Source organism: Eptatretus burgeri, chromosome 9 (genome assembly GCF_056783735.1).
Source record: "Eptatretus burgeri isolate ZD-2024b chromosome 9, Ebu_testis_v1, whole genome shotgun sequence".
NCBI classification, from domain to species: Eukaryota; Metazoa; Chordata; class Myxini; order Myxiniformes; family Myxinidae; genus Eptatretus; species Eptatretus burgeri.
This window is the reverse complement of record NC_140969.1, coordinates 101,610,310-101,682,357: the sequence shown is the minus strand read 5'-3', so window position 1 is coordinate 101,682,357 and position 72,048 is coordinate 101,610,310. Positions and strand designations below refer to the sequence as shown.

At 44.4% G+C, this 72,048-nt stretch overlaps 1 protein-coding gene and 1 long non-coding RNA gene across 2 annotated transcripts; one reads left to right on the top strand and one right to left on the bottom strand.

Moving 5' to 3' along the window:
• Positions 1–12,086: 12,086 nt before the first annotated feature.
• On the top strand, positions 12,087–31,739 carry LOC147020754 (uncharacterized). The gene is made up of 4 exons (XR_015062108.1): positions 12,087–12,222; positions 26,196–26,310; positions 30,253–31,001; positions 31,395–31,739. It is a non-coding gene; the product is annotated as an uncharacterized LOC147020754 (long non-coding RNA).
• Positions 19,626–27,303, bottom strand: LOC147020755 (uncharacterized). Its single transcript, XM_085896727.1, has 3 exons — positions 26,239–27,303; positions 23,019–23,085; positions 19,626–19,823 (listed from the first exon to the last, which is right to left on the bottom strand). The coding sequence occupies exons 1-3, from the start codon at positions 26,758–26,760 to the stop codon at positions 19,678–19,680; spliced, it is 735 nt and encodes a 244-aa protein (XP_085752853.1). The 5' UTR covers positions 26,761–27,303; the 3' UTR covers positions 19,626–19,677.
• Positions 31,740–72,048: the final 40,309 nt, after the last annotated feature.

Below are 72,048 nucleotides of genomic sequence, written 5' to 3'. Positions count from 1 at the left end.
CTATAAAGGATAAAGACTGTGTGGTGCTGGCAGTTTGTTTTCACCGTAAATGTTATTACGAGTATGTGAATGACACATACCAGAGACAGAGTGAAAGTAAACTCCAAACTCAGAAAGTGAACTATGACTCAACATTTGACAATTTCTGTGATAAAGTAATCCAGGTAAGACTCATTGATGGAAAGCAATCTATACATATGAAGAAGTTGTGTGAGATGTTCAATGACCTACTCAGAGTATGCGAAGGTCGGGATAAGGCCAACTACCAGGCAACAAGACTGAAGAAAAGACTGCAGGAACGGTACCCAGACATGATTTTCTATCGTCCACCAAAAATGTCTGAGAGTGAAGTTGTGTACATGAAGGACATTGATATTGGTTCCATTGCTCAGGCTGCTGTTGTAGACAGTAGCTCTACAACAGAAACAGAGTCAACTACAGAGGATAAAGCCAGCCAGGGTACACAGCAGGGTGACTCAGACCTCAATTTACATGTTGTATACTCGGGAGCACTCATGGTGAGGGATGACCTGAACAAACACCAAAGTGTGGACATTACATGGCCCTACTTGGAAATGGTGGAGCTAGCACTAGAGCTTATACGGGCAACTCGTACTTCGAACTGGCAGAAACACCTTGCGATCACGAGAGCGTCAATGCCCTGGTACTTTGCGTACGATCACCTAAACTATGCAAGGTACTTACCCGTTTTTTTTTTTTTTGTATACCTTGGTCGAGGCTCGTATGAGAGCTAACACACAACTCACAGCAAGGAGGCATGAGACAAGAGGGGCGGGAGTGGAAGGGACAAAACAGTGGGGAACAGACACATTAGGTGAACTGTGGAAGGGAGAGGGATGGGGATGGGACGGGGAACATGGCGAAGAGAAGATGGACATTTCAGGGACTTTCAGGAAGGAAAGTAGGAGAAATGAAGGAAGTGGGCTTGGGTGGATTATCGGGGGTAGAAAAGATCGAGGATTTGGATGGGGGAAGATAAGAGGTGGTGGTGAACAGCTGTTTTGAAAGCCTGGAGGGAAGAATGGGAAAGAATAGAGTGAGGAAGTTTATTCCAAAGGCGGGAAAAAAGAGGAATGAAAGAGTGAAGATGAGCAGTGATTCGTGATTTTGGTAGTTTTACCAGAAGGGGGTTGTTGGCGGACCTTGAGCGCCCTGTGGAAATGTGGTGGGGACAAATCGCAGAGAGAGCAGGGGGGGCAGGCTGGAGAGGAGTCGGTAGAAGACAGAAAGACCACCGACCAACCTGCGGTGATTGAGTGAGAGGCCCAAAGACTCAGCTTCATTGCGGGAGATGCCGATGATCTTAAATGCCCTGGTTTCGACAGCGTGAAGCCGAGAAAGGTGGGAGGCAGGAGCACCAGCCCAGAGGGGAGAGCAGTACTCCATCAGGCTACGGACAAAAGCTTTGTAAGTGGTCAGGAGCTCAAGAGGGCCGAGGAAGGACTTAGCACGACGGAGGATTCCCAGTCGGCGACTGGCTTTTGAGGCGAGGTTGGAAATGTGACTTTCCCAGGAAAGGTCATGGCAGATAGTGAGACCTAGAAGCTTGAAAGAAAAGACTTCTTCCAGAGGATTGTTGAGAAAGTGGATGGGGGGTTTTGTAAACGGTCCTTTCGAAGAGACCTAGTGAGAGTGTGAGATTTGTCTGGATTGAAAGACATGTTCCACGTGTTGGACCAGTTTGTGATTTTATCCAGATCTGCAGTGAGCGAAGAAGCTGCTGCTTGCCGGTCTGAGGGATGACAGATGGTACGGCAGAGGGTGGAGTCGTCGGCAAAGAGAAATAGAGGATTTTCCAGAGAGTCCGAGAGATTATTGATGAAAACCAGAAAAAGAACAGGGCCCAGAACGCTACCTTGAGGAACTCCAGCCTGCACAGGAAGAGGGGATGAAAGAACTCCATTTAGGGCCACACGTTGACTGCGACAGGAGAGGAAGTCTGCGAGCCATGAGTGGAGATGGCCTTGAATACCATGGGAAGAGAGTTTGGTGAGTAGGGCAGGGTGCCAGACTGTGTCAAAAGCACGTGATATGTCCAGGGATACGGCTCGGATTTCCTGTCTGGCATTGAGGACCTCCATCCATTGATGGGAGAGCAGAAGCAGCATATCCAGGGTAGAGTGACCTGGTCTGAAACCAAATTGATGATTGGAAATCAAGCCATTGGAGAAGAGGAAGGATTTCATATCTGAGGCGATGATGGATTCCATCACCTTGCTGATGATTGGGAGAAGGCTGATTGGTCTGTAGTTATAGGGATCTGTTTTTGCACCTTTTTATGCAGGGCAGTGATGTTAGCAGATTTCCAAGCAGATGGCAGATGACCTTGGGCAAATGAGAGGGTGAATAGAACAGAGAGAGGATGAGCAAGAGCAGAAGAGCAGGCTTTGAGGACACGTGGGCTGATGCCGTCTGGACCGGTTGCAGAATCTGACTCGAGGTTTGAAAGCAAGCTCTCCACCTTGTCAGGAGAAAAGGATACAGAGTCCAGGGACAGTTGGGTGCGACTGGGTAAAGTGGGTAGAGATAGTGATGGGTTTAGGACACAAGATTTAGCTGCAAACACCGAGTTTAGACATTCAGCTTTATCACGTGTGGAATCAGCAGTGCGGCCATTTGAGGTAAGGGAGGGGATGGAGGGGGAACATACACCAGAAACAGATTTGATTAAACGCCACCAGGATTTTGAGGAGGGAGAGAGGTTTGAGAGTTCAGACTTGAGATGAGAAAGATGTTGTTTTCTGGCTCTCCTGAGGGTAGATACACACTTGTTCCGAGCTTTGTGGAAAGAACTGAGATTGCCCTCAGTTGGGTTTGCTTTCCATGAGGCAAAGGCAAGTTGTTTCAGGACAACTGCCTCGCCACAAGCTTCAGTAAACCAAGGGCGGGAGGAAGGGTAAGACAACTGAACACGAGAGGGGATAAATCTGTGCATGAGGGAGAGCAAGTTTCTTTGAAAGAATTCCCAGGATGAGTTGATGTTTGAGAAAGTAGTGATAGGAGACCAGTCTGTAAGTTTGATGGCTGCTCGGAGACCCTGCCAGTCGGCTTGAGTGAAATGCCAGACTCGACGGCGGTGAGGTGGTTCTCTGATAACAGCCAGAGAGATGTCCACTTTAACAAGGACGTGGTCAGAAGAACCAATTGGAGCGAAGGAAGAGCAGCAGATATTGTCAGGGAAATTTGTCAAAATCAGATCCAGAAGAGATGGAGTACCATTGGTTGAGATCCGGGTCGGGAAGTTGACCGATTGAGTCAGTCCCAATGAGTCGCAGAAAGCTTTTGCTGAGGTGCCATGGCAGGTGAGAGAGGTACCCACACCTAGCCAACTGGCGTGATGACAATTGAAGTCACCACATAAGAGGAAGAGAGAGTTTGGATGAGAAGATAGAAGATGGTCCATGTTTTCGGATAGTGAGATGTAGATGGAGTCATCACTGTTCGGTGGACGGTACAGTACACATATAAACATGAGGTGGGAGTGGAGGGGAAGCCGAAGCCAGAGGTATTCCTGGGGGTGTGGGGGAGTGAGAGCAGTGCATGGAGAGTGAGGAATAGAGTCTTTGATGAAGAGAGCAACACCTCCACCAGGACGAGGCTCAGGTCTGTCATACCGTAAGAGGGAGTAGCCAAGGAGAGATACTTGGGAGTCAGACACGTCTTGGGAGAGGAAAGTTTCTGTTAGGCAGATAATGTCTGGTTTGTCAGTGGCAACCTGTATGGAAAGATCTGAAAGGTTTGAGCGAAGGCCCCGGATATTTGAGGTCCACACTTTTAATGAAGAGGTAGGGGAGGAGGCTTTGGGTGCAGGAGGTGGAGGGGGAGGGGGAGGGTAGGACAAGGGACGAGGGGGCAGGTAAGGACGGCTGCTGAAGGAGTGTGGGGTATTGCAGAACAGCGAGGGGAGGGGGCCGAATGAGGAGAAAAGGCTCTGTGGTGCTGGGGGAGAGGGGGGACAAGAGAGGGCGAAGAAAGTAGTTGAGGATTTGAGGAGGTGGCGTGAAATGATGGAGGTGAGAGGGCAGTGGAAGGAGACAGGTTGGTGGATGAGAGGGGGGGGAACTTTGAGAAGGAAGAGGGAGGGGGATGAAAGGTGGGAGAAAGATGGGGAGGGGATTTTTGAGAGAGGTGAGAGGGAGGCTTGGAGAGGGAAGAGTGGGATGGTTGCTTTGAGAGTGAGAGTGAGGGGTGAGGGGGTGAGTTGGCACTGAATTTGGAAAAAAAGAATGGTTGATGGAAAGCGAGCATCCATGGCAAACTGTGGTTTTTAAAAGTTTTAGGTCAGAGATGCGATTTAACACAATTCTTGATGGATGCAATGAAGGCGAATTCAGAGCATGGAGAGAAGAAGCGCTGTAATAGTTGGATTTTTTAGGCAAGGAATGAAGGAGAGCTCGAAATGAGAGCAGTCTGTTAAAATAGCAGAAGAGTAGTGCATTGTGAAACAGTAAAGAGTACCACATGTGTGAGAGAGGAAGATGAAGCATTATAAGATCGTTTTTGTTGTTAAAAATAATGTATGAGAGAGTTCAACAGATTAGGTCATGGAAGTGTAAAAAAAAAAAAAAAAAAAAAATCGAGGAAGAAGACGAGGAGGAAGAGGAAGAAGAAGAAGCAGAATCGGGAGAAGGGGAGAAGGTGAGCGTGTTGTTGTTGTTGTTGGGTGTATATATATATATATATATATATATATATATATATATATATATATATATATATATATATATATATTTTTTTTTTTGTTGTTAATATTAATATATGAGAGAGTTCAACAGATTAGGTCATGGAAGTGTAAAAAAAAAAAAAAATCGAGGAAGAAGACGAGGAGGAAGTTAAGAGGAAGAAGAAGGAGCAGCATCGGGAGAAGGTGAGCGTGTTGTTGTTGTTGTAGGCTTTTTTTTATTTTTATTTTTATATTTTTTTATTTATTTATTTTTTTTTGAGATAAGAAAGAGATTAGTTGGGAGAATGGGGGATGTTTGGAAAGTGGGGAGGATCAAAATTGAAGGTAATGGGGAGGATAGAAAATGAAGGTAATGGGGAGAAAAAACAAACAAAAAAAAAAAAAAACGATCAAACACCGAGTGGAACCGGTAGGCCTCAAGCCTACGCCTAGGCCTCAAGCACAGGTAAGAACGTCGACAAAAATACTCACAAAATAGCACGATTTTTGAAACAAAATCGAACTAGCAACACACAGTAACATGTGGGTGAGAAAATTAAACAGTTAAAACGGGACAAATAACAACCGGAAACTTAGCTTTGAGAACGTCAGCAGGGAGCCCCAAAGGAGACCTCTCGCTGCTCAAAAACCGAAGGCAAGTCCGTTTACTGGCTGGAAATGGACGGGCTGGAGCACTCCCACCCAGACACCTTTCAAGCGTGCATGGACGGCAAATGGACTGCCCAACGGCATACTCGTTATGGATTTAGTCGTGTTGCATGTGATCAGATCATAGAGCAGACTTTAAATAGGGACAGCAAGTCCAGTGGAGGCATCATTGGTTACACTCAGAAAAGCACAGCTGTGAAGAAGTGGATCCTGTCCCAACCAGTATGTGCGGAAATCGCAAGGAAATGTGAGTCCATGGCGGGTATCCACAACGAGCCCCGAATGAGAAAGGATTTGGATGTATCGAGCTCGAAGAAGAACGAAGCAGTGGTGGTACAAGTGATAGACACAGTACTTCAAATGATTAACCCTTTCTCCGGCGCTCACCTTGAACTCGTCAATATTAGTTCAGGTGTCATCGCACTGCCAGCCACTTCCATGGACTTGATGAACGCGCATGTCAAGGGAGAGAATGCTGTCGTGCAATTAATGCGTGATCGGCTTCTCTCGGGTGAGGTCCCATTCTTCAGTCCTATTTCGAAGGCCAACTAGGCAACTTTCTTGAAGTCGCGAGGCAAGTCGGCGACTCCCCACCAGCAGACGCTGAAGGTTGAAATTGCGAATGAACGTCGTCTTTTCACAAGAATGCTGTTGATTGGCGAGTAAAGCAATGTAACACTCCACGATCTGCTCGCATTCCCACTGGCGAACATATCTTTCCCGCTGGCATCCGGTGATGGTTCGATTGCTAAGATGGACAAAGCCAAACTCCGCAACCGTATACTGAAACTGTGGCCCGATTGCCATGTGGACGCACGGCCTATCCAAAGTGCAACGATTGTGGATGGAATGGCCGTTATTCAGGCGATAAAGGCTAGTTCACTGCCGAACACTTTCGGCAAACTGGAAGAGATGGTGCTGAACATCGTAGTGGCCAAAGCACGACATAACCAATCTTCGAGACTGGACGTGGTGTTTGATACTTACCCAAGTATCAGCATCAAGTGCCTGGAGCACGCCAGACGAGCGGGCAGGGCGGGCGATCTTCAGGTGCGAACCATCTACGGACGTGATCAAGCCCTTCCAAAACAGTGGGCCAATTATCTCCTGAGCGGAGTCAACAAGGAGGCGTTGATAGAGTTCATCATTGAATCGTGGACGAGAAACATCTCTCCATCAAAACTGGGCGACATGCTGTTGTACGTCAGTCATGCGGCAAATGTGAGAAAATCAAGGCGTCGAATGGTGTCATGACTGTGCCGTCAGAACCTGAACTTGAATGTGACCATGAGGAAGCTCACACGAAGCTCCTGCTACATGCCGCTCACATGGGACAGAATGAAGAGTCCGTGCGCATAGAGAGTTTCGACACCGATGTGTTTGTGTTGGCATTTGCTCACTCAAAGTCGATTCGGGCGCGAAATTTCCATCTGGTCACAGGAAGTCCCAAGGACATTATCGTCGTTGACATTAGGAAGCTGAGTAATGCCCTGGAAAGTTCTGTCTGCGATGCGTTGACAGGTTTGAACAATTTCACGGGAAGTGATACCACCAGTGCATTCCATGGTAAGGGCAAAACAAGGCCATTTGACTTGATGATGCAGGGTCCCCATCTCATCACCTGTTTCGGGAACATTGGTCGAGAATTCACGCTAGATCAGAATATCATTCACAACCTGGAACAATTCGTATGCGCCATGTACAATCAGCCGACCATGAAGAGTGTGGATGAGGCTCGCGACAAGCTATTCTGCAGCCAGTCGCTGGGAGAACAGAAGTTGCTGCCTACAAGCGACGCTCTGATGCTGCATTGCAAAAGAGTGAACTATCAGTCTGCAATCCACCACCGCGCGACTGAGAGGTTTATAGAAGCCACTTCTCCTACATTTCACGGATGGGTGGAACGCAACGGAGCACTGACTTTTCACTGGCTGAGCAAACCACCAGCGTCGAAGGAACTGTTAGAGGCAACGAAATGTAATTGCAAGAAGACGAAATGCGAGACCAACCAGTGTTCTTGCCGGTCAAAAGGACTGTCCTGCACAGAGTGCTGTGGGTGTCAAAACTGCGCCAACGATGAATAGACCCGTGCAGAAATAGAATTTATGGATGATGAAAGCAGAACTGATGATGATTCCGATGACGAACTGTGAATGCGAGTGTCACACTGCTTTTGCTCTGGTGATCTACTACACAGTAGTATTCAGGTTGGTTAGCATGTAATAGTGGACTTGAGTTTTGTAATAACAGCAGTCAAGAGCCTAGTTCAGCAACCGCTTCAGAGCAAGAAATACTGGAGTTCTAAGACAGTAATCTTCTTGTGGCGGTTCTACTTTTCATCAGGATGAGTCGCGCAGTCTCTTTGTCTTTGATTTAATCCGTAATAGCCAATGTAACTGTCTTTAATAGGTGCTGTAACTGCCTTTAATAGTCAATGTCACTACCTTTAATAGCCAGTGTGGCTGCGAGTGCCTTTTAAGCAAAAAAGTTGCCTTGGTCAACTTGAAGGCCTGTCTGGTCGGTCCAGACGTTTTCGGCCAGTAAAAATATGTAACTGCTTCGGTTTACGACTTTTAATTATAAACATCTTTAATAACAGTAAATAGGGCTCTGTATAAACATATTGTATCATTTTAAGACCTCACAAGAGTTTTCTTTGACGTACATATCAGTCTAACCTTGATTCTTCATTTCTGTGTCAAAATCGTGCTTTAATGTTCGGTGAACTTGGACACAGCATCTAAAATTCTTTAAGTATGCCAAATTTCATTCAGATTAGTGATCTGCACAACGAAAATCATTTTCTGAAGGTAATAGCGAGTACCTCCACATGGTCTATAAGGCGAACGTGCGGCCAGACGGACAGTAACGAGTGGGTATATATATATATACCAGTTCTTTTTTTAACTGAAATAAAAATATACCAGTATATATATAACTGAATATACTATAACTATAATATACCATGGTGCCCCCAGAATCCGAACGCCCCATTGTTTGAACAAATTGGAATCCGAACAATTTTTTCGAGAAAATTTTGCCCTAAAAACCGAATACATTTTAAAAAACCGAACACAACGAAGCGTTCATGTTTGTTCACGCGTCTCGCCCACCTGTTCGAACCGCATCTTCGCGCTTTGTTAATTCAGTTCGTCGGTGGAAGTACTCGTGAAAGCATCTCTCGTGTGTCGATCGATACTTTAGGCCTCAGTCACATTTGCTCCACGGCGAGGATACGGCGGCCGTACGCCCTCTGAATTGACAAACGTGCGGCGGCCGCAGAGAAACTGAGGTGGCCTCAGGGTGGCCCGACGCTTTTTGGCTATATTTTACAGGTCGTAAGGTCGCCGTGGAATTATAACGCGGAGTTATAACTTTTTTCATTTCTACGTTCGCCGTAGAAATTCGACATGCCGAAAAAAAAAGAGCTGGTTAAAATAAAAATAAAAATTAACCCATTCGTTACCGTCTGTCTGGCCGCACGTTTGGCTTGGAGTCCCCCTGCGGTCGCGTTGCGGGCACCTTGCGTCTGCCTTGAAAATTCTATGGCCGCCGCAGGAACGCCCTAAGGTCACCATGCGACATCAAATCAAAGACCGTACGGCAACCCCACGTTTTCGGTCTCCACAATTTATAAATACCCCGTGCGTCTACTTGAAAAATAAAAACATATGTGACTGCTACATTGTGTGACTGTGGAAATACTGCGGCCGCTTTTTAATTGCTAGTGCCCATACATTTTGTAGACCCTCCGGCCGCCGAGCCAAATGTGACTTAGGCCTTACCTCGTGTTTTCACCTTCATTTGTGATGTTTGTTTTTTTAATCATCTTGTGTTTTAATTAATAACAAAAAAGCAATCCGATCATGTGGTGTGACGGACTGTCGGGCAAGGATTGAATTTCACAGCAAAACCAGTTGTAATTTGGAATATCCATGATTACGTCAGCCCGATGCGTTTGGTGAAAGTGATTGTGGTTCTGCGGGCATCATGTTAAATGAGCTGCCCTGGGGGCAACGCTCTCGCAGAGTGCGCGAGCAATCGGAACCCAGGACGGAGCTCGAGCCTGTGTGGACCTTTGGATTGGTGATTGTACCTGTTTACATACAATACACCGTCACCGAAGGTCATTTACTCATCTTATTTTACCTTAAACATGGGTAATTTCAGTTTAAAGTGTCTTGAAAGTGGGTTTTCTTTGGGTCCACGAACGGGTTAATTCACTCCATTATTTCTTATTGGGAAAATATTTTTGGAAACCGAACTTTTTGCAATCCGAACAGCCTCCTGGAACGAATTAAATTGGGATTCTGGGGGCACCACTGTATAGGCAAACACCTATACTCCGATCTCTAGCGGTAGCGCACGGTGGACGCACGGTCGACGCAGACTGCCACGGAGGCTGTACGTAGGTGCACGGCAGGCGTAGGGGAACCGTGCATCGACCCTGCGTTGCCCGCAGGACGTCACACAGATCGCAAGGCCACCATACGGCGACCGTGGAAATAGTGCGGCTGCCGTATTTTTTTGGGGGTTGGGAAAATTCATTCTCATTGAGAAGAGCTTACGGCAGCCGCACGAATAACACAAGCCCACCGTACGCCCTACGTACGGTCGACGTGGAACACATCTACGTCATAGCTTGGCTTGTCGAATTGCTACGGCGAACGTAGAAATGAAAAAAGTTATAACTCCGCACTATAAATCCACGACGCTCCTACGGCCTGTAAAATATAGCCAAACGCCGTAGGGCCTCCCTGAGGCCACCTCAGTTTCTCTGCGGCCGACCAACGTTTCTGTCAATTCAGAGGGCGTGCGGCCGCCGTATCCTGGCCGTAGAGCAAATGTGACCTAGGCCTTACTCATAAGTCGAAACACGTCGAGGTAATGGTTAGCGTCAGTGTTCCAGACTCCCTGGTTTATTTTTTTTCTTCGGTATGACGGTGATGTTGACACTTCGATTTCTAGTGCTCATAGGTTAGAAATAAGTTTCGGGTACGCTAAACATTACCTCGACGTGTTTTGACTTATGATTAACTTACAAGTAACGTGTGTCGACGTGTGTCAACGATCGCATAACGTGCCTACAACTTATGGCCAGCATTATGCGGAACGTGTGAGTCATACGCAGGCATAACTCATAAAATTTGAGGACAACCGCAAAGTACAACGATGAAAGCCAGCGTACTACGACGTATGGCAGTGTTTTTCAGCGTGCTCTCAATGTTTCCAAAACTTACCCATAACGTATTCGACGTGTGCCAGCGTTTTAGACAAATTTTTCAAAAATCGGCATAAGCTGGCTAAAACGTCAAGGTGTGACAGGGCCTTTAATTAGGGCGGCCGAACGTTTTAACCGCTGGTGCGTGCCGACTATTTTTGCTCAAATCTGTGGTAATTACCTCCCAGTCTATGAGGGTTCAATGCTAGACCAATGCTTGACCAATGGAAAGGACAAACACGGACGGGTTGGAAGTCGACAAATGATTTATTAATAAGAAAATAAATAAATAAAAATAACTTTTGATTTCCTGAGGTAAATAAGTGAATAAATTCCAAAGTAGTCGAAATGATTAATTACTCAGGCAAAATCAATCGACATGACAGGAAAGAGATGGAGAGCATATGCTTATCCGAGGTTGACTTACTTACAGCTAAACACAGACAAGGTTACCCAGCAGATCATTCGGAGGAAAGAAGAGTCGTCTCGCTCACCAGAGAGAAGTTTTCCGTCAAGTGAAAACGCTCTGAAATGTGTGTGTGCTTGTCTTGTCCGTCACCAGCACTCAGCCTATTTCCATGGGTTGAGACCCTGGTGCTGCGACACGGGCAGCTCCTCGCACTTCACTAAACTGGTGACGTCCAGCGACCCACACTCGTCTCACTCGTTGTCGGCGCTGCTCACACCCACACACGCACCACAAGCTCGTTTGCTCAAGCACTGGAAAGGACGAACTGACTGACAAATTGTTGTGTTTTTGGTGCTGGTCAGACACCCACATTGCTCGCTCTCGCTCTCTCTCGCTCTCTCTCGCTCTCTCTCGCTCTCTCTCGCTCTCTCTCGCTCTCTCTCGCTCTCTCTCGCTCTCTCTCGCTCTCTCTCGCTCTCTCTCGCTCTCTCTCGCTCTCTCTCTCTCTCTCTCTCTCTCTCTCTCTCTCTCTCTCTCTCTCTCTCTCTCTCTCTCTCTCTCGCTCCAGAACGGACCTCCTCCTCTTTTTAGCTGCGTATCGCAAGGCGAGCTCGGCGATCTTCTTCTTCTTCTTCTTCTTCTGAAGACAAAACCTTAATCTCTCGGACTCGGCTCTTGTATATACAAGATCCGGATCTCCTTAAATACTGAGCACATGTACACATCCTCACATAGACGGTGCCTTTTGAGAGCGTCTATCATGAACTTTTAAATATATTCGGACATTTGCTTTAAAGTTTCGAAAAGTTCACGCCACTATTTAAAGATTATTCCATTTATCGTATTGTAATTTCGGAAATACATTATTTATTTCGTAAATACACGATATATCGTGAATACGTAAATACATTATGACGCGTTTCGCTATTATATTGGCTTCATCAAGGCACGTGACGAAATATCGGAAGTTGTTGTTGTTGTTTTTAAAAAAATGTTTTGTTTTTTTTTAGCCGACAAAACCTTTAGGACGCTGCTCGTGGACACATTTGTCCTTGTGATATATGTGGCCTGTCTCGGCGAGCACAGAGTCCCTCCCCCACACTCGCCCCGCCCCACTTGCGCACCGTTACCATGACAACCCGTGCTCTCATTATTCCTTGAGGTGTCAAACGCTGATATAAAAACGGCGTGCCTCGGCGTCCGTGAAAGAAATGTGTGAAAACGTTGCTGAATAAAAAGGTGGGTATCGGCGCTCGTGAAAGAAATATGTGCATAAATGTGTCTGTCGTAAAGAAAAAAGCTTTCCATAAGAGAGGGGATCTATTCTTTACCCTTCTTAACACATCACATTTAAAATCCTACAAGACATGGGGATGGGGCAAATCTGAACACGCATTTAAGGAAATAACTGTCGAAGGACCTGGATGTGTGGATGCATTCATCAGACCGGATTCTGAAATCCGTAACAATATATATATATATATATATATATATATATATATATATATATATATATATATATATATATATATTGTTGCAGACCAGTGGTCGGGAGCAAAGACCACGAGGGGTGAACTACTTTGGGTTCCCACAAGACTCTTGGGAATCGCAAGCCATCGCACACGAATAACTTTGTGACGCGGCGGGTTGCTAATCGACTGCGAACCCCAATAACTCGACCACGTGAAATAAAGTCCTCCGTCTAAATAACACCTTTTACCTATAGGTCACGTGATCTATTTACCAGGGAACACGCCCTCAGTATGCACTTGCTCAAACCGGATCACCTTACCGGGTCAGATGCAGCCGAGCGGAACTGCCAAGCACGTACCCAGCTCGGAAACAGATCATTGGGGAATAACGTCTGGGCTTCGCGAGGGTGCAGGCCATGCTGGATCAATGGAAGAAAACACAAAAACGAGCTAGGAACATTTCCATACAACACATTTGTTTACAATCAAGCGAGGAAAAGAACAGTGAATGGGAATTTATTTTTACGTACTGCAGGGGGATAGCAAGGAATTTGTGGTGTGCAGCAAAAGGCAACTGACAAAAGAAGATGCAGAGCAGGATTATCCGACGATCTTCGACAATCTTACTTAATCTAGGACAGGTGCCATCATGCACGCACGCACACACGCATGCATGGAAAGTTAGAGAGCCAAGAGAGAAAGAGAAAGCTGAGTTTGAGCGCCTCACTGACCTCACTGACCAAGTCAGCTGACCAATGCAGCCCAGGACACTGAGGGAGGGGTACCTGGAAAGATACTGGTGTCTACGTTGTGGGAGTAAGGAGGTGCTATGTAGGCAACATGAGGGGTGTGGTGTCATGCCAGAGGAAAATGGGGGTGTGAGTCAGTAATGTTCTTCTTTGTGCATCCATAGAAGACGGGATAGAGGGGTGGATAGAGAGAGAGGAGAATATATGCATGAGAAGAAAGGTCCTAAACCTAGCCATGTAAAGGTCTGTATGTGTCGCATGTACATCCATGGGACACTTTGCCTGAGCGTTCCCACCTTGTGATATGGCACGTTATCTCCTGCCTATTTATTTGCCAGGGGTTGTGGCAACATGTGCTCCACACTGGTCCGTTTGGCTTCGCGAGGGTGGCGGGACGTCGACAGCACGGCAGGAAGTCTCGAAAGACGGCAGTCGTACTCGGATCAGGTTCTCGAAGAAGAAGCTCTTTTGAAGAAGTACGCTCTGGATGGCAATCGCAAACAAATAATGTTCTGAAGAAGAGGCCCTCACAGCTCCATGCTACCCCCATTTATAAGCCCCAGGCGAAGGGTGGGACGAGGACCAGAAAGCGATGCGCTGTGGCCCAAATCCTGCTCCTCAATTGGGCCACAGCAGCCCTAGCCATGCTCTGCCAGGCTCTGGGACCAGAAACCGGCTCAGATGCCTACTGGCTTTGGCACGTCTCAGAGCTCCTGACTTAATATGGGGGCATGCTCCCTGAGCCGGCACCCCAGCCCTGAACGTGCACCGAGTGTAGTCTGTATGTTGGATGGCAACGGACTTTCTCCGCCACCCACGGGCTCCTTCATGAGCCAAAATGCACACCCAGGACCCGAACCAAGCTCCCGAATCACCCTTCCCGGATGAGGGTTGGATGAGGGATGACAACTGGATGAGGGTTGCAACCATTCCGGACGCTCACCTGGGACGTTTCCAGTGAGATGCGGTGGAGCTATTAACGTCTGTTGCATGGTCGAGTATCGCGCGGCGCCGAGGACAATCTGATTCCGCGCGGTGCTCCATGGAATAGAGTGGCAAATTGTAGTGATGCAGAAGTATGAGGGGTGCGGGAATATTTTTCCCGTGTGCAGAAGGCATTTGCGGTCAAAGTGGTGAGATTTGGTGAGCGAGATGCGGGGAAAGGTGAGGTGCCGGTTGGGAATTGGCACGCAAATTTGAATGAAATAATGGAAAACAAATTCCCCTGTGCGGGTTGTTTAGTGTGCAGCAGGGATGAGGATGATCTGAGCCATGGCAGGCATCGCGGTGTGTTTTTAAACAATTGCCTATTGAATGGCATATGTGCTTGCATGCTTGTTATGTACTTTGGCTAAAAGGAAAGGGTTAGAGTAGGGGTCAGAGTATGAATCAGAGATATTTATTAGACCTAACTACGAGACCCACACAGCGCACTTCGTCCCGTTAACCCACTAGACATGAGGGAAGGACTAACTACACGAATACTTATGAAATAACTGCCTGGGAATCACCGTATGTTGGGTGCCATTTCCTTTGAGGCATACGTTTTGCAGAACCGCAACAATATACGTGTATACAGTCATCCCCCGTTTATTGCGGGGGTTATGTTCCAACCCCCCCCCCCGCGAGAATTGAAAATCCGCGATGAATGGATATCTCCCAAAGAAATCGACTCGTCTGGTCTGGTCGGCTTGGCAATGTTCGGGTTCGAGGTGCCGGAGATAGACTCGTTGTCTCTGGCTTCAGCCGCACGTGTGGAGACCGTGATCGGAAAGGTGGAGCTTGAGTGGAGAAGGGGCGGATTCCAGAGTGCGTGGATGGAGTGGTCGGCCGGACCAGGTGGGCGGGTGGGGTTGACGTCTTGTGGGCGGAGATAAGGAGGCGGAGTCCATACAGGAGGAGGCGGGTCATGGTGGTGTCGACGAGGGCGATGCGAGAGCGGGAGAGAGGCGGAGAAAGAGAAAGAGGCGGAGGGACCGCTCCGACCTTTATAGGACCTGCCACGTTGGGGGAGGGGCCACCCCGATGCGAACGTCATCACCTGAATCGGGCGCTCCGATTGGCCCCGACCCCTCATTCCAGGGAGTGGGCTGTGTTATGTTTGTGGGTTAGCTGGGGGAATTTCTTCGGAAAGATAGGACGGTATAGAGTTGCTTGGCCCGTGGACATGTCGGAGATATCTCGATGTAAACTAAGTTGGGAAACTGTGAGCTTAATCCAGATCCAGCCGATCAGTGGGATACAAAACGTAAACTAATCAGCCTGATGGGGGTATGTACTCCGAGTGGCCGTTCTAGTTATGCCTGTGGCAACATTCGAGTATAATGAGACATGTACATGTACAGGTTTCACGTGTTCATATGTAAAGAGTATTATGTGATGATACACAAGGGGATTAGACACAGGTGGAGCCCTTCCGGGCCATCATACCTGCACCAAATCAACACAAGAAAATTCAAAATGTTTTTTTGTTATGGATTTTTTTTTGTAGTTTTTTCCCTTTCCAGGGTAGGGGGCATGGGCAAATACGGTCTTGGGTAAAAAAAACACATTATGTACTAAACAACACCCCTTGACGAGACCCCCACAAACAACACTCCATACACATGCACACAATGATCCATCCATGCTCAAACTACCTAAAAGTCCTGCCAGCATCCCTATACCCCTCTATCTCCATAACTTCCAGGTACCTATCAAAGTCCAATTAAAACCCATCCACTGTTTCTGCTGCCACTACCTTTCCAGGGAGACCATTCCATGCATTAAGTACTCTGAATGAAAGACCCTGACCTCACGACCGTCTTAACTCTCGTCTTTACTCTCACGCCATGGCCCTCCTTCAGCCGCTCCTCATAGCTCAGTCTAGCGAGGCCCAGAATCAATCTCGTCACCCTGCGTTGAACCCTCCATGTGGCAGCTATATCCTTCCTCAGTTGTGTTCATCAAAACTGCACACAATATTCTTGATGTGGCCCTCACTAAATTACTACACAATGTTAACACCCCTTTTGATTTATAATTGATTCCCTGTCTGAATAAAACCTTAAACCCTATTTTCTTCACCAACAACGACCTGGCACTGTGCTGCCTGCTTACCTCCCATATCTATCACCACCCCCAGATACTTCTCCTGAGTGACACGCTCCAAAATTCCCCCTTGCATCACGTAATCTTGATTTTTATTATTTTTTCCCATCCCAACACCTTACACTTGCTCAGGTTAAATTACATCCTCCAATCTTTTGCCCAATCTATGAGAGTGTCAATACATTCCTGACCATGATCACCACCACTCTGCTGTCCACCTTACCTACAAGACCTCAAAGCTTTGTGTCATCTCTCCGACTCTCTGGAAAATCATCTTTATCTCTTTGCTGATGACTCCACCCTCTGCTGTACCATCTGTCATCCCTCAGACCGGCAAGCAGTAGCTTCTTCGCTCACTGCAGATCTGGGTAATATCACAAACTGGTCCAACACGTGGAACATGTCTTTCAATCCGGACAAATCTCACACTCTCACTATGTCTCTCCAAAAGGACCGTTTAGAAAACCCCCACATCCACTTTCTGAACAATCCTCTGGAAGAAGTCCTTTCTGTCAAGCTTCTGGGTCTCACTATTTGCCATGACCTTTCCTGGGAAAGCCACATTTCCAACCTGGCCTCTGAAGCCAGTTGCCGACTGGGAATCCTCCGTCGTGCAAAGTCCTTCCTCGGCCCACCTGAGCTCCTGACCACAGACAAAGCTTTCGTCCACAGCCTGATGGAGTATTGCTCTCCCCTCTGGGCTGGTGCTCCTGCCTCCCACCTTTCTCGGCTTCACACTGTAGAAACCAAGGCATTTCGGATCATTGGCATCTCCCGTGATAGGGCTGAGTCCTTGGGCCTCTCACTCTCTCACCGCAGGCAGGTCGGTGGTCTTTCTCTCTTCTACTGTCTCCTCTCCAGCCTCTCCTCCCTGCTCTCTCTGTGATTTGTCCCCACCACATTTCTGCAGGGCGCTCAAGGTCCGCCAACAACCACCTTCTGGTAAAACTACCAAAATCATGAATCACTGCTCACCTTCACTCTTTCATTCCTCTTTTTCCCGCCTTTGGAATAAATTGCCTCACTCTATTCAATCCCATTCTTCCCTCCAGGCCTTCAAAACAGCCATTCACCACCATCTCTTATCATCCCCCATCCAAATCCTTGATCTTTTCTACCCCCGTTAATTCACACCAAGGCCATCCCTTTCAAATTCCTTGCCTTCCTTCCTGAAAGTCCCTGTAGTGTCCATCTTGTATTCCCCATGTTCCCCGTCCCATCCCTCTCCCTTCCACAGATTTCCTAACGTCTCTGTTCCTCACTGTTATGTGCTTCCTTCTCCTGCCCCTCTTGTCTCATGCCCCCCCTTGCTGTGTGTTGTGTGTTAGCTCTTATACGAGCCTCGAGAAGGTATACAAAAAAAATAAATCTGCAAATTTGGAAAACCTACTCTTCACCCCACTATCCAAATCATTGTTGTAAATAATGAATAACAATGGTCTGAGTACTGATCCCTGCGCACAGATGGCAGAGTTTCCAACATGAAGAGAGAGGTAGAATGGATGGGATCCATGGCCCAAGGGAGGGAAGTGACCGAGGGGGAAGAGGTGGGGAGCCTGTGGTGGGGGGGGGGTTCTACCCCGCCCTCCAAATGGTCAGGGAATGTTGTTTTAACGTTAAGTTTGTACATTCTAAAACATTCTTGCATGCAAAATGAAAGCAGAATCATCATCTTAATCTATTGATGTATTTTTTTTTACATGGAACTCCTGAATATGTTTTGGACTTTACATAATATAACACACTCGGAGTGTTGAGGTGGTCGCAGGGAGGGGGGAGAGGGTACCCCACACTGCCTGTGAAAAAGTACACAGCTACATGAAATTATTTATAAGAAGGATATTATATTTATAAAGTTTCAGAACATGTTGGACATTGAAAGGATATGTGTGGAGTTATTGGCCTCGTGGTGGTTACCTTTTGCCTGCGACATTTGGTCTCAAAATGGCCTCCAATACAACACCTGGTAGCTGAAACTATTGCCCCGATTCTGAAGAACCTACAACCAAAATTTGAGGTATCGAGGTGTTGCAGTTCGGCCATGAAATAATCACGTAGAAACACTTGAAATTATTTCTGAGATTTTTTATCCCATCGGAGCCATTTCCACAACACTATTTCAGACACCGTTCCTTGGACTCGTAAATCATACGATTTTAAAGGAGAAGAGATTTTAGGTTAATTTTATTCACAATTACCAACCCAACCCCAACCCGAACCCAAACCCCCATTGAAACCCAACCCCAACCCAAACCCAAACCCCACATTCAATCCAAACCCAAATCCCAAGATCATAAATCATTTTTACAATTTTATTTTTAAATTTCAAACAGCTCAACAAATTCTTCTTATTATCATTAACAATTCGCTGACAGTACAAGGAGAAAAAGTCTTTCAATTGAACAAAGTTTTTTTCTTCTTCTTTTCTTCCAGTTCTGTCTTGAGAACGAAGTTTCAGTTGTTTACAGTTTGAAGAAGTAGAAATAGGACCAGCCATTTATCGCAAACGTCACAATAATCAACAGGTCCTTCCCAGAACTTTTATGATATTCCTGAAAAATAATAAATAAATAAATTACTTATCTCGTATCGAATTAATTAATATATCATTTGTCGAGAGTTGAGTCCACAATATCGATTTGAGTTGTAACTCAGCACAAGTAGTAGGGATGACACTGTTTATCTGAAGCAAAAGGGAAGGAGAAAAAAAGTTCAAGATAATGTTGGTGTAAATGTGTTTGTACAGTGAGGAAGTCGTGCATGACGTACAGTGAGGAGGTCGTGCACGACGTACAGTGAGGAGGTCGTGCATGATGTTCAGTGAGGAGGTCGTGCATGACGTACAGTGAGGAGGTCGTGCATGATGTTCAGTGAGGAGGTCGTGCAGACGTACAGTGAGGAGGTCGTGCATGATGTTCAGTGAGGAGGTTGTGCCAGACGTACAGTGAGGAGGTCGTGCATGATGTTCAGTGAGGAGGTCGTGCACGACGTACAGTGAGGAGGTCGTGCATGATGTACAGTGAGGTGGTCGTGCACGACGTAAAGTGAGGAGGTCGTGCATGATGTTCAGTGAGGAGGTTGTGCGCGACGTACAGTGAGGTGGTCGTGCACGACGTAAAGTGAGGAGGTCATGCAGCGAACACCAAGGGTTCCTGTCCTGATCCATTCATGAGTGGCATTGATTGTGTGAATCAGGGAGAGACCTCACCTGCTTGATGTATTCATTCAAATTATGAAATTCTCTTCACTCAGAATTATTAATTTCTCGTCATGATATTTTGAACAAGAAAGCAACAGATTGACAAATACAGAAACAAAAAGGGTCCAAGTGATTGAATAAGGTCGAGGAAGGTTTAAGTACCTGCTGTTCCGGAAACGGGTGTTTATTTGAAACATCTTGGATCGGCCATTTGTAAAAGCCTGATGTTCCGTTTTAAATTCTTGGAGAGCTTATACGATGGAGGGACGAGAGATCCAGGGCCAAACATCGCATCTTCCTCTCCAGCGGGCAATACGATAAGTTCTTCCTCTGCACACACATCACCAAGAGGAAGTCAAAACTACTCAACAACATTGTCCACTCAACAACATCATAATCTCCATCATTGTCATGCCTTCCAACACAATCCTGGAAATACTGTATTCTCTCCATTGCTTTCTCCATCTCAGTTCAATTTTTATTTTCTTTTGCCTTCAATTTCACATCTTCATTTTCTTCATCACCACCTCACACTGGATTTGCATTAAAGTTTTTCAAACAATTAATTAAATGATCATCCAGGTGTACTTTTACACACTGTATGTCCAAGAGAAAATAACAGGTAAACAACACAAAATACATAAACCTGATAATCTGTTCAGAAACAAGACACCACAATGAAAACAGAGACTTGAGAAACAGAGACCGACTGAGGGGAAAAAAAACAGACCGACAAGTAGAACAATTCAAGAGGAGAAACAGAAGTCTAAAGCTCATGAAAAGAATCAAACAAATAAAAAAGAAATACAACAAAAAAAACAATGGACTAGAACCATGAGCTGCCCATCACAAGCTCCGAATACAACAGACAGAAGGGGGAAAAAACAAACAAACAAATAAAAAAACTATAATGAGGCAAACAACAGAAGAAATCAAAACAAAGTTTGAAAAAAAAGCCCAAAAAGGTTCTATGGAAAGCTTGGGAAACAAACACAATGTGACAACCCCCCCGAAAATCAAAAAATAATTTTAAAAAAAGAACATAAAATTTTTTGGAAAGGAACATTTGAAGATGACAAAGAACACAACGAAGTAGAATGGACACGACACTTAGAAAATAAAAAGCACCGTCTTCAGGAAATGTACCCAATGATAATTGATGAAGAGGAAATGAGAAAACATCTCGTAAAAGCACCAAACTTCAAATGCCCAGGCTGGATGGGATTCCAACCTTCTGGCTAAAGTAACTACATGCTCTCCACCCTAACTACACTCGGGCATTTAACGAGTTCATCCAAGGGAAACAGTCAATGGACGAATGACTCACAGAAGGCAACTTTGTTAATCCTGAAATGTGAAGAAACCCATTTCTCCAACAAATGTAGACCAATAACATTCCGACCGACAACACACAAACTATTAACAGGTATAATCACCGATGCAGTTTACAAACACCTCACTCAACAAGGAGCTTTACAGGCAGAGCAGAAAGGATGTAAGAGAGGATGCCATGGACCAAGAGACCATTTATTGTTAAACAAGACCATCCTCAAAAACTGCAAGCTCCGACAAACCAACTTACCCACAGCCTGGAGAGATTACAAAAAGCCTTTTATAGTGTCCCACATTCATGGATTATAAAATGCATGCAACTGTACAAACTTGACCCCCAAGTAGTCACACTGATTATGAAGCAATGATGTTCTTGAACACAACACTGATACTACCTGACTTGGAAGGAAAGATTGAAATCCCAGGAGGAAAGATACAACATGCTTTCTTACAAGATGACAGTCTTTCCCCCCTCCTGTGTTACCTGACTCTGGCTCCACTGAGTGACCTCATGAATGAACAAGGACACGGATACAGTCTGACATGCAACAGAAATGAACAAATAAACAAGAAAGGTGACACACACCTACTGTACATGGATGATCTAAAACTCTTCCTACCAAATGATAAGAAATTGGCAGATCAACTGAAACTAGTGAAGCAGAACTCGGAGGACATCCGAATGGAGTTTGATCTCGCCAAATGTACCAAATGAACATTTGTACAAAGAAAAACAAAAATAACAGAAACATCTAAATCGATGAAAGCACAATACAGGAACTAGAAAAGGAAGCATCCTACTGTCGGGAAAGTTTTGAACACCTATAAACAGAAAAGATTTCGTAGTTCAGTTAAGGTTGTTTATTGAAATATAAAATAAAACAAAAAGCGATACATGTGTGGAAAGAAAGCCTGTGGTGAATTCCAAGCAGTCTCTAACTACATGTGAGGTTACATCGAGTATTTATGTAATTTTAGCAAGGAGTGGTTTACTCTATGAGCATTATTTCCAAGAAAACTGATCAATCAATGACAAACAAAGAGAGGCCTTGAGAAAGTACAGATGGGTCTTGTAGAGTTTAAAATCACAAATACAGGATGGGAAATGGCTCCTTATCTGAGCCTCGTTCCAGATGGCCTGGACGAGGGAGTAGAGAGAATGTGACAAGTCATCAAAAATAAAAAGGGAGAAGAGAGAATTGTGATGAAGAACAAATCATCATAAATGCCGAAGACCAAGGACACTGCACTGATGCTTTAAAGAAAATGGGGAGATTGAGCCAATCGGACAAATGCAGGTTTTCTGGGATAGAAACAGAAAGTACCAGTCATCTCCACTCGGGATGAAAAAAACTCATGTCAGAACAGCTGTGCACAGAAAGACATGACAGCATCTGCAGAGTAATCCACTGACACATCTGTGAGCATTTCAACATCCCGGTCCCAAAACAATTATGGAAACACAAACCATATCTGATCCTTGATGATGAAGAAACAATGTTAACGTGTGACAAGATGATCCCGTCAAATGTGGACACTACAAACAAAGCACTACATCCAGACATCATGCTCAAACACAACAAGGAAAAGTCAGCATTGTTGATCAAGGTGTCAGTTCCCAACGACTTTGGACTAACTGCAACAAAATTCAGGAAAACGACCAAGTACCAGAATCTGAAAAATGAGGTCAAGAGGACTCGGAAATTGAAGAAAGCTGAAATTGTACCAATGATAGTCGAAGCGACAGGAATGATGAAGAAAACCCTCACTGAGTGTTTAAAAATCATTCTGGGGAACATCATTCCAAAGGAGCACAAGTGGAGGCTGTCAGGGGTTCAGTGAAGATTTTGAAAAGAGTCCTTGAAACGAGGCGATGAGAACGAAGTTTCACAGTTTGGTTCATGAATCATGATCCTTCACCAAAAAGGAGGTGGAGATTTTCCTTCCACCTCCTGAAACCCACAAATGGAGATAACAACCAACTTTTATACGATTACATTAACACTCGTACCAGACTTCCACAACATGGAAGATTTATCCGGTGCTTGTCTCGATGAGAGCTCAGCAAAATATCTTTTACCCTCAACACTTCTGAGGCACAGAGGAAATGGGACACGATGGAGGTGAAGAACATGCAGTTTAGACAAAGTTTGGAATAATTTGTCATGTAAGGCAAGAAACTTGGAAACTTACGTTCAAACCGGGGCGATGTTTTCATCCGAGGTGGTGGAGGAGGGAATGAGCGCCTCTTCTGAGGAACCTTTGGAAAAACAATAAAAATATGAAAGATTAAATAGATTGATATCTTCATCAGTTTGATAACTTGTTCACAAAAGGGCACAGAAGGAAATGCACTGATGGAACAGGTAATCAATGAAAAGGTGAATCATGTGATCTGATCCAATCGAGGGATTCAGAGTTCATCTTATTTATCTTGCATCAGATCACAGGAAGAAAGGAAAGGTACAAGTTATTTTCGATACAGTAGGTTGGGACTGGAACTGGTGGTATTGGGATTCTCGTGGCTGAGAAGCTGGTGGAGAGGGTGTTGGAGGTTCGGTGCAACAGTTATAGTTCTAAAGATGGTGATTGATAAGTATATGTTAACAGTTGTATCAACATATGCCCCACAGATAGGATGAAGTGAGGAGGAGAAGGATGAGTTTTGGGACACACTTGAACATGTTGTTTCAGGGATTAGCAAGAGAGAAGTTGTGATCAGAGGGGATTAGAATGGACGTGTTGGAGCATTTGCAGAAGGATACGAGGGTGCGTATGGTGGGTCAGGTATCGGAGTTGGAAACACTGAAGATGTAAGAATACTTCAGTTTGGAGATTCTGTCGATATGGTCGTCTGCAACACAATGTTTAAGAAGAGGCCGAGCAGACTGATCACTTCTGAGTCGGGAGGTATAAGGAGCCAAATAAACTACTTTCTTGTGAGGAGATTAGAGAGGAAGTTGGTAAAGGATGTAAAAACAACAGGTGGAGAAGAATGTACTTTTCAACATCAGGTGCGAGTGTGTTCATGTTAAGTTAAGTTGGAGCAGGTAAAAGAGGAAACCTTACGTCCCAAGGAGAAGAGTATGGAAACTAAGAGATCAGAATGTGAATGAATATTTATATGGGGAACTTCTGGAAATGAATCTTGGAAACCCGATGGTAAGAGAGGATGGAGAGAGTTGATGGAACGACAAAAAACATGGGCTGCTGCGTGCTACTGAAAAGACATGAGGCTGGTCGAAGACATGTAAAAGAGGCTAGTTTATGTAAAAGACATGAGGCTAGACATGAGGCTTCATGGTGGTGGAATAATGAGGTGGATGTGATGATTCAAGAAAAAAGAAAACTGTTTAGGGTTTGGAAAAAGGGAGGGGATAAGGAGGAATACTTAGAAGCTAAAACTAGGGGCAAGAAGGGAAGTTTACAAGACTAAAAAATGAGTACAGGATTCACTTTCAGATGTGATAAATAGCACAGACAGTGGAGGGGAGATATTTAAGATAGCAAAGCAAAAGATCAGTTAAAAGAAGGATCTCATAGGAGAACAATGTGTGAAGGATGATATGGGAAATGTTCTGGTTGACCATGGGGAGATGAGAAATGCGTGGATGAGTTGCCATGAGCACCTGATAAATGAGGAGTTCCCTTGGAATAGGGATAATCTGGAGGCAGTCGAGCCGGTGCAGGGCCCACCACCTGAGATAAAGAATGAATGGGTGAGGAAAGCCATCGACGAAATGAAGAATGGTAAAGCGGTGCGCAGCACTGGTATTGTCGCAGAGATGTGAAGGCATCTGGTGATATTGGAGTGAATTTAATTACTAAATTGATAAATGCAATTATAAGGGAGACATCTGTCCCAGATGACTGGTTGAAGAGTGTAATGGTGGATATTTATAAAGAGAAGGGTGATGCCTTAGTTCAGAGCAACTCGAGGGCTCCAATGCTGCTGGACCATGGAATGAAAGTGGGAGAGAGAGAGTCACTGACAAATTGATAAGAGAGAGTGTTAATATACATGAAATGCAATTTGGTTTCATGCCAGGAAGGGGCACGATAGAGGCAATTTATATAGTTAGGGAATTACAGGGAAAATATCTAGGGAAGAATAAACAACTGCACTATATATTTGTGGATTTGGAGAAGGTGTTCGAACGGGTGCCTCAGGAAGTGGTGCAATGGTGGATGAGAAAGTTACGTGTGGAGGATTGGTGGTTAGGGTCGTCATGGAAATGTATGATGGCCCAGAAACCTCTGTGAGGATAAATGGAGTGCAGAGTGAAGATTTTAAAGTGAAAGTGGGTGTTCATCAGGGGTCAGTCTTGACCACCAATCCTGTTCATCGTGGTTGTTGAGGCTATATCACAGGAATTTAGAGGAGGCTCACCTTGGGAACTCCTGTATGTATACTGATGACCGAGTGCTGATAGCCGACTGTGTGGAAGAGGTAATGGGTAGTTATGCAGTATGGAAGAAGGGTATGTAAGCCAGAGAACTGAAGGTGAATATAGGGAATACGAAATTGCTGATTAATTAGTGGTGTGGGAGAAGGAAGTGTGGAAAAAAGAGGGACGTGGCCCTGTGCTCTCTGCAGAAAAGGTGGAGGTAGCAATTCAATTTTGTGTGAATCCTGAAACTGCTGGGTGCACAAGAGGTGTCGTGGCATCAGGGGTGGACCGCAGGTGGCACCTGACTTTAAATGTGCTGTTTGCACAGTGAGAGTGGAAAGGTTTGTTTGTGGGTAAATATCTCTGGAATATGTTGTTAAATTGTGCTACCTTGATGATATGATTAGTGCAGGTGGTGGTGTGGAGGCAGCAGTGAATGCAAGAATTAGAGGTGGCTTGAGGAAGTTTAGGGAGTTGTTACCCCCGATTGACATCAAAAGGGACCTCTCTCCGATTAAAGGGAAAACTTCATACAGCTTGTGTTAGAAACGTGATGTTGTTTGGCAGCGAAACATGGGTGATCAAAAAGGAGGATGAACGTAGGTGTGAACAAAATAAAATGAGATTGGTGAGGTGAATGTGTGATGTGACACTGAAGGATAGGAAATCAAATGTGGAATGAAGAGATAGGTTGGGTATGGAAAGCATTAGTGAGGTTATGTGTAGGGGTAAGTTGAGATGGTTCGGACATGTGGAAAGGATGTGGGTGGGTAGTTGTGTGAGGTGGTGTATAATGATGACCATGCCAATCAGTTACCTTTCCACCAAAATTATTCTTCCAATTATCTCCACAATTAAGGATATTATCATTGTTATTATTATGAGAAGGAAGTATGAACAGCAACGTCTGTAAAATATGAAATGCCAAAATTTCTTTCAAATTCATATGTTCATGTTGTGGTTGTCTGTGTTTGCACAGAGTGTGTTCCCCCAACTGGCCCAAAGTATTGAAGAGTGCTTACCTGCTGAAGGTCCTGCATATGGTGTGCTCCCTCAACACCGTGCTGCTGCTGCTGTTGCAGCTCGTCGTCCTGGTGAGACTTCCCTTCCTGGTGCTTTTCTTCCACCGTTTGTTTTTCCTTTTCCATTCGCTCTCCGTTTGTTTTTCCCTGCACTTCATCCTGAGAAAGGTTTCCTGGTGTTTTCACTTTATTCTCTCTTCCCAATACCTTCTTCTCTCTCCCCTGCACATTGCATCTTCTTTGTCTTATTGCTCGTTCTTTTTCCAACACAATTAACTCTTTTCCTTTCAACTCTTCAGATTGCTCTCGTTGCTTGACCACTCCTTGACGAAAACGTTCCTTCAATCTCTGCAAATTGTTCTCTCGATGTGCAAGCTCTTTCCCTTTCTCGTGGAGATGAAGCAGCCTTTCCTTGATTTCATCATCTTTGGTTCTGATGAGCATTTGAAACTTCTCCCGTCGCTCCATCTCCTGCTCCTTACTTCTCTGGTTCCCTCGCTCCATTTGCTGCACAATTTGCATCCTCTTTTTAATATCTTCCTCTTGTTATTTGTAAAAAAAAAAGTATTCTTTCTCTACATTGTGTGTTTTCACGCTTTTCCCAAATCCATAACTGGAATTCTTCTTCCTGAAGATACTCTTTCCAGTTTTCATGTCCGCGCTCCTCGTTTTTTCTTATCCTTAACTCGGCTTGTATTTTCCTCTCCTGTTGAATTCTTTTCCATTGCTCCAAATCCTTTTTCTCTTTCTCCTGTTCTTCCTCTCGTTTCCTCCGTTCTTCTTCCTCCTTTATCCATAATCCTTTTTTCAATTTGAGCTGCATGTCATTTTCCTTCAATTCATGTTATTTTTCCTTCACCAACTCCTCTCTTCGCATCAGATCGAGTTCAGTTTAGAGCAACGTGTCTTCTCTTTCCTGCAGTTGTTTTGCTGTCACATCCATTTCTCCTTTCATCTCCTGAACTTCCTCTACCTCATTGTGTTCATTTTCCTGGACCTCCACTCCCAATGGCAGCTCTGGACCTCCAGGGAATCCTTGTAATTCTTGTTTTGTTTTGTTGTTGTGGCCACATTTTAAACTGCAAGATAAAAACAAAGATTCTCAGTTCAAGCTAAAATCAAGTTCTTCATCACATGTAAACTATTGAATGTATAGTTTTATAAAACATAAACAGACATCTTCCATGAATTTTGCAATGCCAGAGGATACGTCATATGGAGCCTGCGGATGTAACTTAAACAAGGTTCAAAGGATGGGTGTGGAACGATGAACCCAAAACATAAAACAAGAAAATATCATCATCATCATCAGATCCCAGTAACCACCTTTTCCCCCATTTTATGTGGTTTCTCGACTGATGGAATATCTCTATTCACATCTTCTTTGTTCAAGCCCAATCTTTTTTATGTCGTTCATACATTCCTGCCAAGTTTTACATTTCCCTCAAAATGTACAATCCCCTTAATTATTTCATCATCTGTCCTTCTGGCTCCATGACTGGACGATCTAAACCTTCTCTATCCTGAAAATTTTTTGTCACATTCCCAAGATCTACACTCCGCCATTTATCGTTCAATGAAATACCAAACATCCATCTTCACACCCTCATGTCGTCTGATCCATCTGTTCTTATTTCACCTTCCATCCCCACGGCGCAAGTTTTACTTCCATCCACGAGGCAGGGCTCCACATTAACCTTTTCTTTTTGGGTTCCCTTCCAGGAGACAATTAAAACCAATAGGGACAATACCCCAGGGTGCTGACCTGGAAGAATCATGCTACTGAGGAGGAAGTAATTGTGGGACAGAATCAGCAAAACGTACCGATGAACCAATGGTATGGGCCCAATTCTTATAGTGAAATAAACTTTGGTACATCAAGGGTGATGAAGGTTGTGGTTGTTTCATCAAAATAGTGTGTCTGGTTTCTGAGAAGAGGTTGGAAGTGTTTATGGACAGACGGACGGACAATGTTCCATTCCATAAGCTCCCCGGAATTACATTCCAGGTGAGCTAAATGTCAGTAACAAAATCCAAAAACAATAAAAAGAAAACTTTTCTTCCTCTGCCACCGGAGGTGAAGGAGGTTATGTTTTCACCCCTTTCTGTCTGTTTACCTGTTTGTTTGATTGTCTACACTCTACAGGATATCTCAAAAAGTTGTGGACGGATCCGGATGAAGTTTTGTGGACAGGTTTGGTGTGTGGCAAGAACGAACTGATTCGATTTTGGTGAAGATCTGGATCCTGATACAACCAGTGAAATTTTTAAGTGATTCTTCACCATTAAGAGATTTGGCCAAAAAGGATATATAGCATGATATCTCAAAAAAAATGTGAACGTATTCGGATGAATCTTGGTGGACAGGTTAGGTGTGTGACAAGGAAGAAATGATTCGATTTTGGTGAAGATCCGATTCCGAATCCGGATACGAGAATTATTTAATTTCCAAAGTGATTCTTCACCATTGAGAGATCAGACCAAAAACGATGTAGTCCTGCATCTCCTACACATCTTCACACGCACCTGATATGCTCACATCTCTCAGTGCATACACCTCTGACTCGCAATTTTGTGGAGCATCAACCCGAGTCCACAACAGTTCTTTTCAGAGCTCGCACAACACACCACCACACCACACTGCACCTCCCACATGAGCCATGCGGGTCCCATAAGGGTGATGCCGGGGTCGACACCATACCCCACAAACTTCTCTTCCCTCTATCTGTGAACCTTCCTTGTCTAATTTCCCAGATGTCTGAGGTGCGTTTGTCCATGTTTAGTGTAAAGGTTAAAGGTTGAAGGAGATTTGAGTGCCTGGAGTTAAGATCTTCACTAATGCGACACTGAATCTTTGTAAACACATCTTGTAAATGAAACAAGACCTGTTATTTCCAACCTGCTCGGGTGTCTCTTTCTCCATTGGTTCGATATATTATGTAATTATCGATGAGCTTCACCCCACTGGTTCGCTATGGGAGACGGGAGCCAATGTTTCCGCTCGGCCATCCTAAATAATAAAGAGTGGAAACATGGAGGGCACAGGCCTTACCTGGGGAAACCAAATCACCGGGGCGGTGATGCGGGATTTGGACACAAGGACCCTCCCAGAATTAGTCATTTCAAATCGCACCTGTGGTTGCTTAGCAACCTGTCGTGAAGTTATCTGTGCTCGTGGGCTTCAGGGTAAAGGGTCGGGAAGCGGGTCCGAGAGAGGCCGCTCCTGACCCGGCCGATGAACCCGCAACAATATTATTAATATCTACCGGCAAGTTAACTTTCAGAAAAGTTTCATTCTACTCTTATAATTAAATTAAGTTCAATAATTTAACACAATTCAATAACCCACTAAATATTTGCCGATGTCTTCTGATTGTATCCTTCATTTTCACACGTGTCGTCCACGGAATACCCCCAAAAGCTAATTTGCATATTTTGAATAAATAAACAAACTTAACTAGAAAATTGTGCAAGACCAAAATGAGAGAATATGTGATGGGCATAACTAGTTTGGATGGGCATAACTCGTTTGGATGAACATTACGAGTATGCCTGGGGTTGGCTTTATGGTTTGGGTGGTGGGCTTGAGATCAAAGAATCCTGAGTTCAAATCCCACTCGACTGTTGAATTAATATCAGGTGTGGTTGACTCTGCTGTCATCCTTTCGAGGTGGGCAAAATGAGTGTGCCAGCTTTCTGGTAGACCGTGTCGGAGTGGTGACCCATACAGGATTGTACACAATCGCCCAGGAAACTGCTCAGGCAGAACCAACGCTCTGCACAGAGTATGGTCCCAATGGATGGATAACTCGTGTGTTTGGGTATTACTATCCCTGATTGTTGTCAGCCTTGTCAGGGGGATAAAATATTCTCAATCCAACACCACCAGATTTATCATAAGAATGTTCGATATTTTGGAAAGAGCTCAGAGGTGATCAAATTGTGAATCGTAATCAACCGATCGTTTTCACATCTTGGTTCATGTGTGTTCAAGTTCGCTGCATCTTCCCACAGACCACGTGTGAGTAGTGCAGTTGAGAACAAGACATCTGTGATCACAAAGCTCTCGCTAAGGGTGAGCGTCCCCCGACCGATCATCCAAAACCAGACCCCTTGTGAAGTTTGGGTTCCTGACGCTATCATCAGGTGCTGCAGGTACCCACTCATGCCGAGCCCTGTACTCAGGCCTGCCTTATACAGGTTAATTACACTTGTTCTCCCTCCCCTTGGTACGTACAGTACTTGTTCGTTGTGATACCTCTTAACTCTACATTTATTACAAGATAATTTTATCCTCGTCCTTACAGACATTTCTGCTCCTCCGTTGACGTCCAACATTTCTCCCAAATCAAACACATTTTTCACCGTTTCATTTCCACTCCAAATCCCACATCTTCCTGCATCATCCTGTGATCAACCTGTGTCATTCCTTCAAACATTCCTTGTATTTAAACCGACCAGGTTCCTCATTCAAACTACCCTTCACTCCACCACATTTACTGTGGCACTACCTTTCACAAACACAGCGCTGGATCGAGTTCACCCCCAACACCTGTCATACAGAGCACGTGACCACTCGACACTTTTATGATTCAGAGCACGTGACCACAACTCGTAAACTTGGTCTTGGTTCATATAAATCAGGGTAAACACTGATACCGAGGAACACGAACAAGGAGACTCCTTTGTGAAGACTTTCCAGTGTGGAAGAAGAAGCAGAAGAAAACCCAATCTGATCTCCTTTGAAATTCTCAAACCTCGGGGTGAGTGGTTAACGTGGTGAGTGGTTAACGGTTTAACCAGAATAATAAACTAAGAGAATAGTTACTAATTAAACATTTATTTTTTATACCCCAAAAACACATCCCACAGAGGATGTATGTGGGACAATGACCCAAGGGATGATTCTGATGAAACATAGAACAATATATTTCATGTTTCCATGACAGGTGTGACCCGTGACTGGATGTCACCTTCCAAGGACAGTATGCTCCATGTTGTGGCACCCCCTGCTGTCACTGGACCAGACATTCCTCTGTTATAATTGATTATTTGTGGGAATTCAATGTAAACTCGTTTCATATCTCTGAGCTATCTTGTCCCCGTGGATGAAGGTTTTATAACAATGATGAAAAGTCACTCGTGTTCCTCACCAGTGAATGCAGCGCTTCTTCCTGACAATCTTCTTCCTGAACCAACGTGATGGTTCCCATGCAATGACTCCGATGAACAATAACAAGGCTGTCACGACGAAGAGGACATCACGAACTGTGTCCATCACTCCCTGATCCCCGGGATCATTCTGGAAAATCTGTGGACGTGGACAAGGACAGGGACGGGAGAAATGTTTATTACATTTAAAATAAAAACGTTGAACAAACAGTTTTGTGATTGAAAATAAGATTCCATTTTCTCACAAATGTTCATGAAGAAGTTCAGGTTTAAATGATGTTTTAATAATAAAAAGGGGGTTCAGACCCCACTTTGAGAGGCATTTTCCAGGTGTTCATTTCCAGTCCATGAACAACGTGTGCGATGTGTGGTACAAGTTACATGAACGTGTTTTGTGAAGATCGACACGAACATGAAGGAGATTTTTATCTTTAACAGAGAAACTCAAACTACGTGTGGTGGGGAAAGTTCACCTGGAGTATCGAACCAAAGGTGAACTCACAACAAGGAGAGATTGAACAACTACAAGGAGAAACCAGGAAATAGAAATATAATATTTAAACTGGGTACCGACACACAATGGCCTTCTCCTTTTTAAAGGCTATTCCTGGAATCTCCACTTTCTACAAGAATGGGACGGCAGGACAGCCAACTTGATTTGTTCTCTGAAAGGATGGGATGAAAAGCTGACCGCTCGATGTTGAAGCACTACCCTGACTGGTTGCTCACGGCTGACAGATTATGGTCGAATCCGATTACATTGTGAATCAAACTCTGATGAGTGAAAACAAAATGTCCCTCACATCGACCCTGGAAGAACATCAAATATTTCCTGTTTAACCACCTAAACAAATCCCATCTCGTGCCCTTTTATCTGTCCTTTTCTTGAGCACGTGATCTCTTACGATTGCAAGTCCACTTACCTCCTGGGGTGCTCGAGATGCTGTAGTACTGAGGACCAGCAAGACCGCGATGAGAAACAACATCTCTGGTACACAGTAACCCACAAACTGGAGAGCTGGCGGTGAATCGCTCCGTTATGCATTATCTGTTTGTGACGTCACAATGAACCGTGACCACGCCCCTACTTCCATTATCTTTTTCATTGGTCTGTTAGAATTCCCATTGTTAGTCACCCCTAACAACCAACGCTAAACTTTGACCACGCCCACTATTTTACATCACTTATTGGATCTTAAATTATAAAAATCTTTCCAGGGAATCACTCACGTACAGGAAAATTTAATAAAGCTTAAACTTAACAATAAAGGGGAATTACTGTGAGCTTATCAATACGGCAGGAAATACAATTAAAATTCTACTTAACAACCACCACCATTATAACCGCAACGACAATCACCATCAACACCACTCTTGTGACCATCACTGATAACCGAAGACAACTCTCACCAGCATTCCCTCAATCTCTCACACCACACAACACGACACCACATCGATGGAAGGTTATATTCAGTGTGAGAAAGTTGTTTTGATAAACCGTTTTACATTTGAATCACACCTGCTACATCCACTCACACCTTTACAATGGAATGTGATTCCCTCTCGAATCAAGAACAAGAGAAATGTGTTACCTGGAATACACCACCTGTTCACTCTCCCATCCGAGCACAAAAAGGTGTTTCACAATCTTCCAACAACACAACTCTGATCGTGTTACCTGTGAACCTCTCCTGAAGATGTCATCATCATTTACAATCTCCACTTACCTCCTGGGGTGATCGGGATGCTGTAGTACTGAGGACCAGCAAGACCACGATGAGAAACAACATCTCTGGTTCATACTAACCCACGAACTGGAGAGCTGGCGGTGAATCGCTCCGTTATACATTATTTGTTTGTGACGTCACAATGAACCGTGGCTCCGCCCCCTACTTCCATCATCTTTTTCATTTGTCTGTTAGAATTCCCATTGTTAATCACCCCTAACAACCAACGCTAAACTTTGACCACGCCGACTCTTTTACATCACTAATTGGCTCTAAAATTATAAAAAAATCTTTCCAGGGAATCTCTCACGTACAGGAAAGTTTAATAAAGTTTAAATTTAACAATTAAGGGGAATTACTGTGAGCTTATCAATACGGCAGGAAATACAATTTAAATTCTACTTAAACACCACCACCTCCACCATAACCACAACCACAATCACCAACATCACCACTCTTGTGACCATCACTCTGATAACCGAAGACAACTCTCACCAGCATTCCCTTAATCTCTCACACCACACTACACGACACCACATCGACGAAAGGTTATATTCAGTGTGAGAAAGTTGTTTTGATAAACCGTTTTACATTTGAATCACACCTGCTACATCCACTCACACCTTTACAATGGAATGTGATTCCCTCTCAAATCAAGAACAAGAGAAATGTGTTACCTGGAATACACCACCTGTTCACTCTCCCATCCGAGCACAAAAAGGTGTTTCACAATCTTCCAACAACACAACTCTGATCGTGTTACCTGTGAACCTCTCCTGAAGATGTGGTCATCATTTACAAGCTCCACTTACCTCCTGGGGTGATCGGGATGCTGTAGTACTGAGGACCAGCAAGACCACGATGAGAAAAAACATCTCTGGTTCACACTAATCCACGAACTGGAGAGCTGGCGGTGAATCGCTCCGTTATACATTATTTGTTTGTGACGTCACAATGAACCGTGGCTCCGCCCCCTACTTCCATCATCTTTTTCATTGGTCTGTTAGAATTCCCATTGTTAGTCACCCCTAACAACCAACGCTAAACTTTGACCACGCCCACTCTTTTACATCACTTATTGGCTCTTAAATTATAAAAATCTTTCCAGGGAATCTCTCACGTACAGGAAAGTTCAATAAAGTTTAAATTTAACAATTAAGGGGAATTACTGTGAGCTTATCAATACGGCAGGAAATACAATTTAAATTCTACTTAACCACCACCACCTCCACCATAATCACAACCACAATCACCATCAACACCACTCTTGTGACCATCACTCCGATAACCGAAGACAACTCTCACCAGCATTCCCTCAATCCCTCACACCACACCATACGACACCACATCGATGGAAGGTTATATTCAGTGTGAGAAAGTAGTTTTGATAAACCGTTTTACATTTGAATCACACCTGCTACATCCACTCACACCTTTACAATGGAATGTAATTCCCTCTCAAATCAAGAACAAGAGAAATGTGTTACCTGGAATACACCACCTGTTCACTCTCCCATCCGAGCACAAAAAGGTGGTTCACAATCTTCCAACAAAACAACTCTGATCTTGTTACCTCTGAACCTCAGCTGAAGATGTGGTCATGATTTACAATCTCCACTTACCTCCTGGGGTGATCGGGATGCTGTTGTGCTGAGGACCAACAAGACCACGACAAGAAACAACATGTCTGGTTCATACGAACCCACGAACTGATGAGCCGGATTCAACACTCTGTTTGACGTTGTTGAAGTGTTTGTGACGTCACACTGCACCGTGGCCCCGCCCCCTACTACACGTCATCATTTACAATCGCCACTTACCTCCTGGGGTGGTCGGGATGCTGTAGTACTGAGGACTAGCAAGACCACGATGATAAACAACATCTCCGGTTCACACGAACCCACGAATCGATGAGCCGGAGGTTCAACACTCTGTTTGACGTTGTTGAAGTGTTTGTGACGTCACACTGTACCGTGGCCCCGCCCCCTCCTACATGTCATCCTTTTTAATATTCCAGTAAACTCAGTTTGAGAAAGTAAGTTCACCTTAGTTTGTTCAACTTATTACTCGAACATCTTGTCCAATGAGAGGGAAAAGTGTCGTTTTATTTAAATGTCGCATCTTCTTCCTCTTCTTCTTCTTCTTCTTCTTCTTCTTCTTCTTCTTCTTCTTCTTCTTCTTCTTCTTCTTCTTCTTCTTCTTCTTCTTCTTCTTCTTCTTCTTCTTCGTCACAATCCTCAAACAGAAACTCCACCATTTATTCAGAAATATTCCACTGGATTGAAATATAATTGTGCGATCCTTCATTTTACACGGTGCAGCATTGTGGAGTACATCAATACAGAGGTCAAAGGGCGTCCTGATAATTTTAACACGGAGTGAAGGGAAGAAATGATTAAATTAGGTCCACAGAATCAGAAAATCATGTTTGGTCTATTAAATCGATATCTGGCTTCAATTAAAACTTAATCATTGATTAATTATTTATTATTTAACAAATATCTTGGAAGGAATATTTTGTGATTTGGTGCCCTTTACACTGGATTAGCCCGGCCCCCCAAAAACTCTCGATTAGCCGCGCCCCTCAAAAAAACTCTCGATTGGCCCCACCCCCCCAAAAAACTCTCCATTAGCCCCACCCCCCAAAAAAACTCTCGATTAGCCTCGCCCCCAAAAACTCTCGATTAGTTTTGCCCCCCAAAAACTCGATTAGCCCCGCCCCCCAAAACTCCCGATAAGCCCCGCCCCCAAAAAACTCTCGATAAGCCCTGCCCCCCAAAAAAACTCGATTAGCCCCGCCCCCAAAAAACTCGATTAGCCCCGTCCCCAAAAACTCGATTGGCCCTGCCCCCCCCAAAAAACTCGATTGGCCCCGCCCCTCCCCTACACACAGTCGAGGCTCATGGAAGAGCAGTTGCAGGTAGAATGAACGGATCAGGACATAACAGGACAAAAGGAATAGCAGAGAGAGGGGAATGAACAATGGAGGGAAAGATGGAGGGGGAATTGGACAATGGTGAAGGGGTATCACCACAGACTCAGCTTGAACCAGGAGATTCCAATGACGTGGAGAACAGGGGAGGGGGGGGATTAAAGAATTACATGGAGATCAGGGGAGGGGGATTAAAGGAGACGGGGGGGATTAAAGGATTACATGGAGATCAGGGGAGCGGGTGGTGTTAAAGGATTACGTGGAGATCAGGGAGGTAGGGGAGGTGGGGGGTTAAAGGATTCCGTTGAGTGCCACACATTGGCTACGAGAGTGGAGGAAGTCAGTAAGCCATGTGTAGAGTCGGCCTTGGATACCAGAGACAGAGAGTTTGGAGAACAGGGCGGGATGTCACACTATATCAAATACACTAGATATATCCAGAGAGACAGACCTGATCTCATGTCTGATATTGAGGGTTTCCTCCTGAGAGTATTGAGGGAGGTGGCTGAGCAGGTAAGTGAGATGTTAACGGATTACTTTAATAGTTCCCTGGAGTCAGGACAGGTACCGGAGGATTGGAGAGGAGCAAATGTAATACCATTATTTAAGAAAGGATCCAGAGAAGAATTGGGAAACTGTAGACCTGTTAGTTTAACTACAGTTATGCAGAAGGTGTTGGAGACATTTATTAGGGACTAGATGAGGTACAATTTAAAACAAATATAAACTAATTAAAGGTGGTCAGCATGGGTTTACCAAAGGTAGTTCCTGTTTCACAAATCTTTTCGAGTTCCATGAAGCAGTTTCAGATTGGGTGGATGAGGGAAAGGAAGTGGACATAGAATATCAAGACTTTAAGAAGGCATTTGATAAGGTACCACATAGGATGTGTCTGCCTGTTGTTAATTTAATAGTTAATGTGGTGGGCTCAGGGCCGGATTTAGACATGTGGTGGCCCCTGGGCAGCCTTCAGTAATGGAGGCCCACCCTTCCTTTGAATACTAAAAAGGTGACAAGACATATTTACAGTCATCCATAAAGTATATTTTTCAAGAACAAACAATCTGAACTTCTATATTAAATAGAGAATGAGATAAGATGAATATCTTATGTCTGTTCCACGAACTACCAACGACCATTCCGGCACTCACAAATACATTTTTCCTTACAATATTTTTTTTTCATGAAATATGTGGAGGCCCCCTGGTTGTGGAGGCCCCTGGGCAACTGCCCAGCTTGCCCATACCTAAATCCGGCCCTGGCCGAAGAGATCCTGGGGCTTCTATCCCCCCAAAGCTAGGCATGTGCTCTTTCGCACCATGCAACCGCTCTACCTCGTACGGCCTTACCGGACTCACCTTGTCACTGTCTGCCTCGAGGGAACATATCATCTCCCCTTGTTCCTGTGGGAGGTTAACCTGACCCTCGCACTGGGTCTCAAAACATTCCATATGCTCAATCTCAATATCCCTTACCATTTCTATTTGTGGCTGCTCCTCTTTTACTTAATGCAATTCATTCACCTCTTTTGATTTCTGTGTCTCTTTCACCTCTTTTAATTCCTGCATCTCTTTTATGATGCCCAATTCCTGGCTCTTTGTCTCCCCCTGTCCGATTTTACAGGTTTCTCTCCTGACCACCGTGGTTTCACTCGTCATCTCAACCTTGCCAGTCATCATCGCGGTCCGAACAGCCTCCACACTCCCCCTCAACTCGGTCATTTCCCCACGGAGAATACTGATCTCATTCGCCATTTTCCGGTCCATGTTTTTTATTTCGCCCTTTACCTCTGCCAGCTCCGCCCTCATTTCCTCCTGGCCCACCTTCAGCGTTTGCATATCCCCCTTCATTTGTGTTTGTAAGTTTCTTTCCATGTTTTGCATATCCCCCTTCATTTGTGTTTGTAAATTTTGCATATCCCCCTTCATTTGTGTTCGTATCTCCACCATCTGGTTCATGTCAAATGGCTTTGGCGAAGCCGATCTGCTTTGATCGGGTGTGGATCCGATAGTGATCGCGAGGTCCTCTGGGAGGGAAATTTGATGAAGGGGCTGTTTCCCCCAACCCAATGTTTCCTCTGGGTATGGCTGCAGGGAATGATCTCCCTCAAAACTGTCGTCCTGAGCCAAGGATTCCTCTATCATTGTTTCAGAATCCACCTGAACCAGCTCGTCTTGGTCCACCATGGTCCGTATCGATATTTACCTAAAATTTGAATCCTGCTCTTAATTTCGGGGGGAGGGGGAAGGGGTGGGGGCGGTGGTTGCTAAGCACACCCCTGGCTCGAATCCCATTCCAGATACCAAATTGTTGCAGATTCGAATCCTGTAAATTTTATGGGTCAATCTCACTCAGCTGACACCAAACTGTTGCGGGCCAGCGGGGTCGGGTGAGAAGACCACGAGCTAAGTCGATTCCCACCAGACTCCCCGGAATTGTAGGCCGTCGCTCACGGATATGTCTGTGACGCGGTGGGTCGTTTAACTGACCGTGGACGCCAATAATTCAACCGCGTGACCTCGGGTCCTCCAGCCTATGGAATTAGGTTATCTAATTAACCACGTGGTTTAAAGGTCCCCTGACACGCAAAAGTACTGAAATTTCATTTATATATGTCCTATAGGAGTTTTTCATCATGATTTCAGATCTGACAATGTTTTTTCACAATACTCATTCTGTAAAATGTAAAATTAGAACAACAAATATCTTCGGGAACGCCCCTAAAAATTCTGAAAGGGGCGTAATCCACATGACGTCAACTACAGGATTACAAAGGCTGCACACAAATTACTCGGGTTGATCGTCTACATGATTCTATTGGCTTCCTGTGTGTTTCCACATTTGATTGGTCGACTCAATCGCTTCGTTCATTTCTGCTTTAAAAAAAAATCGAACATTTGGTTTTGAATAATGGATGGCATGGACTTTCATTTGTCTGGTAACGACAGTGAGTGTGAGAGAAAGGAAGGATTTTGGTCTGAATCACATGGAGAATTGTTGGATAACGTAGTCGCAGGAGGTGAAGTTCAGGCAGCTGAAAATGAAATATGGCCTTAGCAGTTCGAGCCCGAAGCAGGACAAGCAGAGGAAAATGGCGATGAAATTCCCGGCGTTCATTATGATCGGGAGGACATCGAAGGAAGACTTGGCAATAACAACTGGTTAGACTAAATCCTATTTGTAATTCAATAATGTAAATTCCACTTGCATACTGCTCGATATCAGAAATATTTTAGTGAGGTGACGTGACCAACGCAGCGGACTTGGTTCTCTGCGGCGAATAAATCGCAAGCATGGCCGGCACATGTCATCGGCCGTGTCTCTCCGCGCATAAAACGAAGCAATCTCGCTGTTCGGATACGATGAAAACTTGTGTGCAGAACACACCTTGCGACACAATTGTCTAGAGTAGTCCGATAAATCTGACGTTCTGTTGCATTTTTATTTATTTTATTCCTACTGTCGTCATGTAGCACCAGTGGAAAACAATGAAAAAAAGAGAATAATAAATAAAAGATACAGCACGTCAGATTTATCAGCCTAGTTGGACGGACGACGGATTTATCGGATTAGTCGGATGGACGACGGATTTATCGGACCCGTCGGATGGACGATGGATTTATCGGACCAGTCGGACGGACGACAGATTTATCGGACTAGTCGGACGGACGACGAATTTATCGGACCAGTCGGAGGGACGACGGATTTATCGGACCAGTTGGAGGGACGACAGATTTATCTGACCAGTCGGACGGACGACGGATTTATCGGACTAGTCGGACGGACGACGAATTTATCGGACTAGTCGGACGGACGACGGATTTATCGGACTAGTCGGACGGACGACGAATTTATCGGACTAGTCGGATAGACGACGGATTTATCGGACTAGTCGGACGGACGACGGATTTATCGGACTAGTCTAGACTCTAGAGATCTCGAGTCAATCCACTCTGTGCGAGTTACTGTGACGTCACGCTGCGATTCGCTGGTCAACTTTTTTTTAGAGGCGGGGCATAGCAAGTTGTGAAAAGCTCCAGAAATGACCGAAATATTGCTCTAATTATCCCATTTTTGATTAAAAAAAAACGGGTGATTTCTTCACTGGGAAGGTCAAGTTAATATATATATATATATATATATATATATATATATATATATATATATATATATATATATATATATATATATAACCAGAATTTTTTGCATGTGAGGAGACCTTTAATCACCGGGGAACCACGCCCTCAGTACGCCTTGTACGAACCGCATCACTCTACTGGATCGGATCACCTTTCCGGATCGGATGCAACCGAGCGACACTGCCAAGGATGTACCGGCTAGAAGGAACGGACCATTGGGAATAGAGACCCGGCTCAACCTGAATTCAAACCTTGCTGGACCAATGAGGGAAAAGACAAAGGCGAGCTGGGAACATTTCTACAACAATTATTTATCTACAGCAAGCAAGGAAAAGCATGTGGCACAACAAAGCTTTATTGGGTATGTAAGGCAGGGAAACAGGAGAGGGGAGTGGGGGGGGGGGGTGCGACAATTATACAAGCAACTTACTAAAGCAGACACAGTGCAGACTTGATGCGAGATTATTCACAGTAACAACAGCAAAAGATCTTCTACAGGCTTATTGAACAGACAGGTGCCAGCACACTCAGACTCACACACTCAGACACACACACACAGAAAAAGAAACCCCAATGAAAAAGGGACTTTTGTAGCCATGGAAGGAGGGTTTTGAGGTTATAGTTTTCGGTACCTGGGTGTTTCGGGGGAGGGATGCTTGATGTTTCGAGGAGCTCTGACCCCTCACGTGGTCCGCCATCCTGGGCCGAGCATCGGCCAGACGCCGGTATAGCCCACCCACCTGGGTGCAAAAGCGTACGTGACACGCCGCACATGTCTGGCCTCAGGTAGATGCTGGTGCGCGGTTATGGTAGAGGAGACGAGACGAGGGGGAAAGCGAGGCAGAAGGCACCGTGGATCGTCACGCTGTGGTAAACGAGACGAGGGGCAAGCGGGGCAGATTTACCTCAAGAGTGGGAAGTGGAATGGAGGGTAAAATTATTTAATAAACCGAGCTTCTATCCCCTAGCTGGAGAAATAGCCCATTGCAACGCACTCCCTGCTCTCCCGCTAGACAAAAGGTAGGGAACAAACTACACGTACAATAATGGAATAACTGTCTTGGGACACCTATCTGTTGTATGCTTGCAGTTCCAAGAACCGCAACAATACATACATTCATACAATGGGCGAATTTTTACCCGTGGAGTCTTCCACCCCATGGGGTCTAAGCGCCACTCGCGTTCTCTCTTTTCTTGTGTACAGTTCATTTGAACGTCTATTTCTCCATTATTCGTGAACAGAATTCGATGAAAATTGACAGGCATACACTAGACACATATGCGCAGGCAGTAACTAAGCCCAAAGTTCAATTGCGGCCCTTCGGGCCGAGGAACGGCCCATTTTGGCCCATTTTCTTAAAATTGTTATTTGTCGGTTATTAGTGAACGGAACCGAACCAAACTTGACAAGTATATTCTAGCGACCATTCCCCAGGTATTAACTGAGCCTAAAGTGTGATTCCGTTCCTTTGGGCCGAGAAACGGCCCTTTCGGCCCATTTTCTTAAAATTGTTATTAAAGAAAAAAAAAATATATATATATATATATATATATATATATATATATATATATATATATATATATATATATATATATATATATACTGTATATTAAATGCGCTGGGCGATGCCCAACGCAAAATTAAGTCGTAAATGATGATGTGAAACTAGCCTCACTCTTGGGAGGTGTTCTGGTTTCTTTTTCTGATGCGATGAAAATCTTACCAAATTTCACAACTATCTGTCGTCCGTGCTGTCGCTCACCTGAGAGTCGTACGAATGAACTCCCATGGGGTATGTTCGCAATCCGAACTTGTTTTTTATGATAAAAGATGCATAATTTGTGTAAAACACCTTGGGGACGTCACTCAGCGTCACAGGGGGTGTGGGGTCAGAGACCACAGTCACGTGACACCATATTGATGGTTGCAGCCATATTGGATTTCCCTTCTGTCTTCTCAGAATGGCCTTGCTTTCGCTTGAATTTGTCCAAAAATGGCGGGGATGTTGTTTAAATCATTCAAACGATACATTCTGAAAGAGTGAGGAGCAAGTAGTCTGGAAGAATATGTGCATACATACTGCATTTTACTCCTATTTTGTTCCCCATTATTTGCAGTCGAAAATACCTTTTATTCAGAATAAAATAATTTTATCCATTGTAAATATTTCATAAATGCATTTCACCTGACAATGTATAATGATTGTGATGTGAATAAATCATGTCGGACGTGTTTTGTGCCACTGTCAGAGGGAACGCTGTCTTGGAGGGGGATGTTTTGTTGGGGGATGTTTTGTTGGGGTCACATTTTTTAGGGGGTCGGGAGGCAGACAAAGCCATAGAGGGAGCATTGGAGTGGGGGGGGGGCATCATCATTTCGTATGCTGCCTATGGCTGCTGCTTGCATCATTGCTGGGAGAGAGGCTGTGCCGCTGATACAGTGCCTCCTATTTACATTAAGCTGGCACTCATTTTGTCCTCCTCGCAAGGATGACAGGCCAGTCAACCCACCTGGTGGTATTTAACGGTGGACAGGAGCTCAAACCCAAAACTCTAAGCTATTAAGCCGGCCGTCTTAACCGTTAAGCCAACACCAGGTTTGGGCCTGGGTGTTGGTGTGTCAAAAAAAAACTGCCCAACAAAGTCACTCATTTTGTGTATGGCTTTAAATATGAAGATTTTCCTCATCCATGATGCAGGCTTGATTAATGGCTAACATTGAGACCAAGCTATCTATGCACCAAGCTATGCCACCTGATGGTGTGTGAAGAAGTTTCGGTGTTGGGAAGATGCTGAGGGTCAGAAGAAGCTTTGCACAAAGGCTTTCACGACTGAAGGTTCATAACTGTGTCTGTAGTAAGATATTTTGGGCATTCAGTACATCCCTGCTCTTTGGCCGCACATTTGTTCCCAGTGCTCAGGTTATAAGGACCCATCGATTGCAGCTTTAAATCTCTTCTTTGCAAAGGGCAATGCTCGGGCCTAATGCTTGGGATCACGGTTTGCTGTATTTTACAACACCATACAGTACTTATGAAGTGGAACGGCCACTTACCTCGGCTAGTGAAAGAGTAATGTTAATGGTAATGTGTGCTTTCAATTGCATCCTGGGCAGCCCGTAAGAATGAGGCCTGGAGCAAAGGGCTTCTGGTCATGTTCCAGGCTCTTTTCCTATTGCTGAGTCAAACAACAATGTTTATCCTTGCTTGTTGGTTGTGTGTGCTCTGAACACATTGAAACCATGTTCAGTTCTTTCACCTCATTTCATTTCCTCGTGCAGTATATCCTTACAATTATAATTAACGGACCGGTGTTTGTGTGTTTGTTTATCGGGTTCTCCTCCTACAGTTCTGGGCCAATTATATCCAGACTTACTACAGAGGATCAGCATAACCCCAATTAATGTATAAGGGTGGTTTATATCTTTGCCTGTGGTCTGGGGGGTGAGTGTGGGGACGCAAATTTTCTGTGTGTGTATTGTGTAGCGTCACCTCCAGGTGGGGAGAGTATCACAAGTCTCCACCATTTACATTACAGTATTCTCGTCCCCACGTTTTCCAATGTAGTGAGGTGTTTTGAATTACTAGTGCGTGCCCGTACGTGCATACGTGCAAAAATAAATAAATAAATAAATAAAACTTTCAAACCGCATGCCAGAAACAACAACCACACAGGCCGTTCCTTCGCTCTCACGTGCCCATACGTGCGTGGCCGTACGTGCGTGGCCGTACATGAAAAAAAAAAAACTTTCAAACCACGTGCCATAAACAACAACCACACAGGCCATTTCCTCACTCACGCGTACCTGTATGTGCATGGCCGTACGTGCAAAAAACAAAACAAAAAAACTTTCAAACAATTACACAGGCCGTTCATTCACTCTCGTAAACGACGACTGGATTGGGGCATTGTGTTTATCTGTAAATGCACATAAGAAATCGAGAAATTATTAGAGTACAGTAGGTCATCACTATCCGGAAGTCCGTACGTTGTATCCCGTAATGGGGAACGCGCTCTAACTTGGCCATAACTTGGGAACCACTTGTCCGATTAATTTTAAACCTTGAAAAGGCAAACAGACAGAGGTTTCTGGAATTATAGATACTGTGGGTGCAAAACGCCAAGCAACGTGTCGTGTCATTGGTAACTGAGGATCTCTTCCCCAACGGCCATGCCTACGCAGCAACGTGTCCTGTCATTGGTAACTAAATGGCGCCCTTTCTCCATCGGCCATGCCTACGCAGCAACGTGTCCTATCATCGGTAACTAAATGGCGCCCTTTCTCCATCGGCCACGCCTATGCAGCAACGTGTCCTATCATCGGTAACTAAATGGCGCCCTTTCTCCATCGGCCATGCCTACGCAGCAGCGTGTCCTGTCATTGGTTTGGTAAATAAATGTCCATAACTTGGGAACCACTTGTCCGATTAATATCAAACATTGAAAAGGCACATACTCAGGTCCCCAGCAATATACCTGGCAAGTTTCAATTAGATCGGACCAGTGGTTGTCGAGAAACAGCGGTCACACACAGGCAGAGATTGCTGGAATTATAGATAGATAGGCAGTAGGTATGTTTTTGCGTCGTGCACATAACCCAGGTTTGGGGTTTTTTGGGGGGCCTATACAGAGCTGTCAGTTGCTTACACACCGCCCAAATTAAGATACGCGTCAGAAGAACGTGTTTGTGCTCTGAACAAGATGGCCCGTAGGGCGGGTACTCTGCCAGTTTCCAAAATTCCAGGGCATTGCAACAACCCTTTCCCGAAAGTCTGATTTGCAAATTATTGCGGGTTGCACAAAACGATAACAGAACAACCTTGCAAGCCATTCAAATAGGTCTGACAACTGTCATTCAGTGAGGATGGTATGACGTCATATTCAGTTATTTATGTCAGATTAAATTAATCTTCCGAAGAATTTGAGCATTTCAAAACGGAATTCTTTGCATAGTGCTTGTTAAAGTGTGTGTTGGCTCATGGTGAATGTGAACATTATAACAAGCTAAACCCCCAGCCGCAGCACGTCCACCGATGGGCCATGGAGCGCAGCCTCTTTTGCTGACTACCAAAGATGCTCAACTGTCTGACCTTAAGCATCATTAAGTAGCGCATGGCTTGGCATGGCGTCTGCTCCATCAGTCCCGTGAGAGCCGTTATGACTTTAATCAAGCCACCGAGAACACATGTCCTGGCGTCGTAATGACCGCTTCACCGCCGAGTTGAGAGAACATTTCCTAATCATCTCATTTCAGCCTTCACCCGGTATTTCCACGAGAGGTGCATCTGCAGTAGAATGATGAACGGCACTTGCGGCTCCGTGGGTATGGGTGGAGGTTGAGCCTTTCCCTTCGAGAACGACTTGCATTTATCTGTTTGACTTCATCCATGGAATTGTTCCACAATCCAGAGCTCTTGGTTAGTATAGACTGTTGACTTTGTGAATCCGATTACTATTGAGCAATGAGGAGCATGGGTGAAATGCTTTATGGTTGGGGCACTAGCCTGGTATTAAACCAGAGATCATGGAATTAATTCCAGCATCAAGTTGGAGTCGGTTTCAAGAAAGCTTTGGGTGAAAGCTAAATGTGTAAACTATGTAAATGTGTAATAGTGTTGCATATTCTGCAAAGCTGCTATCGGAGATTCGTAGGTCGAGACATAAGGATGGAATATATTACCAACAATGTGGCAAGCAGCATCTCCATGTCGTTTGAATGCAAAGAATATAACTGCAAACCAGAGCTCGTTTTTAATGGAAATTCAGATTCAACACATTCAGTATATTCACAATGCAAACAACAGCCTGGGTTGCTGTTAGTGTGAGTGCTGTGATTGAACTGAATTCCCAGTCCGTCTCTGGGCGTTATACAACTTTTGGAATTGCTTGAGAAAAGTCCTGCTATTCTAGAAAGTTCTCTGCTGGGAGACGCACCATCAGATAGAACTATTTATTTTTAGTCAGCCCGAAGAGGAACTGTACTCGAACTCCCCCACCCCCTCGCCATCACTTTGCAATCTAATTGAGAAACCAGACCACAAAAATCAGACAAGAAAAAGAGCAAGCAGATATCGTGGACCCTCGCCTGGACTTGTTTTGTGTGGTATTTGTGTACTGGTGTGTTATTAATAAGAGACATAATTAGAACTGCCACTTTAGAACTGCTGGCAGTGATGACCGGGTACCAAAGCGTCCCGCTTTGATGCAACCCTGCTTTGATTGGGCACCTGACCCTGACCCATGACGTTTTTCATCATTATTTAATTGAATTTATAATGGGATTAAAATGGATTTAATTCAAATCAAATGGAAGACCGAATAGGTACAGTTCTGTGTTGGAGTCATTAGAAGGAACCCAAACAAGCGAAAAGAAAAGATGACGTCATCAGGAGGAACCTGGACAGGATTCACATTTCAGCGACTACTCCTCCACCCTCAAACCCATCCAGACACAGCCAAGTGAGCCTTATTCGAAAAAAATTAATCTTCTTCTTTCGGCTCGCTCCCGTTAGGGGTCGCCACAGCGGATCAACCGTCTCCATTTCGCTCTATCCTCCACATCTTCCATTGACACTCCAACCACCCGCATGTCCGCCCTCACCGTATCCATGAACCTCTTATTTGGCCTTCATCTTCTCCTCCTGCCTGGCGGCTCCATCTTCAACATCCTTCTCCCGATATACTCCGCTTCCCTCCTGAGCACATGTCCAAACCATCTCAATCTCACCTCTCTCACTTTGTCTCCAAACCGTCCTACCTGCGCTGTCCCTCTAATATACTCATTCCTTATCCTATCCATCCTCGTCACTCCCAACGAGAATCGCAGCATCTTTAACTCTGCCACCTCCAGCTCCGCTTCCTGTCTTTTTGTTAGTGCCACCTCCTCCAAACCATACAACATAGCTGGTCTCACTACCGTCTTATATACTTTCCCCTTCACTCTTGCAGCTACCCTTCTGTCACAAATCACTCCTGCAACTCTTCTCCACCCACTCCATCCTGCCTGCACTCTCTTTTTCACTTCTCTCCCACAGTCTCGGTTACTTTGCACAGTTGATCCCAAGTATTTAAACCCATCCACCTTCCCCACCTCAACTCCTTGCAACCGCACCATACCACCACCCTCCCTCTCATTTACGCACATGAACTCCGTCTTACTCCGACTGACTATCATTCCCCTTCTCTCCAGTGCGTACTTCCACCTCTCAAGGCTCGATTCAGCCTGCTCCCTACTCTCCCTACAGATCATGATGTCATCCGCGAACATCATAGTCCATGGAGACTCCAGTCTGATCTCGTCCGTCAACCTGTCCATCACCATTGCAAACAGGAAAGGGCTCAGAGTCGATCCTTGGTGCAATCCCACTTTTACCTTAAAGCGGTCCGTCATTCCTCCCACACACCTCACCGCTGTCACACTGTCCTCATACATATCCTGCACGATCCTCACATACTTCTCCACCACTCCCGACTTCCTCATACAATGCCACAACTCCTCTCTTGGCACCCTATCATAAGCTTTCTCTAAATCCACAAACACACAATGTAACTCCTTCTGGCCTTCCCTATACTTCTCCATCAACATTCTCAAAGCAAACATCGCATCAGTGGTGCTCTTTCCTGGCATAAACCCATATTGCTGCTCACAGATCGTCACGTCTCCTCTCAACCGAGCTTCCACTACTCTTTCCCACAACTTCATGGTGTGGCTTAACAACTTTATCCCTCTGTAATTTCCACAGCTCTGCACATCACCCTTATTCTTGAAAATCGGAACCAGTACACTTAATCTCCACTCCTCCGGCATCCTCTCACTTTTCAAGACTTTATTAAACAATCTGGTTAACAACCCCACTGCCATCTCTCCTAAGCACTTCCATGCCTCCACTGGTATACCATCTGGGCCAACTGCCTTTCCACTTTTCATCTTCTTCATAGCAGTCCTCACTTCATCCTTACTGATCCACCCCACTTCCAGATTCACTATCTCCACCTCTTCCAACCTTCTCTCTCTCTCATTTTCTTCATTCATCAGCTCCTCAAAGTACTCCATCCACCTTCTCAACACACTCTCCTCGCTCGTCAGCACATTCCCATTTGCGTCCTTTATCACCCTAACCTGCAGCACATCCTTCCCAGCTCGGTCCCTCTGTCTTGCCAATCGGTATAAATCCTTTTCCCCTTCTTTTGTATCCAACTTCTCATACAGCTCGTCATATGCCTTTTCCTTGGCCTTTGCCACCTCTCTTTTGCTTTTCGACGCCACTCCTTGTACTCCTGCCGACTTTCTTCATCTCTCTGACTATCCCACTTCTTTTTCGCCAACCCCTTCTTCCTTATACTTTCCTGTACTTCCTCATTCCACCACCAAGTCTCCTTATCTTCCTTCCTCTGTCCAGATGTCACACCAAGTACCTTCCTAGCTATATCCCTCACAACTTCTGCTGTCGTTGCCCAATCATCCCACCCATCTTTACCACCATCCAACGCCTGTCTCACCTCCTCCCTAAATTTCACGCAACAGTCTTCCTCCTTCAGCTTCCACCATCTGGTCCTTGGTTCAGCCCTCACTCTCTTCCTCAACCTCACCTCTAAAGTCATCCTACAGACCACCAATCGATGTTGTCGAGCTATACTCTCCCCTGCCACAACCTTACAGTCACTAATCTCTTTCAGGTTGAAGATGTAATCTTTCAGGTTCAACCTCCTACTGAAGATGTAATCCACCTGTGTGCACTTTCCTCCACTCTTGTATGTCACTCTGTGTTCCTCCTTCTTGAAATACGTATTTACCACTGCCATTTCCATTCTTTTGGCAAACTCTACCACCATTTGCCCTTCCACATTTCTCTTGTTGAGACCGTACCTCCCCATCACCTCCTCATCCTCTTTATTCCCTTCCCCAACATGCCCATTGAAATCTGCTCCAATCACCACTCTTTCATCCTTGGATACACTCTCCACCACTTCATCGAACTCACTCCAGAAATCTTCTTTATATTCCATCTCACACCCCATATGTGGGGCATATGCACTGATGACATTCATCATCACCCCTCCAATTTCCAACTTCACACTCATCACTCGGTCAGACACTCTCCTCACCTCCAATACCCTCTTGACATAATCTTCCTTCAGGATTATCCCGACACCATTTCTCCTCCCATCCACACCATGGCAGAACAGTTTGAAACCACCTCCAATGCTCCTAGCCTTACTCCCCATCCACTTGGTCTCTTGTACACACAGTATGTCCACCTTTCTTCTCTCCATCATATCAGCCAACTCTCGCCCTTTGCCAGTCATCGTCCCAACATTCAGAGTTCCAACTCTCACCTCCACACTTCTACCCTTCCCCCTCTCCCACTGCCTCCGGACTCGCCTTCCCCATCTCCTTCTCCTCCTTCGCCCAGCAGTCGCACAATTTCCACTGGTACCCTGCTGACCACCGGTACCGGTGGCGGTCGTTGGTAACCCGGGCCTCGACCGATCTGGTATGGAAATTCGTTTTGTTGTCCGCATAATGATTTGGCATAGGTTTTTACGCCGGATGCCCTTCCTGACGCAACCCTGGTCGCCTCTTACGACACACAGGGATATGGTACACCTATTCTAACCGGGGCATACACCGGGCCCAGTACAACTGGTGCTCATTTTGCCGACCTCGGAAGGATGGCAGGCTGAGTCAACCCTCTGGTGTTTTTTACTTGGATATATATATATATATATATATATATATATATATATATATATATATATATATATATACATACATATATACATACATATATTAATTCAGTGTCCCAACGGGGCTTGAACTCAGGACCTCTTGGGTCCCAAGCCACTGCCCTAACCACTGCGCCAACACCAGGCTTATATATATATATATATATATATATATATATATATATATATATATATATATATATATATATATATATATATATATATATATATATATATATATATATATATATATATATATATATATATATATATATATATATATATATATATACACATATACATATATTAATTCAGTGTCCCAACGGGGCTTGAACTCAGGACCTTTTGGGTCCCAAGCCACTGCCCTAACCACTGCGCCAACACCAGGCTTATTCGGAAGAAAAAAAAAATTCGAAAAAAATAAATATAAAATCAAAAAGAACCCACATCAAAAATCAAATATTCTGGCTGCCAGACCATGTGTCTGATCAAGTTGAAATTTAAAACCTTTATTCCCCATCACACCAAGATCATAATTGTGAAGTTTCATGTCTATTGATTAAGCAGTTCCAGAGAAAACATTATTTAATATTTTTCTTCAATCATATATGGCTGCCAAACCATGTGACCTATCAATTACTCCCGAACAAATTTGTACATCCAAGGCTTGGGGAACATTTGTGTGAAGAGTCCCCTCGATCTGTCCATCTTTTCTGGACAAATTTTTTTTTAGGTTTTTGGGTAAATCCAATATGGTTGATCGTTGGTGGTGAAGAGTGTGGGAGAGAAGTGAAAAAGAGAGTGCAGGCAGGATGGAGTGGGTAGAGAAGAGTTGCAGGAGTGATTTGTGACAGAAGGGAAGCTGCAAGAGTGAAGGGGAAAGTATATAAGACGGTAGTGAGACCAGCTATGTTGTATGGTTTGGAGGCGGTGGCACTAACAAAAAGACAGGAAGCGGAGCTGGAGGTGGCAGAGTTAAAGATGCTGCGATTCTCGTTGGGAGTGACGAGGATGGACACGATAAGAAATGAGTATATTAGAGGGACAGCGCAGGTAGGACGGTTTGGAGACAAAGTGAGAGAGGTGAGATTGAGATGGTTTGGACATGTGCACAGGAGGGAAGCGGAGTATATCGGGAGAAGGATGTTGAAGATGGAGCTGCCAGGCAGGAGGAGAAGAGGAAGGTCAAAGAAGAGGTTCATGGATACGGTGAGGGCGGACATGCGGGTGGTTGGAGTGTCAATGGAAGATGTGGAGGATAGAGTGAAATGGAGACGGTTGATCCGTTGTGGCGACCCCTAACGGGAGCTAGCTGAAAGAAGAAGAAGGGTAAATCCAATATGGCTGCCATACCATGTGACCTATGATATAATATGTGTGAACCTTTTGTTCCTCATGGATAGGCGGTAATTCATGTAAAGTTTCATCTCGATCTGTTCAACTATTTCAGAGAAGAAGATTTTTTAAGGTTAAAAAAAAAAAAAAAATATATATATATATATATATATATATATATATATATATATATATATATTATGACTGCTTAATCATGTGACCAATGATGGGTTCAAATATTTTACTGTAGACCATATTATCCCGAGATGACCCTCAAAAATTTTCATACTGATCAGATGCAGCGTTCTATACGTGCAATTTTGACATCATTATGAAGGCAACTATGACATCATAAAAAAATCACATGAGGAGTACTTGCCGTGTGCCAAGTTTCAATTTTTTCCTTGATGCAGTTTCAGAGATACAGATGTCCACAGTTTTCCATTTTTCCAACACTGCTGCCACACCATGTGACCTATGACATCATAATTATGATTACATTATTCTACATGAGTTGTGGCACCATTGTTGAAAATTTTGTTTCAATCCGAAAGCAGTTACAGAGAAAAGCACGAAAGTTCTGTGTGGAAAAACAAACAAGAAGACGACGTCGTGCAGAGCACGACACTTGCAAAATCCATAAAACAAATTTGACCTCAAAAATAAATGGTGGTTGAATTCAATGACCAAATGTGCAACTCCTCTTCAAATTTCAAATGAATTGGATGAAAATTGACAATTTTAGAAATCTGGCCTATGTTGACCTTTTGGCCGATGTTGACCTGAAAATTAATTGGTGATTGAATCCAGTGACCTGAAATATAAATCCTCTTCAAATTTCAAGTCAATGGGATGAAAATTGAGGATTTTAGAAATTTCAGCTAGTTGTAGACCTTTGGCCTATGTTGACCTTTTGGTCAATGTTGACCTCAAAAATAATTCACTGGTTGAATTCAGTGACCTGAAATATAAATCCTCTTCAAATTTCAAGTCAATGGGATGAAAATTGAGGATTTTAGAAATTTCAACTCGTTGTAGACCTTTGGCCTTTGTTAACCTTTTGGCCGATGTTGACCTCAAAATTAATTCACTGGTTGAATTCAGTGACCTGAAATATATCCTCTTCAAATTTCAAGTCAATGGGATGAAAATTGAGGATTTTAGAAATTTCAGCTCGTTGTAGACCTTTGGCCTTTGTTGAACTTTTGGCCGATGTTGACCTCAAAAATAATTGGTGATTAAATTCAGTGACCTGAAATATATATATATATATATATATATATATATATATATATATATATATATATATATATATATGTATATATCCTCTTCAAATTTCAAGTGAATGGGATGAAAATTGAGGATTTTAGAAATACCATCTTAATTGATGACCTTGGGTCTATGTTGGCCTTTTGCCCTTTTGACCTCAAAAACAATAGAGTTCTTCCTTATGACAAACTCGACCTGGTGGTGAAGTTTCGTGAAGATCGGTTTAAAATTGTGACCTGTAGACGATAAACACACAGACAGACAGACAGACAGACAGACAAACAAACGGACGGACAGACAGATAGACAGACAGAATAACAAAATCGACTAACCAATACAATTGAAAAATCTTCGATTGTGCAAGTAATAAACAAACAGACAGACAGACAAACAAACGGACCCAAACGCAACACCCTCTCCTTCGGCGAGTGTAATTGTACTTCTCAAATTTTCTGTACCTACAGAGGAGTACCTGCCCTACTGGAAAGAGAAAAATCATGGAGGAAATATAAATGAGGAGATGGAGATGGATCAGCCACGTATTGCGTTTGGAAAATAACATCCTCACAAAAACGAGCGACGTAGTCGGAGGGCGAAGGAGGGTTGGATGTCCTCCAGGGACCTGGCACCGTGCGGTGAATATGGAGCCAATGGAGCTCAAAAGCACGGTCAGTCAGTGGGTCAAAGACAGACAAAAGTGTCGCGAGTTTCCCAAGAGGCTCCGCAAGCCGTCAGGCTTCACAGGATCTTAAAGAAGAAAAAAACCCCAGAAGAGAGAGAGAGAGAGAGAGTCCTGTTATGTAATGAAGAGTCATTATAAGTAATTTGATTGTAATGAATGGTGCTTTTGGTGGACAATCCCATTTTAATGAATTGATTTTAATTTCATGTAATAAACAGTGAAATGCAGATTTTTAAAATTTTATTTAAAACTATCCAAATCCGGTGAGCCCTTTCAGAGAGATGAAGAAAAACTCTTCATTACAGCCGGTTTTTAAAGTGCTATCACAGCCAAATGGCAACTGTAGAAGGAACCATTTAAGCCCCCTAAGGTGAAATGTAGAGTTTTGTAATTTTCTTTTTCAAAGTAAAATGTGTTTCAGGAACTAATCTGACATGGTGCTTGAAAAAGGATGGCACATAAAATTAGCAAAAAAAAAAAAAAAAGGATTTTTCACTTATCTCAAACATCTGAGATTGAACTCGGGGACAATCCAGGAGGGATTTTGTGCAAATTAGACTATAGAAGATTTAAAATTGAGGGGACATCATTGCTGAAGGGCCTGGAGGAAAGAATTCTGTGTCATGTTAAAATCCCCCCCACCCAAAATTTTTTTTTTTCTAATGACAAACTCATTACTACAGGGTTAAACAGATATACTAATTAATAAATTACTTAAAGTTCGCTGCTCCTTCCCACTCTCGCACCTCTGTCCCCACCTCCCCCCCTCACGCCACACACAATTGTCAATGCTGGATCCACATTGGTGTGATAGGACGAAGTTTCCCGAGCTTGAGAAGGTATAAATTATTTTACGAGGCGGGTAGAACGGCTTTTGCCGTCTCAGCCAGGGAAACAGTCGCCGTTGCTCGGTGAAAATAAGAAATGCAAGATTCTCGAGACAATGTGATTGTTTTATTTTTGAAACAAGTGACTTATGCCATTCGGTAGTGACACCGACAATTTAATAACGGTGCGCCGTTGCGCATTATTGTTGCACGTAGAATGAAACCAAGAGAAGCGTGTAAGATGCCACTCCATCATCTTTGTTCTTTTGGTAATGCACAGCCAGTTCGTGCAGTTGTGCGAGGGAAGGTGATTGTGGTTAAATTCTAAAACCCCTGCACTCCGTTCCCAATTTCCGGCCTCCAGGTGTTTTCGAATGACTTGGAATTTGTGATCCCGGGAGCACGCTCATTGCCAACAGTGCGGCCAAAATGATCCCATTGCCCACTATTTCAACTCTGTTCCAGAAACCTTAAATATTGCAATTTAATCTTCCACAATGGGTGCAGGGGTTTCTCAGTAAGATCTGTTGAAAATGATGAAAGTTACCCCCGACTGATGCAGTAACTACTTCGTGTGATCTTGTTTTTGCAGCAACCTGTGATTGTGTGACATAGCTGACGACCAAGTGTACAATCTGCTGCAATATCAAATTATTGTTGTGCGTCACAACCATCAGCTGAGATTGAACCATCTGTCTATCGAGCGCATCTGGAAATGACCGCTCACAAAAGTAATATATATATATATATATATAATCCAGGAAAGGAAGGATCGGCAATCTTCGATTGCTCTTTGTAGATGCTACAGCATTTGGTTTCTTGAGAAATGTTCTCAATCAAATACCCAATCTATACAATAAGACAGAAACGCCAAATTTTGGTGCCAATTTGCGGTGCCAAATCACATCGTAGCCTCTGGACAATTGGCAGGTATTTACTTTACTATCTGGAAGGGGACTTAATGTAATTTTTGTGGTGAACTAATGCTTATGTTTCATGAAATTCAGGGGTGAAAATGAGTGTCCATTTCAGTGACATTACCCGTCTTAGACGGGTACCCTACTATTTTTTTTATGATGAAGAGCAAATTGTGAATTCCAATGTAATTTTTTATTTTAGTCCCTTTATTCTTTTCCCCAGTTCTACCTCATTATTTTACATCAATGTCACTTCTTGATTCTTTGATGTAGTACTGCACTTCTTGATTATTACTTCCGTCACTTGGAAATCAGCAAACATTACTGCCCTGCACTAAAAAGGTGCAAAAACAGATCCCTGCAACTACAGACCAATCAGCCTTCTCCCAATCATCAGCAAGGTTATGGAATCCATCATCGCTTCAGACATTAAATCCTTCCTCTTCTCTAATGGCTTGATTTCCGATCATCAATTTGGTTTCAGACCAGGTCACTCTACCCTGGATATGCTGCTTCTGCTCTCCCAACAATGGATGGAGGTCCTCAATGCCAGACATGAAATCAGAGCCGTATCCCGAGACATATCACGTGCTTCTGACACGGTTTGGCACCCTGCCCTGCTCACCAAACTCTTCCTCTGGCATCCAAGGCCATCTCCACTCATGGTTCGCAGACTTCCTCTCCTGTCGCAGTCAACGTGTGGCCCTAAATGGAGTTCTTTCACCCCCAATTCCTGTCCAGGCTGGAGTTCCTCAATGTAGCGTTCTGGGCCCTGTTCATTTTCTGGTTTTCATCAATGATCTCTCCGACGCTCTGGAAAATCCTCTATATCTCTTTGCTGACGACTCCACCCTCTGCCGTACCATCCCTCAGACCGGCAAGCAGCAGCTTCTTCGCTCACTGCAGATCTGGATAAAATCACAAACTGGTCCAACACATGGAACATGTCTTTCAATCCAGACAAATCTCACTCTCACTCACTGACGTACTAAGTGGGGTGCAGGGAGGGCAATCCACTTTGGGTGACAGCCAGGGGTAGGGGGAGCAGGGGTGCCATTGGCAGAGTTGAAATACCAGTACAATGATTTAACGATGGTTTTCGTTGCAAGCGACATTATTGTCTTATTATATACCCAATAGTATAGAAGTAACTCTGAACTAAAACCATCATTATATCATCATACACTGAACCGAACATAAACACTGAGTCCGAACACAGCATTACATTACAGGGTGGGAGGTGGTGGAAGTGGTGGTTAAACTCAATGGGAGGAGGAAGGAGGAGGTAGGAAGAGGTGGAGCTGATGATGTGCTTGGAATGGATTCGTCAGTGGATGAAGCAGATGTTGATGGCTTGAAGTAGCTGCTGTTTCATGAGGAGAAGTAAATTTCTCCTCAAGAGTCCTCATATGTACCACGATAGCACGATCCCAGAAATGTTTTTTTTGTCATCAGCTTTCTCCACCAATAAGAAGCAAGCTTTCATTACTCACCAGGGAATTATGCATTGTATGAAAGGTCATGATTCGTTCTTTGGATAATGGTGATAATGAAAAACACGTGCATAATGGTGACCGGTCGAGTGCGGGAAGGAAGCGTTGTTGTAGTGGATATAGTAGTAGTAGCTGTAGTTGTTGTTGATGGTGAAAAAGCGAAGATGGGCGTTGTTGTCGTTGTTGTTGGTGGTGTAAAAATCCTAACTATAAAATAATTCACAGCGCACGTACAATTAATCACCCATTAAAAATAGGATGGGACCCTACCAAGAAACACATACTTACCGATATAACTGATCTATAAGGACTCTGGCTGTTGTGTGCGATGGGTTCCAGATTCGTAACAGTATTACCTGTTTGCTGAAGTCTTGATGTCCTGCATTTTTCTTATTTCCAACTTGCTTACAACAGGTACAGTACTGGAATCCACTTGAAATTTTACTTGCAAACATGATATTGTTTATGTTTTCTGTTTATTTAATTTGAGAAATTATTCATAGTGGAGGGGGGGGGGCGAGGGGGTGCCAAAGGAAGAGTCTGCCTCGTGTGTCAAATACTCTAAGTACGCTCCTGCTCTCACTGAGTCTCTTCGAAAAGACCATATAAACCCCCACCCCCGACCCCCCCCAAATACTTTCTCAACAATCCCCTTGAATAAGCCCTTTCTTTCAAGCTTTTCAGCTTCACTATCTGCCATGATCTTTCCTGGGAAAGCCACATCTCCAGGCTGGCCTCCAAAGCCAGACAGGGTATCCTACATCGTGCAAAGTCCTTCCTTGGCACACCTGAGCTTCGAATCACTTACAAAGCTCTTATCCACATTCTGATGGAGTACTGCTCCCTCTTCTGGGCTGGTGCTCCTGCCTCAAAACTTGCTCGATTTCACGCTGTGGAAACCAAGACTTTTAAGATAATTGGTGTCTCCTGCGATGAAGCTGAGTCTTTGGTTCTCTCACTCTCTAACCAAAGGCAGGTCAGTAGTCTTTCTGTCTTCTACCATCTCCTCTCTGGCCTTGCCTCCCCCCTCCTTGCTCTGTCTGTGCTCTGTACTCACTATAATTCTGTTGGGCGTTAAAGGTCCACCAAAATACCGCTTCTGGTGAAACTGCCAAAATCAAGAATCACTGCTCACCTTCACTCTTTCATTCATATTTTTTTCCCGCCTCTGGAACAAACTCCCACAGTCTATTCAATCCCACTCCTCCCTCCAGGTCTTCAAAACAGCTGTTCACTACCATCTCATATATTCCCTCATCCCAAATTTTGATATTTTCTACCCCCGTTAATCCACCCCAAACGCATGACTCAAATTCCCTGTTTTCCTTCCTGAAAGTCTCTGTTGTACCATCTTGTTTACCCCGTGTAGCCCATCCCATTCCCTTCCACAGATCTCCTATTGTGTCTGTTATCCACTATTGTTCTTCCCTCTCCCGACCCTGTTATCTTCTCAAGCATTGTTATATGTTCTGTGTGTGTTAGCTTTTACACGAGCCTCGACATGGTAAGCAAAAAAAAAAAAATCACTGAAGGTGGACGGAGGTAATGTTTTCACTGCGGATGGCCTGTTTGTCTTTGTGAGCAAAATATTTCAAAAAGTTAGAGACGGATTCAGATGAAACTTGGCGGGCAAATTGGGTGTGCGACAAGGTAAAACTCATTCTATTTTGGTGAAGATCCGGTTCCGGATCCGGATCCAAGAATTTTTTAATTTTTTTAAGTGATTCTTTACCATTGAGAAATGGGACCAAAAACGATTTTTGCATGATTTTTAAACATTTGTGGATGGATTATGACAAAACTAGGTGGATGAGTTGCAGGAGGTGACAAGAACAAGTCAATTAGATTTTGGTTCAGACCCGGATCCAGATCCAGTCTATCAGTGGGATAAAAATGTAAACTGTTCAACCTGGGGGAGTTATGTGCTCCACTGAGTGCCATTCTAGTTTCCACTTTGACTACTTCCAAATAATCCCAGTTTCTTATGGAGTTGGCCGGAGAAAGTGTTTCACAAACTGCGAGTGATAGGCCTGATGCTTGGCTTAAAGTCACAGGAACTTGTAATTTAGCGAAGAATAGGTGCGTGCGTGCCAGACACACCTCCTGACTGTTATGGTGAGCAACTGTCAAAAGGTGTGCCTAATGTATAAATGACGAATGTGATCATCATTGGTGAGATATTTATCGGTATACTATCCTGATGAGGGCAAATAAACCCAAAATCCAGATAGGCGGCTCCGTTTGATGTTTAATTGATGTTAACCATGTACTCTTCGTCTGTTTGACAGAGTCACAGGCCGAGGCCTCTGGGTTGGACATGACGCTTTGGTGTAGGACTTTTTGCAATGGCGATCGGGGGACTGTTCGTCACGCTCAACAGATAACAGATATATACTGTATGTATATATATATATATATATATATATATATATGTGTATGTATATATATATATATATATATATATATATATATATATATATATATATATATATATATATATATATATATATATATATATATATATATATATATATATATATATATATATATATATATATATATATATATATAGCCTGGTGTTGGCGCAGTGGTAAGGGCAGTGGCTTGGGACCCAAGAGGTCCTGAGTTCAAGCCCCGTTGGGACACTGAATTAATATATATATATATATATATATATATATATATATATATATATATATATATATATATATATATATATATATATATATATATGTATTTATATAATGTGTATATATATATATATATATAAAAATATATATAAAAATATATATAAACCAAGTCGAAAACACCAGGGGGTTGACTCAGCCTGCCATCCTTCCGAGGTCGGCGAAATGAGCACCAGTTGTACTAGGCCCGGTGTATGCCCCGGTTAGAATAGGTGTACCATATCCCTGTGTGTCGTAAGAGGCGACCAGGGTTGCGTCAGGAAGGGCATCCGGCGTAAAAACCTATGCCAAATCATTATGCGGACAACAAAACGAATTTCCATACCAGATCGGTCGAGGCCCGGGTTACCAACGACCGCCACCGGTACCGGTGGTCAGCAGGGTACCAGTGGAAATTGTGCTACTGCTGGGCGAAGGAGGAGAAGGAGACGGGGAAGGCGAGTCCGGAGGCAGTGGGAGAGGGGGAAGGGTAGAAGTGTGGAGGTGAGAGTTGGAACTCTGAATGTTGGGACGATGACTGGCAAAGGGCGAGAGTTGGCTGATATGATGGAGAGAAGAAAGGTGGACATACTGTGTGTACAAGAGACCAAGTGGATGGGGAGTAAGGCGAGGAGCATTGGAGGTGGTTTCAAACTGTTCTACCATGGTGTGGATGGGAGGAGAAATGGTGTCGGGATAATCCTGAAGGAAGATCATGTCAAGAGGGTATTGGAGGTGAGGAGGGTGTCTGACCGAGTGATGAGTGTGAAGTTGGAAATTGAAGGGGTGATGATGAATGTCATCAGTGCATATGCCCCACATATGGGGTGTGAGATGGAATATAAAGAAGATTTCTGGAGTGAGTTAGATGAAGTGGTGGAGAGTGTATCCAAGGATGAAAGAGTGGTGATTGGAGCAGATTTCAATGGACATGTTGGGGAAGGGAATAAAGAGGATGAGGAGGTGATGGGGAGGTACGGTCTCAACAAGAGAAATGTGGAAGGGCAAATGGTGGTAGAGTTTGCAAAAAGAATGGAAATGGCAGTGGTAAACACGTATTTCAAGAAGAAGGAGGAACACAGGGTGACATACAAGAGTGGAGGAAAGTGCACACAGGTGGATTACATCTTAAGTAGGAGATGCAACCTGAAAGAGATTAGTGACTGTAAGGTTGTGGCAGGGGAGAGTGTAGCTCGACAGCATCGATTGGTGGTCTGTAGGATGACTTTCGAGGTGAGGTTGAGGAAGAGAGTGAGGGCTGAACCAAGGACCAGATGGTGGAAGCTGAAGGAGGAAGACTGTTGCGTGAAATTTAGGGAGGAGGTGAGACAGGCGCTGGATGGTGGTAAAGATGGGTGGGATGATTGGGCCATGACAGCAGAAGTTGTGAGGGAGATAGCTCGGAAGGTACTTGGTGTGACATCTGGACAGAGGAAGGAAGATAAGGAGACTTGGTGGTGGAATGAGGAAGTACAGGAAAGTATAAGGAAGAAGGGGTTGGCTAAAAAGAAGTGGGATAGTCAGAGAGATGAAGAAAGTCGGCAGGAGTACAAGGAGTGGCGTCGAAAAGCAAAAAGAGAGGTGGCAAAGGCCAAGGAAAAGGCATATGACGAGCTGTATGAGAAGCTGGATACAAAAGAAGGGGAAAAGGATTTATACCGATTGGCAAGACAGAGGGACCGAGCTGGGAAGGATGTGCTGCAGGTTAGGGTGATAAAGGACGTAAATGGGAATGTGCTGACGAGCGAGGAGAGTGTGTTGAGAAGGTGGATGGAGTACTTTGAGGAGCTGATGAATGAAGAAAATGAGAGAGAGAAGGTTGGAAGAGGTGGAGATAGTGAATCTGGAAGTGGGGTGGATCAGTAAGGATGAAGTGAGGACTGCTATGAAGAAGATGAAAAGTGGAAAGGCGGTTGGCCCAGATGGTATACCAGTGGAGGCATGGAAGTGCTTAGGAGAGATGGCAGTGGGGTTGTTAACCAGATTGTTTAATAAAGTCTTGGAAAGTGAGAGGATGCCGGAGGAGTGGAGATTAAGTGTACTGATTCCGATTTTCAAGAATAAGGGTGATGTGCAGAGCTGTGGAAATTACAGAGGGATAAAGTTGTTAAGCCACACCATGAAGTTGTGGGAAAGAGTAGTGGAAGCTCGGTTGAGAGGAGAGGTGACGATCTGTGAGCAGCAATATGGGTTTATGCCAGGAAAGAGCACCACTGATGCGATGTTTACTTTGAGAATGTTGATGGAGAAGTATAGGGAAGGCCAGAAAGAGTTACATTGTGTGTTTGTGGATTTAGAGAAAGCTTATGATAGGGTGCCAAGAGAGGAGTTGTGGCATTGTATGAGGAAGTCGGGAGTGGTGGAGAAGTATGTGAGGATCGTGCAGGATATGTATGAGGACAGTGTGACAGCGGTGAGGTGTGCGGTAGGAATGACGGACCGATTTAAGGTTAAAGTGGGATTGCACCAAGGATCGACTCTGAGCCCTTTCCTGTTTGCAATGGTGATGGACAGGTTGACGGACGAGATCAGACTGGAGTCTCCATGGACCATGATGTTCGCGGATGACATCATGATCTGTAGGGAGAGTAGGGAGCAGGCTGAATCGAGCCTTGAGAGGTGGAGGTACGCACTGGAGAGAAGGGGAATGTTAGTCAGTAGGAGTAAGACGGAGTACATGTGCGTAAATGAGAGGGAGGGTGGTGGTATGGTGCAGTTGCAAGGAGTTGAGGTGGGGAAGGTGGATTGGTTTAAATACTTGGGATCAACTGTCCAAAGTAACGGAGAGTATGGGAGAGAAGTGAAAAAGAGAGTGCAGGCAGGATGGAGTGGGTGGAGAAGAGTTGCAGGAGTGATTTGTGACAGAAGGGTAGCTGCAAGAGTGAAGGGGAAAGTATACAAGACGGTAGTGAGACCAGCTATGTTGTATGGTTTGGAGGCGGTGGCACTAACAAAAAGACAGGAAGCGGAGCTGGAGGTGGCAGAGTTAAAGATGCTGCGATTCTCGTTGGGAGTGACGAGGATGGACAGGATAAGAAATGAGTGTATTAGAGGGACAGCGCAGGTAGGACGGTTTGGAGACAAAGTGAGAGAGGCGAGATTGAGTTGGTTTGGACATGTGCACAGGAGGGAAACGGAGTATATCGGGAGAAGGATGTTGAAGATGGAGCCGCCAGGCAGGAGGAGAAGAGGAAGGCCAAAGAAGAGGTTCATGGATGCGGTGAGGGCGGACATGCGGGTGGTTGGAGTGTCAATGGAAGATGTGGAGGATAGAGCAAAATGGAGACAGTTGGTCCGCTGTGGCGACCCCTAGCGGGAGCAAGCCGAAAGAGGAAGAAGATATATATATATATATATATATATATATATATATATATATATATATATATACATACATATACACATACATATATACCATGTTTACCCACTGTCTCAGGTCACTCACCTGCATTTTATTTTTCATTTACATATTTCCATTTATTTATATTTTCACTTACAGATGCTTTTCGAAGGTTCTGTAATTTTTCCTGCTGTCGCGGCTTCGATATGAAGGAAATTTACAAGGAATTCACAAGGAAATAATGCACAGGAGGAGGCTATTTGGCCGAACATGCCTGCGCTACACCAATACCAGATTTAATAAATCTGTCAATACTCCTTCCCTTCATGTGCTTATTTTTGGCTGCTATACTGGTACTCATTTCACCAACCTCGGAAGGATGACAGGCTGAGTCAACCCCCTGGTGTTAATTCAGTGGACACTGGGCTTGAACTCAGGACCCTAGGATCCCAAGCCACCACCTGCACCACAAGTCCAACACCAGGTTCAAGATATCGATCAGCAGACAAAATTATTGTTCTTCCCTATTGTTTCAGGTCACTCATCTGTATTTTATTCATTTTTTTTTTCATTTATGCATGTTGTGCAAAGATTATATAAACATATATGTATGTATGTGTGTGTGTGTATATATATATATATATATATATATATATATATATATATATATATATATATATATATATATATATATATATATATATTGTTGCGGCCATGAGTACCAAGACACCAGCTTGTCACTCGGGGATTAATCCCCAGTTGTCCTCGGAAGAGCTGGACCTGGGGCCACCGCACACAATTATCGTTGTGGTACGGTGGGTTGTTTTAGAACCACGAACGCCACCCAGCTAACCACGAGTTCCAGTGTCCACCATCTAATTATTCCATTTAACTAGAGGTCGCGTGGTTACCTGAGCAGGGAGCGCGCCCTCGGCAAAGCACCAATCTTATCTTGATTATATTTTAATTCGGGCGGCCGAGCGTTTTAACGACTGGTTCGTGCCGACTATTTTTGATCAAATCTGTGGTAATTACCTCCCAGTCTATCGAGGTTCGGACAATGCTAGACCAATGGAAGGAAAGGACAAACACGGACAGGTTGGAAATCGACAAATGATTTATTAATAATAAAATAAATAAATGTAAAGAACTTTTTATTTTCTGAGGTAATTACAGAATACATTTCAAAGCAAAATCAATGAAAATGCCAAGAAAGAGACAAAGAGCAGATGCTTATCAAGGGTTGACTTACTTACATCTAAATACAGACAAGGGTACCCAACAGATCATTCGGGGGGGGGGGGGGAGAAGAATCGTCTCGCTCATCAGAGAATAGTCGTCCGTGAAGTTAAAACATCCTGATATGTGTGCGTGCATGTCACGTCCGTCGCCAGCACCCAGCCTTGCCGTGCACCCTCTCGCGAACAGCCTTGAACGCCAGTCAACGTCTGGGAGGGCACCGAGATTTATACCCTGGTGCTGTGACACGGGCAGCTTCTAACACTTCACGAAACTGGTGACGTCCAGTGACCCACATGGTCCGTCGGTGACTGACCCACGCCTCACTTGTTGGTGATGGACACGTGCCTCATTCGCGATCGGCGCTGCTCACACTCACACGTGCACCAAACACTCGCTTTCTTCACCTCTTTTGCGCGCTTACACCCGCTTCTTGCTCGCTTCTCTTCTCCCTCCCTGGCTTTCTTTCGCCCCGCTTTCTTTTCTCACTTCTCTCCCCTCAGAACGGACCTCCAATTCGTTTTATATCTGCGGGCCATCTGGCGTGCGCAGAGTCCGCCCCAAGCTCACCCCGCCACACTTTCACACGGTTACCATGACGACCCGTGCGCTCTAAAAAAAGGCGGGCATCGGAGCTCGCGAAAGAACGTTGCTGAGGAAAAATAAGGGCGTGCGTCAGTGCTTGTGAAAGAAATGTGTTTAAACGTCTGTCGTAAAGAAAAAAAATCTTCCCATAAGAGAGAGGATCTATTCTTTACCCTTCTCCACAAATCACATTTAAGATCCCATTAGACATGGGGATGGGGCTAATCTGAACATGCATTCAAGGAAATAAATGTCTGAGGACCTGGATGTGTGGATGCATTCATCAGACTGGATTCTGAAATCCTTAACAATATATTAGCAAATACAACTGTCAATTCGCTGAGAATATTAAGCTTCAGTGGAGGGAGGTCGGGATATGTGTTTGCTCGGGGGACAGGAGAGTGAAAGGGAGGAGGGGTTCTGGATTTGCGTTTGGTTGTCGGGCTTGTGGAGAATGGGGGGGGGGCGGGAGGAGTAGGTCTGGATTGAATGACATGGTGTATGTTAATACAGCATGGAAGAGAGAGTATGTTAATACAGACGTTAATATGTTAATGTTAATACAGACGCAGAGAGAGTATGTTAATACATAATACAAAACAACCCGGAGATTCCATGGTGGGTGGAGAGGGGGTGGTTTGGGAGGAAGTAAGCATGAGGGGAGGGGAGGGGAGGGAAGTCAGCGTGATGCGAACGGAAGGCAACGTGAGGGAGAGGGAATGCAGTGTGAGGGGAAGGGAAGGCAGAGTAAAGGGAAGGGAAGGCAAGGCAGCATGAGGGGAGGGATCGGAAGGGCGATATAACGCACCCAAACATGAACATTTATTTTTAACTGCAGGGTTCCATATAAAACTGGGTGGGAGCATTTAAAACCCATACTATCTACCTGGCAAAGACCTACCTGCATGCATGTCTGCTCACACATGCATTGACCTTTTTTTTGTATACATTATTGACTCTTGTATGAGAGCTAACACACAACACACAACAAGTGGGACATGAGACAAGAGGAGTGGGAGAGGGAAGGAAAAAACAGTGGGGAACAGACGTTAGGAGATCTTTGGAAGGGAGAGGGATGGGGTGGGGAACATGGGGTATACAAGATGGACATTACAGGGACTTTCAGGAAGGAAAGCAGGGAATTTGAAGGAGGTGGGATTAGGGTGGATTAACGGGAGTAGAAAAGATTGTGGTTTTGGATGCGGGAAGAAAAGAGGAGGTGGTGAATAGCAGTTTTGAAGGACTGGAGGGAAGAATGGGATCAAACAGAGAGTGGGAGTTTATTCCACAGGTGGGAAAAAAGAGGAATGAAAGGGTGAAGGTGAGCAATGATTCGTGATTTTGGTAGTTTTACCAGAAAGGGGTTGTTGGCGAACCTTGAGCGCCCGGCAGAAATATGGGGGAGGGTAGGGACATATTTCAGATGGATCAGGGGGGGCAAGACCAGAGAAGAGACGGTGGAAGGCAGAAAGACCACCAACCTGCCTGCGTTGAGAGAGTGAGAGGCCCAGAGACTCAGCCTCATCACAGGAGATACCAATGATCCTAAATGCCTTGGTTTCCACAGCGTGAAGCCAAGAAAGGCGAGAAGCAGAAGCACCAGCCCAGAGGGGAGAGCAGTACTCCATCCCACTGCGGATGAAAGCTTTGTTTGTGGTTAGGAGCTCAGGTGGGCCGAGGAAGGACTTTACACAATGGAGGATTCCCAGTCGGTGACTGATTTTGGAGACGAGGTTTGAAATGTAGCTTTCCCAGGAAAGATCATGGCAGATAGTGAGATCCAGAAGCTTGAAGGAAATCACTTCTTCCAGAGGATTGTTGAGAAAGTAGATGGGGGGGTGGGGGGTTCAAAACAGACCTTTCAGAGAGACATAGTCAGAGTGTGAGATTTGTCAGGATTGAAAGACATGTTCCACATGTTGGACCAGTTTGTGATTTTATCCAGATCTGCAGAGAGCGAAGAAGTTGTGGCTTGCCAGTCTGAGGGATGGCAGATGGTACGGCAGAGGGTCGAGTCATCAGCAAAGAGATAAAGAGGATTTTCCAGAGAGTCGGAGAGATCATTGATGAAAACCAGAAAAATAACAGGGCCCAGAATGCTACGTGAGGAACTCCAGCCTGGACAGGAAGAGGGGATGAGAGAACTCCATTTAGTGCCACACGTTGACTACGACTGGAGAGTAAGTCTGCGAGCCATGAGTGGAGATGGCCTTGGATACCATAGGAAGAGAGTTTGGTGAGCAGGGCAGGGTGCCAGACCATGTCAAAAGCATGCGATATGTCCAGGGATAAGGCTCTGATTTCATGTCTGGCATTGAGTGCCTCAATCCATTGTTGTGAGAGCAGAAGCAGCATATCCAGGGTAGAGTGACCTCGTCTGAAGCCAAATTAATGATTGGAAATCAAGCCATTGGAGAGGAGGAAGGATTTAATGTCTGAAGCGATGATGGATTCCATAACCTTGCTGATGATTGGGAGAAGGCTGCTTGGTCTGTAGTTGCAGGGAGCTGTTTTTGCACCTTTGTTATGCAGGACAGTCAGCTCACATAACCTTTGCACCCCTCCAGTCAGCTGATTCCGAATCTGATTCGCACATGATACACTCTTAGGAAGCCATTTTAAATTCAAAACTCAACCGTCGGTTCTTAATATTCTCCTCAACCAAGGGGGAGGTGTGCAAGAGAGGGGAGGGGTGGAAGAGAGATTTTGAGAGAGGGGTGAGAGAGAGAGAAAGAGAGGGATGGGAGAGAGAAAGAGAGGGGTGGGAGAGAGAGAGGTGGGAGAGAGAGAGAGGTGGGAGATTGAGAGGTGGGAGAGGAGAGAGACAGATCGTGAGGGGATGGGGGAGAGAGAGAGAGAGAGAGAGAGAGAGAGAGAGAGAGAGAGAGAGAGAGAGAGAGAGAGAGAGAGAGAGAGAGAGAGAGAGAGAGAGAGGATGCAGAGAGAGAGAGGATGCAGAGAGAGAGAGAGAGAGAGAGAGAGAGAGAGAGAGAGAGAGAGAGAGAGAGGGGGGATGCAGAGAGAGAGAGAGAGAGAGAGAGAGAGAGAGAGAGAGAGAGAGAGAGAGAGAGAGAGAGAGAGAGAGAGAGAGAGAAATGTGAAAAAGAGAGAGCATGAGGGATGTGAAAGAGAGAGAGAGAGAGAGAGAGAGAGAGAGAGAGAGAGAGAGAGAGAGAGAGAGAGAGAGAGAGAGAGAGAGAGAGAGAGAGAGAGAGAGAGAGAGAGAGAGAGAGAGAGAGAGAGAGAGAGAGAGAGAGAGAGAGAGAGAGAGAGAGAGAGAGAGAGAGAGAGAGAGAGAGAGAGAGAGAGAGAGAGAGAGAGAGAGAGAGAGAGAGAGAGAGAGAGAGAGAGAGAGAGAGAGAGAGAGCGTGAGGAATGTGTGAGAGAGAGAGATGAGAGAGAGAGAGAGAGAGAGAGAGAGAGAGAGAGAGAGAGAGAGAGAGAGAGAGAGAGAGAGAGAGAGAGAGAGAGAGAGAGAGAGTGGGAGAGAGAAAGAGAGAGTGACAGGGATGGGAGAGGGAGTGAGAGTGAGAGGTGTGGGAGAGAGAGGTGGGAGAGAGAGTGAGAGGTGTGGGAGAGAGGTGTGGGAGAGAGAGAGGTGGGAGAGAGAAAGAGAGAGTGACAGGGATGGGAGAGGGAGTGAGAGTGAGAGGTGTGGGAGAGAGAGAGGTGTGGGAGAGAGAGAGGTGTGGGAGAGAGAGAGGTGTGGGAGCGAGAGAGGTGTGGGAGAGAGAGGTGAGAAAGCGAGAGAGGGGTGGGAGAGAGAGAGATGCAGAGAGAGAGAGAGAGAGAGAGAGAGAGAGAGAGAGAGAGAGAGAGAGAGAGAGAGAGAGAGAGAGAGAGAGAGAGAGAGAGAGAGAGAGAGAGAGAGAGAGAGAGAGAGAGAGAGAGAGAGAGAGAGAGAGAGAGAGAGAGAGAGAGAGAGAGAGAGAGAGAGAGAGAGAGAGAGAGAGAGAGAGAGAGAGATCCAGAGAGAGAGAGAGAGAGAGAGAGAGAGAGAGAGAGAGAGAGAGAGAGAGAGAGAGAGAGAGAGAGAGAGAGAGAGAGAGACTTTGACTTTTCTCTTTTTATTAAAAAAAGTATAAAGGATAAAAATTCAATACAACAAAGCAAAGGATTATATACAAGAGTGGAAAAAAGAAGAGAAGAAACCAATTCAATTTTCAAGTAATCGATAAAGCATTGATAACAGTTTATACACAAGGAACACCCCAAAAAAGTACATCAGAGAGAGGAGAAGAAGATGATAAGAAGAGAGAAAGCAACACAGGCTCCACACGTACCGCTGGAGACTGAGCAACAGCCTCTTGCGTTTGCACGTGCGCGCCAAGCGAGCGAGAGCGAGAGAGAGAGACTTTTCCCCTTTGTTACGAGAAAATTCAAGTTTCACATGGTGAAGTATGTTCATATAAGCATCAAAATAAATAACCAGGAAAGGAAGGGGTAACAAAGAGGTAATATTACATTTATAAATTGATTCTTGGAGCACCACCAACCATGTTACATAAGGATTGTTTCACACACCACCGGTTTTTAAATAAAGCAGGATCTTGAGTTTCAAACTCAAAAGAACACGCGACGTAACCATTGCTTTAAAAATAGTTAAGACGTCATCAGCTAAAACATCAATGTTCTGCAATTTTCGCTTCCTCGATAAATAAATGGCAAGTTTTGCTTCAGAACACAAAAGTTTGCTAAAAGACATTCATTTTTACATTGATACAAGACATTAAAACCAAATATAAAAACACAATGTGTAAAAGACAAACCGAGCCCCGGATCACATGTGACATGATTCCAAAAAGCAAGGCCAACCTTGAACATTCAATGACAATGTGAATAATGGTCTTTGGGGTGTCGCAAAAGGGGCACAATTCCGAGTTTTCAGGACATCCAGTGGGGAGAACAAGTATTTGATACACTGCCGATTTTGCAGGTTTTCCCACTTACAAAGCACGTAGAGGTCTGTAATTTTTTATCATAGGTACACTTCTATTGTGAAAGACTGAATCTAAAACAAAAATCCTGAAAAATCACATTGTATGATTTTTAAATAATTAATTTGCATTTTATTGCATGAAATAAGTATTTGATACATCAGAAAAACAGAACTTAATATTTGGTGCAGAAACCTTTGTTTGCAATTACAGAGATCAGATGTTTCCTATAGTTCTTAACCAAGTTTGCACAGACTGCAGCAGGGATTTTGGCCCACTCCTCCATACAGATCTTCGCCAGATCCTTCAGGTTTTGGGACTGTCACTGGGCAACACAGACTTTCAGCTCCCTCCAAAGATTTTCTATTGGGTTCAGGTCTGGAGACTGGCTGGGCCACTCCAGGACCTTGAGATGCTTCTTACGGAGCCACTCCTTAGTTGCCCTGGCTGTGTGTTTCGGGTCATTGTCATGCTGGAAGACCCAGCCACGCCCCATCTTCAATGCTCTTGTTGAGCAAAGGAGGTTGTTGGCCAAGATCTCGCGATACATGGCCCCATCCATCCTCCCCTCAATACGGTGCAGTCGTCCTGTCCCCTTTGCAGAAAAGCATCCCCAAAGAATGATGTTTTCACCTCCATGCTTCACGGTTGGGATGGTGTTCTTGGGGTTGCACTCATCCTTCTTCTTCCTCCAAACACGGCGAGTGGAGTTTAAACCAAAAGCTCTATTTTGCGCTGGCTTGAGCAGAGGGGCCTTGCGTGCGCTGCAGGATTTTAATCCATGATGGCGTAGTGTGAACATGACAGGCGAACAGGCATAAGTAATGTTGATGCCAAATTGTATTTTGCCCTCTCATTCGACAAATTGAACCTCCACCACCCGATGTTGCACCACCATTTTAGCAGTGGGTGGTATAAGTAGCTCAGGGCTTTGGCTCTGAGTGAAACCAGGAGTGCAACACAATTAACCTTTTTACAGTCCATGAAATAATTTAAATTGATCGATGAACTCAAACTTTTACCATTACTGTGGACAGATACAGTACTTTTGCTCGTCATAAAACAGAAATGGAACATATATATATATATATATATATATATATATATATATATATATATATATATATATATATATATATATATATATATATCTACCCCTCCAAGATGCAAGGGTTAATGATGATGATGCTTAGTTGTTGGGGTGAGATGGGTTTGGTGGGTTGAAGAGCAGACGATGCGCAAGACATTACATGAAGCACATCACAACTTTATGACAGACAAACAAATGCTATGTAAAGCTTTATTGAGCTTGTTATTATTAAAAAATTTTAAGACATTAACATTTTAAATGGCTTGTGCTGTTATTTTGATAAGAGAGCAGAATCTTCAATTGCAAAGACAACTTCATGTGTTCTTCGACGTCCAGAGGGTCTAAGCAAATTCAAATGGATTAGCTGTATTTCGAAAATGTAGATCCATAGCATCCTTATGTGGACGGATTATGTAGACCTTTGGAAGATGCGAGAATGATGAATTTACAATTGATAGCTGGCTTAGATCCCACCTTGCAGAAGTGTAGCAAACTTCAAAATGCAGCGCTGCTGTTCGAGCGACTTTGGAATTCAGCTCATAGTTACATCCGACTTCATGACAAACACCACTCAAGACTAGACGATACACTGACAACCATCTCACTGAGATGTATCAACCTTGGAAGTGTTATATGGCACGACACAGCGTGTTACTCAGCTGTTTACGAAGCATTCAAAGCAAATAGCATCACATGCCCTTTGCTCCTGAATAGCTGAGATCATCCTTGCGGGCAAACAATATGATAGTTTTGTCTGCTTCTTCTCTCTGACAAATGATGTTTGTTCTTTGGGAAAGTGTTCAAGTCCAAACCTCTTCCTACTTCACATAATTTACCCCTTCAGCCAATTTTGAAAATCTTCTCCACGATTTGCTGACGCCTTTTAAATCTCGCTAGAGTGAAAGAAACTTGCATCTATCTATTTGAGGAATAAAATTCTATTGACTTCTTGAAATCCAGATAAGTAAAAAGGTCATCACCCTCTCTTTCTGAAGTCACATCTTACAAATTATCCGGGTACAAGGATTACACCTTACAAATTATCCAGATACAGGGATTACAAGGATTACAAGGAAAATTATGCGCGGGAGGAGGCCATTCGGCCCATCATGTCTGCACCACACCAATACCAGATTTAATAAGTCCATAAATACCCCTCCCTTCATGTGCAGCCTTTTGGCTGCTGGTTGCATCATTGGTTTGGGGCACAGATATGCAGCTGATGCAGTGCCCCTATTACCAGTACTCTGGTACTCATTTCGCCGACCTCAGAAGGATGACAGGCTGAATCAACCCCACCTTGTGTTCATTCAGCAGAAAACAGGGCTTGAACTCAAGACCCTCATGTCCCAAGTCAGATCCCAAGCCACCACCCGAACCATAAAGCCAACACCAGGTAATATGTTCAAATGGACATTTCCTTGAATAGCTCCCGATTGTGATATGTCAAATCTTTTTTGGTAGAGCATGTCACTAAACTTGTCTCAAAATACTTTGATTACTTGGGCAAACTATCATGTCAATACCTTTCTTTACACAGTACCAACATGAGAGTTTAATAACAGGCTACTTCAGTCAAGTCTCGAGTTTAAATGGTTGAGTCTTGAGGTCATTTTTTTAGTCTGAATCAGCAAGTTTCCAGCTTGAAATGTCAAGAAAATGGGTTAAGATGTCCTGCCATACGTATTTATTTATTTTTACATTACTCTAAGGCTCATAGTGGACCCAGTGTGA

Coding starts and splice junctions, on each gene's coding strand:
- LOC147020755 (XM_085896727.1), bottom strand. CDS start 26,760: ATGCAAATTGTGCAGCAAATGGAGCGAGGGAACCAGAGAAGTAAGGAG. Junction 23,086..26,238: donor ATATGCAGGACCTTCAGCAG/GTAAGCACTCTT, acceptor GTTTTTCCAAAG/GTTCCTCAGAAGAGGCGCTC. Junction 19,824..23,018: donor AACATCGCCCCGGTTTGAAC/GTAAGTTTCCAA, acceptor ATGTGTGTGCAG/AGGAAGAACTTATCGTATTG.